Source organism: Xenopus tropicalis, chromosome 8 (genome assembly GCF_000004195.4).
Source record: "Xenopus tropicalis strain Nigerian chromosome 8, UCB_Xtro_10.0, whole genome shotgun sequence".
In the NCBI taxonomy this organism is placed as follows: domain Eukaryota; kingdom Metazoa; phylum Chordata; class Amphibia; order Anura; family Pipidae; genus Xenopus; species Xenopus tropicalis.
This window is the reverse complement of record NC_030684.2, coordinates 23,091,465-23,160,033: the sequence shown is the minus strand read 5'-3', so window position 1 is coordinate 23,160,033 and position 68,569 is coordinate 23,091,465. Positions and strand designations below refer to the sequence as shown.

Genomic DNA, 68,569 nt, shown 5'->3' with positions numbered 1-68,569 from the left:
AGAAGGAGGGATCAGAAAGTGGCAGGGGGTGTGAGTAGTGGGAGTGTTTAGAAGCAACAGAGAAGCCTAGGGGCACAAAAAGTTTAGATCTAGTTCTGTGTGTAGGCAAATTTGGGTGGAAGTCACTTTTACGCAGCAAAGCCTGACAATATGTGGCTAATTTTGTCGCCTTAGGTGTGAAACTTTACAGTTTTATTGTGCTTATCTTTTTTTTTTCAGGCCTGCTGCAATTTACTGCTCAAGGCTTTTGAGAAGATGGATTGCTGTACTCTGTAGAAAAAGAAAAACTCTTACCTGCACACCCTGGCTCTCCAAACAGTGATGTTTGGTGCACACATGCTGGAGGGATCAGCACCCTCCCAAATAGTCTGAAAAAGAGCAAGCACTGGCATTACAAAGCAATTATAAGCAGGGCAAGCCCTTGCAAGTTTATTACAAACGTGCAACGTTTCCGAGCCAAAAGCCCCTTTGTCAATGCTTGGCTTTTCGGAAACGTTGCACGTTCGCAATAAACGCGCAAGGGCTTGCCCTGCTTATAATTGCTTTGGAGTGCCAGTGCCTGCTGTACTCTGCCCCACCTTTAAATGAAGGACACTCACACTCACACTTTAGAGGGCTAATTGCAACTCCCTGCATCTTTGGTAGAACATGCATTAAATGGGCCCTTGCTTTAGGATAAAGAAAGGGTTTACTGGATGACTTTGGCATTATTTTATATATGGTACAATCCACAATTAATTTACAGGTACTTCAGATCGTTACTTCTCTGGATTGTATTGGGCACAAGTAGTACTCACTTATATGTAAACCAGTTGCCAGTGCTAGCAGGATGCTTACAGCAGTGTTTAGGGTTGCCACCTGATCTGCGGTAGCCTACCACCCAACCAGCCATTGTCGAAGGCCAGTATTACAATTTTTTTGGCAGTGTATTCCCCCCCAGTCGTTGCTTCCAGGACACTCAGGTATCATAAAATTTTCACCCATTGGCCCTCAATCCACCCATTTATGTGACTGATCTTCCCTTTTTATGATAGTCATTGCTTCAAACCATTTAAGTCACTGATCTACCCCCCTCATGGTCTTGCCCCTCTCACTACAGCTGGAATCTTTAATACAGAAAAAGTGGCAACCATAGTGGTTGTAACCATGTTAGAACTGTATATTATAATGTGAAATTTAAACAGGTTTCTGGTTGCTAGGTGTTTTGCCACCTCCCTTGTTTTGAACTGGACAGTTCTGTTTCAGGGCTGTCTGGTTTAAAAGTTTCTGAAACCTGGACAAAACTGCAGCAAATTAGCTAAAAAATCTGCCTAATGCCCATCTGCCATGTCATTGTCCCTCCCACTGAAGTCATCAGCCCCACCCAGAAACATCATCCCCCTGCCCCCTAATATCACCTGCTCTGCCCCTATGACATCACTGTGCATATTCGCCAAAGGCAGAAGGTGGCAGCCCTATTGCAAGGATCCAGGACCCTAGAAACCAGGTTGCGTTTTCAATTTCAAAGTGGAGGCCTCAGAACCAAAATATAAAATACTTTAGCAATTACAAAATATACAAAACATAAGGCTGAAAAATATTGCTCAGTAAGGCAAACACACATGTATATATTGGGTTAGCCTTTCATGTAAGTTTGAGCCACAAAAGGCCCCAAATGGGAAAAGAATTTTAGAAGTTCCTGTTTTGGGCTGGAAATAACAGGCGATGGGCAACCGCTGTAATAAATCCAGCAAACTGATTCTGGATAATCAGATTGTGTTCCTAAAGAGCTGGACAGTGTGCCTCTCTGTAAAACAAACATACACAAAGGAAATGTCCTTAGGGGTGGGGGATGAGGAGTCTGAAATAAAGTCCATATGCTGTTTTTCTATGCAATTTGTCTAATGAGACCAGATCTGGGGCCAAGAAAGGTTCATGCTTATATCCACCAATTACGTTCTCTTATCTTTGGGTTTTTTTTTGTTTTTTTTTACAAAAAGTTGTGTGATTTAACCATTTTCAATCCATGGGACTGGCTGTGTTCCAAGCACATCTGCGGTTTGCAGCTTGGAATTATTGGGAAGTAAAAAAAAAAAAATACACTGTGAGTTGCTGGGACTGGGACAAATATTTGGTCACTGACAGCAGAGATAAAATTAATGATCATGAAAGGAAGAGGCAAAAATGTGAAATACGGTGCAGATTCAATGAAACATAGCCAGCTTGTACGTTGTATGCCATTAAACCATAACAATCGTGAAAATGATTGGCATTTTATTTGCATTAGTCATTTGGGGACCTGTTCAGTAACATTCATTAACTGCAACAAAGGCCAACTCCCACCATTTATAGGTTTTGTCTTATTTACCTGTTTCTGCACCTCTGCAAGACTAGGTACATTGGAGGACTTAAATTAAGTCCCTATAGCCAATCAAACTGATGTATGAATGTGATTGCTTATAAAAGGGAAAGATTTGCCTAGAAGATTGGGGATATCTTTTCTGTCAGTGCACAAGCCTGCTCAAGAGGTCAAAACCTTCTCAGAAAAGTTAAATGATGGGGCATGACCAGAAAATGTGGGGTAAATCCCTTTGTAAAAAAGTCATCCTCCAGTATATTGGAAGGAGGTCTGGGAAAGCATTATAATCTTATACACATTTTCTTGTGGCCTTATGATGTTTTTTTGCCAATATCCCAGATCAATTGCTGCACAGGTACAGTATTTGGGATGCCAGAAGCGCGCATTAAAACCTTACACCATAGGCCAACTCTTCAAACTATTTTTCCTTCTCTCGTTTCTTTTCTTTTTTTTTTAATTCAGGTAGTTTTTATTGAGTAAAGAATAAAAATGACAATAATTGAGATATACAATAACAGACAAGAGATATAAAGTAAATATACAGTATCAATAAAAGCTTTACAGCGGATGAGGAGAACCGTGAGTACAATTTATCAATTCTGGTTGTATTCACAGACGTGTATATAAGGCCGGAAAGGTGGGTGTACATTATTGCTCATTTTGTGCAGTGGGAATCCAACCATTGTTCCCAGATTTTATGAAATTTATTTGTACTTGCATGTCTCAGCCAAATTTTCCCAGTTATGTACTTCTGGGGGAACAGTGCTTTTCCAATGTAGTCTTATAAGTTTTTTGGCTAAAAAGAGTCCTTCATAGGCAAATATACGTTGGTATTGGTTGGCAACTGTGCTACCAAGAATATTTAACAAGCAGCCCTTTGGTGTTCCTGGGGAGGGTAATCTGAATAATTGAATCAAGCTCATATAGTATGGTGGACCAATATGGTTTAATGTGGACACACACAAAACGCATATGCACCAGTGAGCCCTTTTCTAAGTACATCTAGTACGAATAGTACAAATATCAGGTATGGCTGGATTCATAAAATGCAGTATGATTGGGGTATAGTATGCTCTATACAGAGTCTATAGCATACAGAGACCATTTGGTGCAACTCTTGGGCATCTTGCCATTCATCATCTAGATCTCAGTTGCCAGTTCCCATTTATTATGAAGGTTTTCTAGTGGTTCTGCCAGGGCCGCCATCAGGGGGGCACAGCGGGTACAGCTGTCCCGGGCCTGCACAATTTTTACTTTTAAAGAGGGCCCGGCGGTGCTACAGTTTTCTTAGTAGCTCAGGCCCCCTTTAATAAAATCCGGGCCCTGTCATTGGTCAGCTAGATGGTTGCGCCCGTGTGTACGGGTGACGTCAGTACGCACGGGGTGCAACCTTATAAAAGGGCCTGTGTCCATTCGCGTGTAGACAGAAGTGCAGAGGCGTCGCGCGTGAAGGATACGAAGATGCTGCTGAAGATGCCGGAGAAGCCACCGGAGAAGCCGCCGAAGAGCAGAAGTAAAACTGCTGCTGGCCACCAATGTATTAGGGGGGCCGTGGGGCACACTGACTTATGGGGGCACTGCTGCTGGGCACCAATGTACTAGGGGGGCACTGCTGCTGGGCACCAATGTATTAGGGGGCCACTGCTGCTGGGCACCAATGTACTAGGGGGCCACTGCTGCTGGGCACCAATGTACTAGGGGGCCACTGCTGCTGGGCACCAATGTACTAGGGGGGCACTGCTGCTGGGCACCAATGTATTAGGGGGGCTGCGGGGCACACTGACTTATGGGGGCACTGCTGCTGGGCACCAATGTACTAGGGGGGCACTGCTGCTATGCACCAATGTACTAGGGGGGCACTGCTGCTGGGCACCAATGTATTAGGGGGGCACTGTTGCTGGGCACCAATGCATTAGGGGGCCCTGGCTACCAATGTTTTAGGGGCACTAGCTACCAATGTTTGTGTGTCCTTTGTACTGATGGGAGGGGTCACTTGGGGAGGGGCCATTAGGGGGCAGGGCGTGGGAGAAGGAGGAGAGCCCTGATAAATTTGTTGTGAGGGGCATCTCTTTTCTTTACATACTATAACCTCATCGTTCATCCATTTAGCCTTTTTGTTAACAGAAATAGGACTATGACTATGAAATATACCAGGTGGTTAGTAGTAGGTGGGCCAACTGGAAGTTGTCCTATAATCCTGCTGGGCTAGCCCATCACTACTCTGGAATTTGGGGCAGGCAGACCAAATGCTGTTTTCTGGCTCTGCCTATAGGTATTTACCTTGGTATTGATTCATATTTGGTGGCCTGGCAGACAGTAATTCTTCTATCAAATTCCTAGTGCTATAGTCTATGTTTATTTTTAAGGTTTTGCAAAAAGTGGGTTTGTCTCTGATTGTTGACTACCAATTTAAAACAGTAGCCTTTTCTATATGGGCATTTTATGTTCCAAAATGCCCACATGAGCTTTGAGCTTGAGTCACCAGAATTACTAGTGAAGGTTCAGCAAACAACTATGATTTTGAAACTCCACTCTGTTCACTGAGCATGTAGGGAATACCACTTTACTCTCAATATAGAAAAGCCGAAGCACAATATTTCTAGAAGGGCCTGTGAAAGGTGCTTTGGAGCTTATAGATGTGTTTTGGACCCATATACCAGCCTTATACCACTTTAAGATCAGGCCCAGATTTGTGGGCAGGCAACAAAGGCCTGGGCCTAGGGCAGCAGAAATCTGGGGAGGCATGCCACCCACTAGCTAAAGTTGCACTGGGGACTGGGCGGAAGATTTTGACAAAGATTTAAATCTCCTGTCCACCCAGTCCCCAATGAAGAAGATTGTGTAGGAGTTGGTGGTAGGGTGGATTGGAGATGTTGTGTGGTGGTTGGAGGGTGGTGCAAGCAGCTGCAAGTAAGTGTCAGCAGCCAGGGAGGCCTAGGGGCACACAACTTTTAAATCCTGCCATGTATAAGATATTTCTGTTGGTCCTGGTTAACTAGGCAGCTCATGTACTTGTGCTCCCTTGATCATAAATGACCCCTTATATCTTCTGGGTCCCCTTTATATGACCTGTATTATAGATCTTAACAGGTATTTTATATGGCTCTACTTCTTCTTTGATTTAGATTGTCCATAATAATTCTGGTGACATCTTGTAAGGGAACATGGACATGGCTGGAAGCTGATCCCAGTCTACAGAGATGTCTATTAGGGTGCTGATGATCCAGTTCTGGATTTTTCAAACCAAATTCATCTCCACTCAAAATGGAAACATGAAAGTAAGTCTCAAAAATACCCCGAGTGTATCATTATCCCCTCATGACATGAGGGTTAGTTGACATTGGGACTAGTTTTACCCATGTCAAGTGCACTTTGCCTTCTTTTCCCCTTACAGTATGTAGATTTTTACCAGGATGTTAGGGCACTGTTGAAGCAGAGCTTTCAGAGACTATGTATACTTCAGTTCAAGGCCTGCTATGCCCCTAGAATAGGTCATAAGTCATTTGATTTGTTTAAGGAGTCATAACGTGGGCACTTTTTAAAAATAACGCTGTAGGAGAATTTAAATACCAGAGGTTTCCTTGCCCAGTGTTTAACTGACTAGGTGGTAACCCCAACAGCTACACCTTTGTATGAAGTCACAATGGTTGTCCTCAAATATTTTGTGCTTGGTGCCATCTCCTCAAACCAGCTTATCTCCACCCTGGAGCAAACTAAACCAGATAAAGTCAAACTATAGGCCTGTGTAGCCAAAGGCCTAGACAAGAACATATGTAGTGGGAATTAGGGATGTAACAGTTAGAGCAGAAGACCTGGAACTGGGGGGAGGAGCCAAGACTGATCTGGATCTGAGTCTTTTGCAAGGTCATGGGTGCCCTATAAAGATTTTATTGTGGGGCCTACAAATGTCTAGTTATGCCACCAGAGGGAACAGGGATGAAATATATGGCTACATTGCTGGGTTTTACAAGTGCTGGTTGGTGACCAGTTGTTACTGAAAATCCAATGAACTGTTGCCTTTTGTTTGTGCTTTACTACCATAACAGAAGAGCAAAGCAGATAGATCAGGGCCAGCTTAACCATGTATAAAGGCAGGAAATAGCTATGTGCATCTGTCAGTCTCCCTTTTACTGGCTGGATTAATTAGAGGACCAGATTGTTGGCAAATCATTCACACCAAATAAAAAGTGTAAACCAAAAAGGCAAATTATCATGGGGAATATATATTTATATATACTGTATATATTCTTGCTGATAATTACCATGGTGAAATGACAAGGTATATCTGAACACTAATTATAACATAGACACTGTTTTTTTTATTGACAAACGTCAGAATATATTGTTAAAAGGACAGTACACCCCCCTTTATTCAACATGAGTGCAGTGAATAGGGTTTGTGCTGGAAGTGCGGTTCGTGGGGGGGATGAGGGAGGTGGCGTTGAGTGTAGTAGCTCCAAACTGGGATGGGGACCTCCAGACAGCAACCACAGTGGACCCTGGACACCCCAGTCCATAACGGAAGTTTGATTCTAATGAACTAGATAATTAGATTACTAAACCCAACCCCTTTCCTTTCACCTTTTGTTGTGACTGTTTTGTGTGCGCACTTGTACTCTAATTATCTACCTAGCACACTGAATTAACTGTGCAACTGTGCTTTTCGACATTTTTTTGTGAATAAACCTGGATATGCCTGCCAGCATATTCTCTTTATGTGAGCACATACACCTTACCAGATAGCAGAGAGAAGTCACCAGGATGGAAACCCAGGCAGTCTTCAGCTGAGGGACATAATTAGCCCATTAGTATGCAGGCTTCCCAGTGCACTGAGCATTTCAAACACACAGTGGATACTGAAAAATCATACTCACTATGGGCTTATCACTAGCCCATATCCATACCCTTGGCCCTTTTGTCCAATATCAGTCTTCCAAGGCTCACAACATCATAGGAGAAGGAAGGCTCAATTGGTCACAGGCAGTAATGTGGGAATACCCACACCTGTATACTTTCCCAATAAGCATCTGTGCAAAGATGAGCAAACAGCAGGGGGGCTTTTTTAGCACAGGGCTAAGACCAGGGGTATGTCCACACCACCATTTCTTCACAATAGGCAACAGTTTATCTGCTTTGCGTATTGGGGCATCAAGTAAATTCTTCTCCATTACCTCTGAGTGCACACAGAGGTAAAAAATAAGTAAATAAAAAGACAAATAGAGGAATCAAAACTGTGTATCACTTTCCAGACTCACAAATGAGGAGGAAGATCCTAGCTCTTGTCCATTAGGACAAAAAATAAGTGAGGAGGAGGAAGTCAGGTGGTCTTATGGGTAAGGACTAATTATGATTGGCTTTGGTATAGGTACTACCTCCTTTCTGGGAGGGGCAATACTGCCCATGTGTACTGACATGGAAGGGATTTAGAAGAAATATACTTTTGGCCCAACACTTTTTGCACTTCTGTATAGATGCCCTAAGCAATATTGCATGTGTCCTACCTTTACTGTTGGACCATGCATAAACAGGTGTAGGCAGCAGAGGTGGAAATGAGGTGAGTGACGAAGAGAAAAGATGGTGAGCAAAGGTGGGGGGGGGGGTTTGGGTTGGACCAGCAGCAGCAGGGGAGTGGCATTCTGAGAAGGCCTTGAGTGCTAATACTACATGGATGGTATGCATATATGCATCCAACCCATACGTGATAGGATTAGTCAACATGAATCCACAATATGCAGGTGACTAAATTACATGTACCTGCATATTTTTCTATGGCCCGACATAATGTGGCATTTTTGGTTTTGGAGTCCTCCTACAACTCCAGAATAGTGAAAAGTTCTTGATACATGCGTTACAAGTATTGTACACTAAAGGGTTGAATTGTGAATATGATTTGCATTCATTTATATCAGTGCTGTCCAACTTCTGCGGAGCCGAGGGCCGGAATTTCTCTCACATACATGGTGGAGGGCTGCTAATGGAAGCTAGTTTTGGCCACTCCCCCATTTTAACCACACCCACTTCAAACCACACCCACTTTATCACAATGGTCGCTGCAGGGATATCAACCAACATTCATATATAAAAGAATTATATTATGTCATATTAAGACACACCCTTAAATCCATATGCCTCCTCCTGCCCTGTGGATAGCACAGCAACCCCCAGCATATAATTACACACCTTAGGGACCATTTAATGGCTATATCCAACTGCTAACAAACTCCCAGAACAAACCCCTGCCAGGTTCACCTCCCACAGGCAGCATAGGGTAGGCAGAGTATGGCACACACAGGCAGCACTCTGCCTGTCCTATGCTGCCTGTGGGTGCCATACCCCCCCCCCCCTGCCTCATGCTGCCTATTTGCCATACTCTGCCTACCCTATGCTGCCTGTGTGTGCCATACTCTGCCTGCCCTTAGCATTGACCTATGCTATGCCAGCATAGGTCAGGCAGTACATACAATGTCTGAGGTGTGAAGAGGTGAAACAATGTGGGTGATTACAGCCTGAGCCGGAGATGTGAACACTGCAGGGGGTGAACAATGCAGGGATTAAAAGGTGTGAACAACACAGGGGATTAAATTTTTAAACAATACAGGGGCATTACAGCCTGAATCTGAGGTGAGAACCATGCGGGGGGCCAGTTAATCTCAGTACTGATACCATTTAAAGCTTACACAAAGTTAAGCCATCAAAGCAGCCACACAGAGGGGGTCGAGGGCCGCATACGGCCCGCGGGCCGCAAGTTGGACAGCACTGATTTATATGATTCTGTTGTTAAGCAAGTAGTTGTATCCACCTGTTTTAAAACAGTGTAAACTTTATTGTGAATGTAATTTGGCATGTGTATGTAATCTAACCCTGAAACGTGGCATGTTCATGCATTTGTTTGCAAGTAAAACTTCTTTTTAAATGCACATGATTGGAATATCTTTAGGCTATATACAGGTATATATAATACATTTCATTATGGAAACACTAAATAATTGTCTGAAGAACCATTTTAAACTGTATTGTGCTTTAATCAGACGGCCCTGACCCCATAGCCCTTTTTACTGAGAATGCAGCCAGGGCCCCAACCTTGGTGGGCTCTGTGCCCCCCACTGACCCAGCTTGTTCCCTCCCTGCTGGAAACTGTGTGCACTGGCGCTCCAACCCAGATTGCGGAGTGGGGTATGGTACGGGGTGCAGTACGAAGTGCGGGAGGGAGCACAAGCTCCTGGCTGGGGTAGAGGGGGACCCCAGGCTGTCACCCCAGTAAGCCCCTGACACCCCAGTCTGATAATGAATGCAGCAAATTTTAAGTTAGACCCAATTACTGTGTATAATGCCTCATAGCCAATTCATAATTTTTTGACATTGCACTCTGGAAAATATTTTGGTACAACTCCTTGCCAAATGTAGCTATGTGTAGAATAAACAGAGACAGGGAAAAACAGGGAATCTGCAAGAAATTCACTTTCCTGTCAATCTTTCTACAAAAAGTTTATTTTAAATTTTGGCTTCTATCAATAATAAAAATAGCACCCCTCACCCATCAAGAGGCTCTGACTGTATTACTTCATTTTGCTTTATAACACTCAAAAACTTAAAATATATCACATGACTTGTGTGTATATTATAAAAAAATACCCCCATTGTGAAATATAAGAAGTTACCAACGTGTTCCCCACACCTGTGCTCACAACATAAAAGGGTACCTACAGAACGCAGAAACACATGTTATTGCATGCCAGTTTCACCTCACCTAGGTTTTGCGGACGGCATTGGTGAACTATTCATGTTTCAGGGGCCCTGGCTTTGCTATCTAATAGTACTCATATTCACCATGCTGGGGGCGCAAAACTACACTGTGGTAAGTCTTGATACAGGAGAATGCTGTAGGCGGGATCAGCCGACGGTTGATGAAGTTATTTTCCAGGTGGACAGAGACTAAGTTGGAGTCCACAGATACTCTAGTGTCGCATATTGAATTGAGTGGCACGTGCCTGGGGAGAGAGAGTGTCAATTATTTCCACATATATGTAATGTTTATATATTGGTGTATACAGTACATGTTTATAGTACAATGGGGCTGAAGTATTGTCATTAATCCCCATGGTCACAGCCAAAGTGAACAGTAGATTGTATCTTTGCCTTTTCAATGGCCTATCCAGCCAATATCTAAATGAAGACTGGACAGATATCTATAATGGTGGCCAAAAAGGGGCAGATTTTAAATTGTCTGGCTATTAATCGGACAGGTTAAAAATTTTGTTGGAGCCATGACCACATCAGATCATCATTTCAATGGCCTGTATCACCATCATTGTGATCCGATCTTTTGGCCTAGTCTGATATCGCCCACCTCAAGGTCGGCATATAGGGGAAAGATCTGCTCATTTGGCGTCAAATGATTCAAATGAGTGGATCTTTCAATGTATTGCTGTCTTCCTGGTGCCTGCTGTCTTCCTGGTGCCAGGGTTCGGCATGTGGTTGATCGGGTTGACAAATTATTGGGAGGGGCTGGGCATGACCCAGCTGTCTTGGTACATATCGGTACTAACAACAAAATGAACGGTAGGTGGAGGACCTTAAAGAGTGAGTTCAGGGATCTAGGCTCTAAGATTAAGGAAAGGTCCTCCAATGTCATTTTTTGGGAAATTTTGCCAGTGCCATGTGCAAGTTTAGGGAGACAGCGGGAGCTTAGGGAGCTAAATGCGTGGCTAAAGTCTTGGTGTAGGATGGAAGGGTTTGGGTTCCTAGAGCACTGGGCTGACTTTTCTTTGGGGTACAATCTATACAGCCGTGACGGATTGCACCTCAATGGAAGGGGGTCTGCTGTGCTAGGGGAGAGAATGGTTAAGAGGCTGGAGGAGTGTTTAAATTAGACAAGGGGGGGTGGTTGATCTAGAGTTTTATGGGAAAGCTAGTGTAGACGGGGCAGTGGGACTAGCAAAGGGTTGTGGGGGAGGAGTGAGGGGGGCATATAGTTTATCAGATAAAGAGCTTCCATTGTTACAAGGGAAACAGACTAATTTTCACCTTAGCTCTAACTCTCTGTTAGCTAATGTAAACATCAGAGGGAGAAGTAATAATCTCCGCTGCATGCTGGCTAATGCGCGTAGCTTCTCGGGTAAATTAGGGGAGCTGCAGGCTATTGCATGTATTGAAAATTATGATTTAATTGATATCACTGAGACCTGGTGGGATGATAAATGCGACTGGGCAGTGAATTTAATTGGTTATACACTTTTTAGGAGGGACAGAGAAATTAAAAAGGGTGGAGGGGTTTGTCTTTATGTAAAGTCAGATTTAAAGCCATGTAATAAAGACATTAGCAATGAAAATGTTGAATCTCTTTGGGTAGAAATTTCAGTAGGGCAGAACGTCACAAAGAAAATGATCATTGGTGTATGCTATAAACCACCCCGTATAGATGAGGGGGATGAGGCCCAGCTACTGTTGCAAATGGAGGAGGCTTCACAACTGGGTCAAGTTGTTATTATGGGGGACTTTAATTATCCGGACATTGACTGGAGTCATGGGGTGGCTAAGTCAGAAAAAGCTAGTAGGTTTGTAAATATGCTAAATGACAACTTTTTATTTCAGGCGGTTCAAGAACCTACTAGGAATGACTCTATTTTGGACGTGTTAATAACTAATAACACTGAACTCATCTCTAACATTTGTGTGGGTGAGCATTTGGGGAACAGTGATCACAACATGATCTCCTTTGAGTTAAAGCTGCAGAGACAGCTCTATAAGGGAGTAACTAAAACGCTTGATTTTAGACGTGCAGACTTTGCCAGTATAAAAGCATCTCTGCAATGTGTCAACTGGGAAAGGCTTTTCATAGGGTTAAACACAGAAGGAAAATGGAACATCTTTAAAACATTGCTTTGCAGGTATACACAACAGTATATCCCCCTTGTAAGCAAGGAGAGGCATCGCAAAGCAAAACCTTTATGGCTGAATAAAAGTGTTAGTGTCGAGGTTGGTAAAGCATTCAAGTTAGCTGGGGCAGCAGAAACTTTCATCAGGTACAAGGAAGCAAATAAAGCATGCAAAAAAGCTATCAGGCAAGCTAAAATAGAGATGGAAAGGGATATTGCAGCTAGGAGTAAAAAGAATCCAAAATTATTTTTTAATTATGTGAATAGTAAAAAAAATGAAGCAATAAAGGGTGGGAACCTTATTATCACGGGGGGGTAAGTTGGTTGATGAGAACGGGGAAAAAGCAGAAATTTTGAACTCTTATTTTTCATCTGTCTATACATCTGAGGAGCCAGCTAATGAAGGCTTCCCTTTTAATATGCCCAGTTCTAGTAATTTAGCTACTGACGCTGAACATGTAAAGGTAAACAAAGGTCCAGGACCGGATGGGATTCATCCCAGGGTATTAAATGAGCTGAGCGCTGTGATTGCCAAACCTCTTCACTTAATTTTTCAGGATTCGTTGAGGTCTGGCATGGTGCCGAGAGACTGGCGGATTGCTAATGTGGTGCCGTTATTTAAAAAGGGATCCCGTTCTCAGCCTGAAAACTATAGGCCTGTTACTCTGACGTCAGTAGTAGGAAAGATTTTGGAAGGGGTAATAAGGGATAGGGTACTTGAATACATTGCAGTTCACAATACTATTAGTTTGTGCCAGCATGGTTTTATACGTAACAGATCTTGCCAGACTAATTTAGTCGCCTTTTATGAGGAGGTGAGCAGGAACCTTGATGCCGGAATGGCAGTTGATGTCATCTACTTGGACTTTGCTAAAGCGTTTGATACAGTACCTCACAGAAGGTTAATGATCAAATTGAGGAATATTGGCCTAGAACATAATATTTGTAATTGGATAGAGAACTGACTGAAGGATAGATTACAAAGAGTGGTTGTAAATGGAACATTTTCTAATTGGACCAGTGTGGTTAGTGGAGTACCGCAGGGGTCAGTCCTTGGTCCTTTGCTTTTTAACTTGTTTATTAATGACATGGAGGTGGGCATAGACAGTACTGTATCTATTTTTGCTGATGACACTAAATTGTGCAAAACTATAAGTTCCATGCAGGATGCTGCCACTTTGCAGAGAGATTTGACAAAATTGGAAAACTGGACAGCAAACTGGAAAATGAGGTTCAATGTTGACAAGTGCAAAGTTATGCACTTTGGTAGAAATAATATAAACGCAAACTATCTACTGAATGGTAGTGTGTTGGGGGTATCCTTAATGGAGAAGGATCTAGGGGTTTTTGTAGATGAAAAGTTGTCTAATTCAAGGCAGTGTCATTCTGTGGCTACTAAAGCAAATAAAGTGCTGTCTTGTATAAAAAAGGCCATTGACTCAAGGGATGAAAACATAATTTTGCCCCTTTATAGGTCCCTGGTAAGGCCTCACCATGAGTATGCAGTGCAGTTTTGGGCTCCAGTCCTTAAGAAGGATTTTAATGAGCTGGAGAAAGTGCAGAGACGTGCAACTAAACTGGTAAAGGGGATGGAAGATTTAAGCTATGAGGTTAGACTGTCGAGGTTGGAGTTGTTTTCTCTGGAAAAGAGGCGCTTGCGAGGGGACATGATTACTCTGTACAAGTACATTAGAGGGGATTATAGGCAGATGGGGGATATTCTTTTTTCTGATAAAAACGATCAACGCACCAGAGGTCACCCCTTTAGATTAGAGGAACGGAGCTTCCATTTGAAGCAGCGTAGGTGGTTTTTCATGGTGAGGGCAGTGAGGTTGTGGAATGCCCTTCCTAGAGATGTGGTAATGGCAGATTCTGTTAATGCCTTTAAGAGGAGCCTGGATAAGTTTTTGGACAAGCAGAATATCCAAGGCTATTGTGATACTAATATCTACAGTTAGTATTAGTGGTTGTATACATAGTTTATGTATGTGAGTGTATAGATTGGTAGGTGTGGGTTGTGTGTGCTGGGTTTACTTGGATGGGTTGAACTTGATGGACTCTGGTCTTTTTTCAACCCTATGTAACTAACTATGTAACTAACTAACTATGTAACTATGGCAGCTTTAGGCACATTAGAAAATCCACTCAGGTATGGACTGCATTTGTACATTGCTGCAGTCTTCTCCATAGGCCTGCAGCATGATCTCATTGTTGATCTAGGACAAAATGATCAGATCACCATGATTTGGCCCAGTGCATTTGGATGGCAAAATCGGTAAAAATGCAAACAGGCCTGTTACTAATGCATTGCTCACCAAACAGACCTATTACTAATGCATTGCATATTTTGTCTTGTTTTTTACACACAATGCAGCTTTATTCATGTACCAGTTGCATTGTGCTTGCCAACAGTTGCTACCTCCAACAAGAGGAACGCCCCCCATTCCATTTGTGGGATATTTTCCATATTGGTAGAAGTGGAGACAAATGAACGTGTGTGATTAGTATGGCTGCTTTTGTTATGGAAATCTAACTTATAACGGCAGCGACATTATAGGGGAAACTTTTATTTATTTATTTATTTATCACAATATCATCTAGTGAGCGCTTGGAATCAGAGAGCAAATTGTTCAGACTCTCTTATCAATTTAACTGCTTCCTTCTGCTCCTCCCTTTGATCTGTAAATATGTCATAATGTCTTTTTAAACTTTTGATCATGTCTTCATATTTTTAATTATTTCATCAAACTTTTGTAAATTATCATTTATGAATTGTTTTATCATGGAGAAAATATAAAAATAAGAATTGATTCTTTTTAAGCACAAATTAAGATTTGGTTTTTGTTTGTATGAGAGTGCCAACTCTCTTATTAGATAACCCCAACAAGGGGGGCGCCCATAATGATTCAAAGCTTTTACACTGTTTACAACCAGGTACAGGTTTTGTGCCTGTATTATACTGTGACATGTACCCAGTGCTGATCCTGGGGCTGCTGCCGCCTGAGACTTATGCGCTCTCTGAATTTTCATTTTAAAAAACAAAAATTTGACTACTAAATTTACCAGAGGCGACTTTTTGCCGCCCCTGGTGACTGGCCACTCATTGCCGCCTGAGGCAAGGTTCTCGTCTTGCCTCATGTAATCCAGAACCTTCCCAGTACCAGTGCATTCTTCCAGCAGAGGGCACCCATTCCAGTTAATGATTTAATTCATTAAAAATAGAGAGCTGTGAAGTTGTAGAATTGTCTCCCTGAATCAGTTGGCTGCAGGCCCAGATTTGTGGAGAGGCCACAAAGGCACGGGCCTAGGGCAGCAGAAATGTAGGGGGGGAGTTTAAATGTTTGCACATGCAGGGGGAATTCGCGCATTCGTGCTCTGGGAGGGGGGGGGGCGACCAATGGGGCTGCCTTGGGGCACCCAGAACATAAATCCGGTGCTGGTTGGCTGGCTGATACATTAGATAGCTTCAAGAAGGGGTTGGATGGCTTTTTAGTTCATAGTATAATTAAATCCAGGGACTTGTCCGATTGCCATCTTGATGTCAGGAAGGAATTTTTTCCCCCTCTGCGGCAAATTAGAGAACTAGATCCTATGGATCAACTAGTAGTTAGGCAGTTTATATATTGGCAAAAAGAGATTGAACTTGTGTCATGTGTCTTTTTTTCATCTTAACTATGTTATAGTATTTTTTATCCTGGCACACCCTAATGTTTGCTCAATGCTCAGCTTGCAGGATTGGCACCCCTCCACCAATGCTGAGAAGGCACAAAACTAGTGCAACTCATAAAGCTACCATGCAGCGTTATGGAATAAATTTATTTATCTATATCACCCTGGATATGCTCACCTTATTTTATTGAAGCTAAGACGAAGAACTTGCAAAGATTTCAAGCTTAGTATTCCTCGGGGAACAGACTGTAGTAAATTGTTGTCGAGCAAAAGCTCATGAAGGGATTTGTAAAGACCAAAGAAGGATATTGCATGGATACCGTCATCTCGCAAATTGTTATGGGAAAGATGAAGGAACTCCAAACCTGGTTTCAGGTGGGCAAAAACATAACCTGGTATCCTCTCAATTTGGTTGTGGTGTATGATCAACTGCCTCAGTCCTCGAGGTAGAAAGGATGGGACATGTACTAACTGGTTATGAGACAAATCCAGTAATTCCAGGTTTCTAAAAAAAAAAAAGGAAATGTTCAATGAAAGCAGTAGGTGTTTTCTTATTTATTGGGTGTCCCTTGTACTTAGTATTGAGAACATTCTAATATTGATTTTTCAGACTGCTGCTACCATTGCCACCCATATTCTCCTTCAATACATTGATATTAGACGGTTGTCCTGCTAGTGCCATTGGTGTGGATTAGTGTTGTGGTGGACAATATGATATAGAGTGAGAATCAGAAGGGGAATGAAATACACAGAAGAAAATAATCAAGGCAATGAAGAGTAGAGAAGACATCAAAGAGAAAAAAGAGGGCTGAAATTTAGGATTAAAGGGCCACTGAGCCCTTAAAACAGGAAAAGGCATAGACAGATGCAGATAAAAGGTCTGGAGAACAGGCAGCTTTTTTGCTCATAACTACTTACAGAAGGTCGATCCAAGCCCTAGGAGCAATGCGATATTCCTGTAGCACATTATTGCTCAACACAAGAATGCTCAAGTTAAGGGTTTTGTTGAGGATCCCGTCAGACACAATCTCAATACGATTATTGTCCAGATGCAGCTCCTACATTATGATGAAGCATTGTATATTTTATTGTTAGCGTCATATAACAATATCACAACAGTGTGTGGCCATGACGGCAATTCCTTGTAGGGTTTGAAAGAACACACATATATTATGTGAGGGTTAGTCTTATTTGTAATACATAGCCCTGCTTGTAGAACAGTTCTAAGTATTTTGTCAAAGGCTGAATCCTACCATGTATTTATGCTTTCAGCTCAGCTCACAAGCAGAAATAAGATGAATGTCTGTTTTTAGGCATCTGTGGTGTTTCCAGTAACTGCAAAGCACACATTAATGTCTCAGTCGTTGGTTCAGAGTTTCCTCTGGTGAAACATTGGAGGAGACGCTGCTATAATTATTGCCAATCTCCAGGGGACCACGTGGAAAAGCAGGCAAGGAAAACTATTCCCAACCTTAATTTTAGAACTAAATTACAGAATAGAGGGGTACAAAAGACAGAACAGTTAACATGTCCATATGAACAATTCACAAAAATGGTTTGCGGTTACATTTGATGAGGATCGGAGACACTAGGGGGAGGGCCTTGCTCGCAAGAGCTTACATTCTAAAAGGGAGGGGTAAGACATAAGGTCAGGGTAACTAGCATGGTGTTGGAGTTCATGTAGGTGTGTAAAGTGACAGTAAGTGCGGAGTGAGAGATGAAACCCAGTGGTTAGTGAATGTTTTGGGGGTTTAGGTTATAGGCTTGAGTGAAAAGATGAGTTTTAAGAGACCGTTTAAAGGCTTGGAGAGTCTGGCAGTGCCTAATGGGACAGGGAGGAGTGTTCCAGGGGATGGGTGCAGCGCGTGAGAAGTCCTAGATGCAAGGGTGAGAGGAGGTGATGAGTGAGGAGGAGAAAAGGAGGTCGTGTGTACAGCAAAGGTTACGTCTAGGGGTGTACTTGGTGATTAGTGTGGTTAAGTGCTTTGAAGGTGAGTACAAAATCTTAAACTGAATCCTGTACGTCAGTGCTGTCCAATTTCTGTGGTACCGAGGGACAGAATTTTTCCGTCCTACATGGTGGAGGGCAGATAATGGAAGCCCTATTTACCACTCCCCCGTTTTAAACCACGCCCACTTGAAACCACATCCGTGTTATCACATGACCATACCCTTATTAATGGTGGTAGTACAGCAAAAACTTTCTATACTCTGCCTTCCCTACCCTGCCTGTGTGTGCCATTCTCTACCTGCCCTATGCTGCCTGTGTGCCATACTCTGCCTGCCCTATGCTGCCTGTGTGCCATACTCTGCCTTCCCTACCTTGCCTGTGTGTGCCATACTCTGCCTGTCCTACCCTACCTGTGTGTTCCATACTCTACCTGCCCTACGCTGCCTGTGTGTGCCATACTCTGCCTGCCCTACCCTGCCTGTGTGTACCATACTCTGCCTGCCCTAACCTGCCTGTGTGTACCATACTCTACCTGCCCTATGCTGCCTGTGTGTGCCATACTCTACCTGCCCTATGCTGCCTGTGTGTGCCATACTCTGCCTGCCCTACGCTGCCTGTGTGTACCATACTCTACCTGCCCTATGCTGCCTGTGTGCCATACTCTGCCTGCCCTACCCTGCCTGTGTGCCATACTCTGCCTGCCCTATGATGCCTGTGTGTGCCATAATCTCTCTGCCCCCCTACCCTGCCTGTGTGTACCATACTCTGCCTGCCCTATGCTGCCTGTGTGTACCATGCTCTGCCTGCCCTATGCTGCCTGTGTGCACAGGTTAGGGCAGGCAGAGTATGGCACACAGGCAACATAGGGCAGGCAGAGCATGGTACACACAGGCAGGAAGGGCAGGGCAGCATAGAGCAGGCAGAGCATGGGAAAGCCTCTGCCTGTGTGTACCATGCTCTGCCTGCCCTATGCTGCCCTGCCCTGCCTGCCTGTGTGTGCCATACTCTGCATGCCCTATGCTGCCTGTGTGCCCTACTCTGCCTTCCCTACCTTGCCTGTGTGTGCCCTACTCTGCCTACCCTAACCTGCCTGAGTGTGCCATACTCTACCTGCCCTACCGTGTTTCCCCAAAAATAAGACACTGTCTTATATTTTTTTAAGCTCCAAAATATGCACTAAGTCTTATTTTCAGGGAATGTCTTATTTTCCCATGAAGAAGAATACAGTACACATTTATTCCATCGTTTGGGCGAGATTTATCGCCCAGCCCTAGGTGGGTGTCTTATTTTCGGGGGGGGGGGCTTATTTTCCGAGGGGGGTGAAAAATCAGGGGGGTGCCTTACTTTCGGAGGATGTCCTATTTTCGGGGAAACAGGGTATGCTGCCTGTGAGCGACCATACTCTGCCTGCCCTACCCTGCCTGTGTGCCATACTCTGCCTGCCCTATGCTGTCTGTGTGTGCCATACTCTGCCTGCCATATGCTGCCTGTGTGCCATACTCTGCCTGCCCTACCCTGTTTGTGTGTGCCATACTCTACCTGCCCTATGCTGCCTATGTGTGCCATACTCTGCATGCCCTACCCTGCCTGTGTGCCATACTCTACCTGCCCTATGCTGCCTGTGTGTATGGCACACAAAGGCAGCATAGGACAGGCAGAGTATGGCATACTCAGGCAGCATACAGTGACACAATACTGGCACTGATACAGTCTGCACAATAAGTATATAACAAAAAACTTTTTAATTGCAGTACCATCCCAGTATATGTTCTATTTATAGTGTTATAGGTTTATTTGTGGGTTTCTACTGCTCCTACAGTCTGTCTGAGGTGTGAACAGGTAAACATTGTGGGTGCTTACGCCTGAGGCGTGAATAATGCAAAGGGTGAACAATGCAGGGATTAAAAGGTGTGTACAACACAGGCCCGCAAGCCGCCAGTTGGACAGCAATGCTGTACGTGTCAGGTAGCCAGTGCAAGGTTATATAACTGATATGGCCTGAATGTTTTAATAAGTATATACAGTTACAGTAGAACCCCCATTTTACGTTTTTCAGGGGACCATGAAAAAAAGATGTAAAATCAGGGAAAATGTAAAATCAGGGAAATGTGTTAAGGACACATAAATGTCAATGATTTAAAGGAAATAAGTACAGGAATCATTTTTTATTTGCAACACAGTTCCTTTACTGAGTTATTTCACAGGTTTTAGCAGAAGTACTGAAACAACTTTTTACAGTACTGTAAAACATTTTGCATTTAATGCATGTGTTTGCTAAAAGTTTTAATATCACTATAAATTAATAAGATGCGGAAAAGAATACTGTACAGCACTGAAACAAAAATCTGTACTCTTTTAAAAATCTGCACCTTGTACAGCTGTTCCCCATACTTGTGCAACTCTCACGGTATTTTGTACGCTCCCGGAAGGTACGCATGCACAGTATGAAATATGAGGCGATAGTGGTGACGCTGACCTTCCTAAGATGGCGCCTGTGATCGCATGACATAGGGGAAACTTTAATTCCTAAAGTAAGCTGTATTTTTACCTTAAAACTAAGCGATTTGCTAGGGAGAGGCATGATAAAAACAGTGTAAAATGCGGGAAATTCATATGTAAAATCCGGGAATAGAGCCCATAGGAATGCATTAAAATTGGTGGGACCACAAAAAAACGGTGTAAAAAGCGGGAAAACTTAAAATCCGGGGATGTAAATTGGGGGTTCTACTGTATATAGTTACAAAGGGTTGAAAAAAGACCATCAAGTTCAACTCTTCCAAGTAAACCCAGCACACACAACCGATACTTACCAATCTATACACTCACATACATAAACTATAAATACAACCACTCATACTAACTGTAGATATTAGTATCACAATAGCCTTGGATACTATGCTTGTTTAAGAACTCATCCAGGCCCCTCTTAAAGGCATTAACAGAATCTGCCATTTCCACATCACTAGGAAGGGCATTCCCCAACCTCACTGCCCTCACCGTGAAAAACCACCTGCGCTGCTTCAAATGAAAGCTCTGTTCCTCTAATCTAAAGGGGTGGCCTCTGGTGCATTGATCGCTTTTATGAGAAAACACAACACCCCATAATCCCCTCTAATGTACTTGTACAGAGTAATCATGTCCCCTGCAAGCGCCTCTTCTCCAGAGAAAACAACCCCAACCTCATAGCTTGAATCTTCCATCCCCTTTACCAGTTTAGTTGCACATCTCTGCACTCTCTCCAGCTCATTAATATCCTTCTTAAGGACTGGAGCCCAAAACTGCACCGCATACTCACGGTGAGGCCTTACCAGGGACCTATAAAGGGGCAAAATTATGTTCTCATCCCTTGAGTCAATGCCCTTTTTTATACAAGACAGCACTTTATTTGCTTTGGTAGCCACAGAATGACACTGCCTTGAATTAGACAACTTGTTATCTACAAAAACCCCTAGATCCTTCTCCATTAAGGATACCCCCAACAAACTACCATTCAGTAGATAGTTCACATTTAGATTATTTCTACCAAAGTGCATAACTTTGCACTTGTCCATACTGAACCTCATTTTTCAGTTTGCTGCCCAGTTTTCCATTTTTGGCAAATCGCTCTGCAAAGCGGCAGAGCAGATATTTCATCCCTATTTTCCCTGTACTTCATCCCTTCAAAGGGGCCTTAGAGCTCTGAAAGCTTGCAGTGTATCTTTGTTGTTAGCCAATAAAGGTATCATTTCTGCAATACTTTTGCATTTGTGTTTTTTATTTATTATTTTTGCTTTAGCAAGAAAATACTGTTTTGAAATCTGTCTGCCTGACCCTGCTAATTCCTAATCCTCTGGTACAGTGTTGTTGCTGATTCCTGTGTATGATTTTGGCTTGTTTCCTTACGAACAGTCTCATTCATTGGTGCTACATGTCTTCTGTGTATGAACCGGCTAGGCCTCCCAAACTGCTCTGTTGTGTGTCCTAATTCACGGTTTCCCCCACAGACTGCCCTAACATCTGAGCAGGTTTCTTTTTTTCTGAGTTACTGCTATTACAGTATCTGTGCCTGCACAGTTCTTTATGCTGTAGTTCTCATTACAGGGGTACCCTGCAGCCTGTTCTCAGGTCTCTCAGCCATGGGGGTCTATAACACCCTTTATGTGATTCCCTAATATTAGTGCATGTCTGACTGACTGTCACCTATTTTTACTGACAACTCTGGGAAGTTTTACGGCACATATAGCTATGACCCTGTAATAAATCTGCAGCCTGAATCTTGATCATAAGGGTTACCATAATTTGGAATTGGTTTTGCAATCCAGGGTTTTGATTTAGAATTAATGACATAATCTTCTTTGAATTAATACGGTCTACAAATGCAATATATGGTGTTGTTGTTGGAAAGTCCTCTGTATAGTGAAGAGATCATTGAATGTGTCCCATTTTGCTGAAAAATTAGTGAAACTGCTGAAAAATTTGTAAACATGCATTAAATAGGCGTTTTTTTGCAGCTACCAGCTTTTGTTTACACAAAATACATCAAAGCCAATTCTTATTAAATTAAAGTAATGTTTTTGTGGCCACCACGCAACTTTTTTTCTACACAAAATAGGGCGTTTTTACCACTCCAAATGTATTAAAGTCATTGGGCGTTTTTTCTTACGTCAAATGCATTATTGTAATGGGATTTTTTTTTTTGCAGCGTTTTTCTACCATTTTTGGGGGGGAATTTTTTACCCCGCTACTATTTCTTGACAAGTGATTAGCATGTTTGGTAAATAGCCCTAACTATAATTGTAAACGGCCCATTGGAATTTATGTGATGATCAGGTTGAATACAGGTATAGGACCTGTTATCCAGAATGCTCGGGACCTGACGTTTTCAGGATAAGGGTCTTTCTGTAATTTGAATCTCCATACCTTAAGGGGCTGATTTACTAATCCACGAATCCGAATCCCGAATGGGAAAAAATCGGATTGGAAATGAACATTTTGCGACTTTTTTGTATTTTTTGCGATTTTTTCGTCACCGTCGCGACTTTTTCATAGCCATTATGACTTTCGTGAATTGTTGCAACTTTTGCATAGCCATTACGACTTTCGCGAATTGTCGCGATTTTTTCATATTGAGTACTCGAAAAATTCGCGACAATTCGCGGAAAAGTCGCAAAATACCGATCATTACGAAAAAAACGCATTCGGACGGTTTTCGGACGTTCGTAGATTAGTAAATGTGCCCCTAAGTCTGCTAAAAAATAATTTTAACCTTAATTAAACCCAACAGGATTGTTTTGCCTCCAATATGGATTAATTACTGTATATCTTAGTTGGGATCAATTGCAAGGTACTGTTTTATTATTACAGAGAAAATCTGAATTATTTGATTAAAATGGGGTCGATAGGAGACAGTTTTATCGTAATTCGGAGCTTTCTGGATAATGGGTTTCCAGTATTCCTGTATTAAAAAAAATTGGTCAATGTTCGACCAACTGCCAACTACTGCTACTGTCAACTCCTTCTTTTGCCGACCCCGGGTTCCAGCCCTAGTTTTTATACACATAGCCATGATGTTTTACTAAATCTACTAAGCTGAATTTTAAAGCATAAGCTGCATTAATTAAATAAGTCCAGTCAATTTATGATTTTTTAATGTAATAATATGGTTTGAAAAAGCTACCTAAGCCTGGTCCCCTGTTCCCCTGCTGATCTGGCTGACTACTTGAGACTCAAATAAAATGTAACAGTAGTCGCCTGTCCTCATCCTGTCTTCAGCCCGCATCCTCCAAATCCCATGTCTGTAAACTGTGGAAAAGTTGTTACAATCAATGTTTTAGTCCCTCCTCCCCTGAAAGAATTTCAAATGATGTCAAAAGAGAACTGTTTTGCAGGTGGAGTTCAGTATTTGAAAATGGTATTTGATCATACTTTTTGAAGGAACAGATTACAGTAATAGGTATATTAGAGGGTTTCTGTGCGATGTGGACCTCTTCAATAAATGTTGGTTTGGAAGCCAGAGTTCCCCTTTAAGTAAGAAGGTTGCCAAAATTTAGAATCAGTTTCACACCCTAAAGTTTGATTTAGAATTCATGACATAATATTTTACTTAGTAAGGATGACAAATCCCTAACTATGAGTCCTTTGCATCCTGTAGTTACAAGCACATATTAAACCTTTGCTGGGATTTTGTAGGTAAAGGGAAGGGGAAAACAAATGAGTTAATGAAGACATATTTAGTTCCACAGCATCGTAATTTTTCTACCAAAGACAGTTCCCTGGAATACCAACGACTTCAAAGGGGATTGCACATTTACTTTTCCATTCAGCGTTGCCTACGTGGTGCTCCACAAATACAGGCATGCTGAAAGAGTCCCCTGTATTTCAGTGTTCAAATAAATCCAAAGTAAAATACTGAAGCATGAAAAATCAATAATAAACACAGACATGACATACAAAAACCTGTCCAGGTTTCTTAATGTAGCCCTTTCTTTCCCCCGTGCAGGAAATAATAATGTTTATTTATTCTTTCTGTTATTTTCCCTTTTAGCATGTGCAGACTGGATGTTGGGGTTGATCCTGTCCCTCTATAAGGCTTGATCAAGTTATATTTCTTGGTTTGTTCAATCTTTCTATCTTGTCTCTACTATGTCAGCCTGCCCTGGAGCATACTTGAAGGTGGGGTAACTAGTGATCTAAAGAACTCTTCAGGTGCTCATACATAAGTAGATATTTGGTGCAAATTTAGTAATGCTTGATCAAATTATTAACCTATTCTATACGAGGTACTGCACTCAGGAGACTGTTAGTACCCAGTGGCAATATGAGTTCTAGTGTGATTGCCAGTGTTACTCAGTGTGTATCTTGTTGCATGTATGTGGTCCTGGAGCAGCAGTTCCATGCAGCATTTACTTGTGAGAGATGCAGGTGGGTTTTCCTCTTGGAATCTGAGGTGCAGACTCTAAGGGGGGAACTGGCAGCACTGAGGGCAGCTGCAAACATGGGGGAGAACAGGCGGTTCACTGAGCAACCACTGGCAGGGGCCGGTGTAGTGGGGGGTGGAGAAGGGACAGTGGATGTTAATGAGGGAGAAAAGTTTGTGACAGTCAAGAGGGGAAGTAGGGGACACAAGGGTAGGGGGGCTGGTCCACAGCTTGTACAAACAGTTTTAGGTGACGGGGATACTGGGGCAGACAACTCTGAGCTGGCATGTATGGAGCAGGCTGACTCTCACAGCAGCCTGGGAGCCGGCACCTCTAATACAGGTGGGGGGAGTAATGCTAGGAAGGGAAGGCAGGCAATAGTTGTAGGGGATTCAATTATTAGAAAGGTGGATATGGTAATTTGCCGCAAGGACCCTACAGACTGCCGGGTCTTTCCCAGCCCCTCCAAATAATTTGTCCACTCGTTCCACATGCCAAACCCAGGCAAGCAACACACAAAAATAGAGGAGGTGGGGAGGTCCTCAACAACTAGGCGATAACTTGAGGGCGAGGACATCCAAGGTAATTTTTTCAGAGATATTACCTGTGCCACGAGCAACATTAAGAAGGCAGCGGGAGATTAATGCGTGGCTGAGAGATTGGTGCAGGGAGGAGGGCTTTGGGTTTCTGGAGAACTGGGCTGATTTTTCAATCGGCTACAGGATCTTTGCCAGGGATGGGCTGCACCTCAATGATGATGGTGCAGCTGCTTTGGGGGAGAAGATGGCTAGAGGGTTGGAGGAGATTTTAAACTAGAAGTGGGGGGGGGGGTTGCGGAGGGTACAGCAAGTAATTCTGTGGTTAGACAGGATAGAGGAGGTAGTAGGCATAATAAGGGGATGGGGGAGGAGAATTGCTGTGGGATACTGATAACGGCAGGGAGGACCATAAGTTGTTTATGCGACATTCTCAAGCTGTTACTAGCATTAAATGTATGTTTTCTAATGCAAGGAGTCTGACTGGTAAAATGGGAAAGCTGGAGGTACTAGCGTTGGAGCGGAAATATGATGTGATTGGCATTGCTAAAACTTAAATGAGTGATTAAATGAGTTAAATGAGTTAATATTGGAGGTTATACATTGTTTCAGAGGGTCAGGGGCAATACAAAAGGAGGAGGGGTGTGTCTGTTTGTTAAGCAGGAATTAAAAGCAAATATTAAGGAGGAAGTGATGGGGGTAACAGAGGGAGCTGAATCCTTATGGGTTGAGCTTCTCACAGATAGTAAAGAATCCTCCAAGTTAATGGTAGGGGTATGCTATAGACCCTCCTAATGTAAGCGAAGAGTAGGAACATAAGCTCCTGTTGCAAATAGAAAAGGTTGCTAGTTTGGGGCAAGTGATAATAATGGGGGATTTTAATTATCCTGATATTGACTGGGGCAATAGTACTGCCAGGACAGTAAATGGGAACAAATTTATAAACTTGTTGAATGACAACTATATGTCACAGGTTTTTGAGGAGCCAACCAGGAACCATGCTATATTGGATCTAGTGATCTCTAATGACCCAGAACGTATAGCAGATGTGCAAGTGGTTGAACCCCTGGGTAATAGTAACCATAATGTTATTTCATTTGTTGTTTAGTGCAGGAAACAAATATACACGGGGGCAACAAAGACCATGAATTTTAGAAAAGCAAATTAACCCCTTCAGGGCAGTGCTTCAGAGCATAGATTGGGGCAGAAATGGTCATTTAAAATGATATTAAATCATTACTGTTCTCAATTTATTTCATTAATTTCATTAATGTAGACCTATGTGGCTTAATTCTGAGGTAAAGAAGTTAATAGGGAAAAAAAGGAATGTTTTTAAGAAATATGTCACAGGGGACAGAAGCTGCGTTTAATGAATATAAACACTATAACAAGTGTTGTAAACAGCAATCTGGAAGGCAAAGATAGAAAATGAGAAGCTCATTGCGGCAGAGGCCAAGACTAACCCCAAAAAGTTTTTTAAGTATATTAATAGTAAAAAGATGCAGGGTGAGAGTGTGGCCTCATTGATTTATAGTAACAATATGGTTACAGCGGATACAGAAAAGGCAAATGCACTAAACCACTTCTTTTCTTCTGTGTATACAGTAGAGGAGCCAGTGGGCCAAGACCCACTCGATAGCTGCACTGTTGCCTCAGCTCCAACTACACAGTGGTTGACACAGGATATGGTGCTTAAAGGGTTACAAAAGATTAATATGAACAAGGCACCTGGGCCAGATGGAATACACCCTCGGGTGAGGGTCAGTTTTACAGTGGCCTTTGTTTCTGATATTCTCAGACTCGCTTTCATCAGGTATGGTACCTAGGGATTGGAAGAAGGCGAATGTCATTTCTATATTTAAAAAGGAAGTAAGATCTCAGCCTGGCAATTATAGGCCTGTAAGTTTGACATCCGTGGTGGGCAAGTTATTTGAAGGCTTGTTAAGGGATCACATACAAAATTATGTAGTGGAGAATGCCATTATGAGCAGTAATTAGCATGGCTTTATGAAGGACAGGTCATGTCAGGCCAATTTAATTGCTTTTTATGATGAGGTAAGTAAGAAGCTGGACAGTGGGGATGCAGTAGATTTAATCTGTTTGGATTTTGCCAAAGCATTTGATACCGTTCCCCACAAACGACTGCTTTCTAAACTAAGGTCTATTGGTCTTAGTGAAGTCGTTTGCACATGGATAGAAAACTGGCTACAGGATCGGGTACAGAGGGTGGTTGTTAATGGCACATTCTCTGCTTGGAGTAAGGTTCTCAGTGGGGTCCCTCAGGGTTCTGTACTGGGTCCACTTTTGTTTAACTTATTAAACTACTTTTAAATATTTTGTGATTACTGTTACATCTTTGCCTATGATTAAGTGTCTGTGTAAGGCAGTACTCCAATAAAGTAAATTTTTAAATTAAGAATTCTGCCTGAAGGTTTTCTCAGTGAGTGCATGCTCTTCAAACAGAGTTCTAATGACACCCAGTTTGTGGGTGGGAATTGAACAACAGATATTGGTACATGTGAGTTTGTTTCCTGTATACTTCTGTTTTTAAGTTACCCTCTATAGCAGTGCTGTCCAACTTCTGTGGTGGTGAGGACCAGAATTTCTCTAGCATATATGGTGGTGGGCCGCTAAGGAAAGCCATTTTGACCACTCCCATTTTTAACCACACCCACTTCAAATCACACCCATTTTATCACAATGGTGGTAGTGCACAAAAACCCAAATGCTTGGTCCTCACTGCGGGGATATCAATCATTGATATGTGAAAAAATTATATTATGTCATATTAAGACATATGCCTTAAATCCTCCCCTGTGTATAGCACAGCAACCCCCAGCACATAATTACACACCTTAGGGACCATTTAATGACTATTTCCAACTGCTAACAAACTCCCAGAACAAACCCCTGCCAGGTTCACCTCCCACAGGCAGCAAAGGGCAGGCAGAGTATGGCACACATAGGCAGCACTCTGCCAGCCCTATGCTGCCTGTGTGTTCCATACTCTACCAGCCCTATGCTGCCTGTCTGTGCCACACTCTGCCTGCCCTACACTGCCTGTGTGTGCCATACTCTGCCTGCCCTATGCTGCCTGTGTGTGCCATACTCTGCCTGCCCTTAGCATAGTTCAGGCCAGCATAGGTCAGGCAGTACATACAATGTCTGAGATGTGAACAGGTGAACAATGTGGGTGATTGCAGCCTGAGCCTGGGGTGTGAACACTGCAGGGGGTGAACAATGCAGGAATTAAAAGGTGTGAACAACACAGGGGATTACATTTTTAAACAATACAGGGGGATTACAGCCTGAATCTGAGGTGAGAACCATGCAGGGGGCCAGTTAAACTCAGTACTGATACCATTTAAAGCTTTACTTTAGAGCTCTGCTCTATAGGATGGAGATCAAAATTTTGCATGTTCTGCTGCTGAGGGTGTTATCTTGCTGCAGTCGATTTCTTACAGTCTCAGTTATTATTATTACTAACATTTATTGATAAAGCGCCAACATATTCCGCAGCACTGTACAATAAGTCCCTGCGGTAGGTATACATGTGGACAATGAAGTGACATAATATGATACCATTGTTTCTTCTGCTTCTAGCTTAATTCCATAAATTTGGACAGGGAAGACAGTTGTTTTGAATGAGGTGTAAAGGAGGCTATTAATGTTAAGGTAGGCAAACCATCCCTAAACAGAGGCTGGTACCTTCAACACCACCTGTCCGCTACATAAAATGCTCTTTAAACATCTGTACCCTAGCTGTTTCAGAGGTACAATGCACCATTGTGATTTGATTAGTGGAAGAGTTTATAAGATGAGGACTTCCCATTCCAGTCAGTTGAACTGAAGAAGCTGCTTGGACGAGTAGTGAAAACTTATTTGGCAAGTCCAGTTGCTCTAGATTTACTTTTTCTAGATATACCATGATCTGTATGAATAAAAACCTTCATAGATGATGGTTTGTTTTCCTGAACTGCCCAACTCATGGATAATCATTTTATGCTGACCCATGCATTACAAATCCAATCACTGTCCCAATCACTGAATATTTGGGTTAGCCCACTGCTATATCTACTTTGTCAATGAATGGTATTAGTATTCACATTTGTGAATCCCCACTCCTGGCTCTACCTAAGCTGATCAGAAAACCCTGCACTACACTGATGAGTCCCAAGAAGGGCGAAACCGGTCTGTAGTTGGGAATCTGATCAGCTACAGGTATTATCCTGGCTTCTGCTTTAAAAACCCGGTGGGTAAGCTTTTGCCTATAGGATAATGGTGCAAATGGTATTTTTCTAAGAGCCTTAAGGAATTTGTTCCCAGAATACCTTTGACTTATAAACATTGAGTCTCAGCAGTCATTTTAAATATTTAGGCCCGTGTGGATTTCCTATGTGTACTATGGTGTTACGGACTGTATGCTTAGAAGCCCTGAAACTGCCAGGAGTACCTTTTAGGTGTAGCAGGAGAGCCCTGCCGACCCCGGTGTTTACCAACGCCCTTTTGGGGCCCCGGACTTTCTGCGGCAGAGCAGACAGGGATCCAACATACAGCCAAGGTATTCCAGTGAACTCGGTACAGAAAGGGATCAGACGGAGGCAAAGTCAAATCAGGTCAGTGGCAGGCAGCAGAGATTCAAAGTCAAAATTCAGGCAAAAAGTCAGAAAACCAGGCAATCAATCAATATAGAGCTTAGCTAGGAACTTAGAACCACAGAACCAGCTTGGGCGATTCAATAAACAACGAACCCGGTTTAAATTCAAATTTGGCACCGAAAGTAACGTCATCGGAACCGCTGACCGAGCAAAGCCAGCGCTATTGCGCATGTGTGTGTGTGCTTAAGGCCGGAAGGTTGCGCACAGGAGCATGCCTCAGCAGAGGAGACCGGGGACCGGCACGCATCAAGGTAGGAACACGCACAGTCTTACAGCTACCCAACAGCTTAGCTGCCACCCAACATCTCTCCTCAGGACTAAACCCCTTCCAATGAATAAGGTATTGAATGTTACCTCTGAATTTGCGAGAATCCACAATCTCCTGTACCTCAAACTCTTGATGCCCTTTGACAGAAACTGGAGTCGGAGGAGGAGAAGCAGAAGAAAAGGCATAAGTAACTACCGGTTTAAGTAGGGAGACACGGAAGGAGTTCGAAATATTCATAGTGGGAGGGAGCTCTAGCTTAACACAAACAGGATTGATGATCTCCTTGACTTTAAAAGGACCAATGTAACGAGTACCCAACTTAGATCAAGGGACACAAAGCTTGATATTCTTAGAAGATAACCATACGGAATCCCCAACTGCGAAACAAGGAGCAGGTCTACAATGTTTATCTGCTGCCTTCTTTTGACGGAGAGACGCCTTCACCAGAGCTTGATGATCTGAAGACCAAATGGACTTGAAGTCGTGGACAGCAGCTTCAGCGGCAGGAACATCCACTTTGAGTACAAAAGAACACAGAGAAACGGGAATCCATCCATAAACACAGACAAATGGAGAAGAACCTAAAGCTTTGTATTGGCGATTATTATGAGCGAATTCAGCCCAAGGGAGAAGTTCAGACCAGTTGTCATGGTTTTGAGAAATAAAACAGCGAAGAAACTGTTTGAAGACTTGATTGGTTCTTTCAATTTGACCATTACTCTGAGGATGATAAGCCGAAGAAAAATTTAAACCAATTCCCAAGGATTTACAAAAGCGCGCCAAAAGCGGCACTCCAAAAGCGGGAGACAAATTGGACCCCTCAGATACAATGACAGAAGGAAAGCCATGGAGACGGAAAAGCTCTCTAACGTGGGCCATCTTGAAAAACCGATCTACGACCACCAGGATTATGGTAAACTCTGCTGACTTTGGCAAATCCACAATAAAGTCCATTGAAATATCTACCTAGGGTTGACTTGGAACAGGCAGCGTATGAAGGAGACCACAGTGGAGACACAGAGGAACCTACTGCTGGGCACAAATAGAACACGCAGCCACATAGTGGGAAACATCTGGGACAAGAGAAGGCCACCAAAAGTATCTGGAAATGAGATTGAGTGTCTTCTTAACCCCTGGATGGCCCGCAAATTTAGAAGAATGACCCCACCAGAGGGTCTGAGAGACCTTAGCCTGAGGGACAAAAGTCTTACCAGATGGGCACTCCAGCGAATTCTCAGAAGCCTGCTTGACTAAGGACACAGGAGCCTCCACTTGCTCAGGGGGTATAATCGGACAGGGAAGAACTGAAAAAGCTTCTTTCGAAGACAGGGATCTGAACAAGGCATCAGCTTTGACATTCTTGGATCCAAGTCTGAAAGAGATAATGAAATTGAAACTTGAGAAGCATAATGCCCATGTAGCTTGTCGCAGGTTCAGTCCTTTAGCAGAAGAGATGTATTCCAGGTTCTTACGGTCGGTAAGGATTGTAACAGGCTCCAAAGCTCCCTCAAGTAGATGATGCCTTTCTTCCAGTGCCAACTTTATGGCCAGTAGCTCCCGATTGCCAATATCATAGTTTCTCTCAGGCCATTCGGTAACCGCAGAAACCTTGTTAGGATCCATCTCAAAGCCAGATGATGAGACAATATAGCCTAGGAAGGAGATTTTAGACTTGTGAAACTCGCACAAAGATTATTCTCTCTGAGACGTTGTAAAACTGACTTGACTTGAAGAATATGTTCGGCCAAGGAAGAGGAAAACACCAGGATGTCGTCAAGGTATACCTCAACACACGACTGCAGCATATCAAGAAAAATGTCATTTATGAAGTCTTGGAAGATAGCGGGGGTATTGCACAGCCCAAAGGGCATGACTAGATATTCGTAATGGGCATCACAGGTATTGAACGCAGTCTTCCACTCATCCCTTTGACGGATGCGGATTAGGTTCTAAGCACCCTGAGGATCAAGTTTGGAGAAAACCTTAGCTTCCTTTAATCTATCAAAGAGTTCTGGAATTAAAGGAAGTGGGTAGTGATTCTTTACTGTGATTTTATTGAGACCACGGTAGTCAATACATGGTCTGAGACTCTCATCCTTCTTTTGTACAAAGAAGAAGCCAGCACCAGCAAGAGAACTAGACTTCCTAATAAAACCTCTAGAGAGATTCTCTTGGATAAATTCTTTCATGACTTGGGTTTCTGGCACTGATAAGGTAGGTTGGAGGCATAGTTCCAGGGACAAGTTCAATAGGGCAATCGTAAGGCCTATGTGGTGGAAGAATTTCAGCATTCTTCTTCTCAAAGACATCAGTGAATTTTACATAGCATTTAGGCACGAGAGGGGAATCTTGTGTAATAGATGAAACACAGAGAGGGAAAACTGGAGCAGGCAAACACTTAGAATGACAGGAGGATTCCCAGGCCGTGAGATCACCGGTGGTCCAGTCAATGTCTGGGTTATGCAGTCTAAACCACGGGAGACCAAGGATAGGTGGAGTAGCAGGACATTTGATGATGAGGACAAAATCTCTTCAGAGTGTAACCACCCCACCCGTAATTGCAGCAGAACTATGGAGGATGTTAACAGCCCTGGAGATACAGGTCGACCGTCAACTGCATGAGCTGAGAGTGGCACTTTGAGAGATGTAGAGGGAAAGCCACACTTCCTGGCAAAGGAAAGATCAATGAAATTACCTGCTGCCCCAGAGTCCAGGAATGCTTGACAGGGGAAGGACTTAGAGCAATAGGATAGGGTAGTGGGTACAAAAATTCTAGAAACTTGTATATATGGGAGTGAATCAATACTGCCTAGGAGAGACTCCCCACTCAGACCTAGGTGGTAGCATTTCCCTGATGTTGAGGCCTTACAGGACAAGCCTTAAGTAGATGCCCACTCTGTCCACAATACAAACAAAGACCCGTGGTCCTTTTACAAATCCTCTCTTCAGGAGACAAACGAGTGGCCTCTAGTTGCATAGGCTCTTCAGCTTGAGGACCTGGAATAGAGGAGGGTTCAGAAAGCAACACAGAAGGAGCAGGCGGATTATGGGATTGTGATTTTGGGGATTGCCTCTCTTTAATCCTGGTGTCTATGCGGATAACAAGGGACACCAACTGCTCAAACTGTGTAGGCAAATCCCTTGCAGCCAATTCGTCCTTGATAGTCTCATTTAGTCCTTGCCAGAAAGCTGTTACCAGAGCATCATTGTTCCAGGAGACTTCGGCCGCCAAAGTATGGAAATCAATGGTGTATTCTGCCGCGAACAAAGGCATTGATCTTTTGGCCAGGGGCATCGAAGGATCTTCTCGTTCCCACAGAGGTGGAAGAGATGAGCTTGTTGAGCCTCCTGGAACATCAGACGCTTGAGGAGCGCTTCTAGGACATTCGCCAAGGAACCAGCAGCAGCAGTGTGAGAGGGCTCCATGTTGGCCCATACTAACTGTTATGGACTGTATGCTTAGAAGCCCCGAAACTGCCAGAAGTACCTTTTAGGTGTAGCAGGAGAGCCCTGCCGACCCCGGTGTTTACCGATGCCCTTTTGGGGCCCCGGACTTTCTGCAGCGGAGCAGACAGGGATCCTACACACGGCCAAGTTATTCCAGTGTACGCAGTACAGAAAGGGATCAGGTGGAGGCAAAGTCAAATCAGGCAAAGGTCGGTGGCAGGCAGCAGAGATTCAAAGTAGAAATTCAGAAAAAAAAGTCAGAAAGCCAGGCAATCAATCAATATAGAGTTTAGCTAGGAACTTGGAAGCACAGAACCAGCTTGGGTGATTCAATACAGACAGGAACCCGTTTTAAATTCATATTTGGCCGCAAAAGTGACATCAGCGTGTCCGTTGACGCCACGGGGCAGCACCAAGCGAAGCCAGCGATATTGCGCATGCGTGCACCTAAGGCCAGTACGCACTGGTGCGCACAGAGGAAGGACACTCACAGGAGCGTGTCTCAGCAGAGGAGACCGGGGACCGGCTCGCATCAAGGTAGGAACATGCGCTGGACCCGCAGTACCCCTTACATCTGGGTAAGGTTTATTGGCTCCTAATAATACTGACCCTAATTTGTGTAAATATGGCAGTGACCTTAGTGTCAACACTATATACATAACAGATAAAATTTAAATCATTCAGAAAAGTTCTAAATTTACTGATACCGTCTGCATAATAACTATCTCTTTGAAGCATTTTAATCTGTCACTTTAAATCGGGAACTGTTGATTCAATAATTTAGGGCTGGGGCCTGTGAATAAGTTACCTGTAGAGATGCTGGTAGCCCAGATGGGATCGCTCTGAACTGATTGCGGTCTAGCCGTAAATATATCAGCTTCTTCAAGGGTTTGAAAGACAATGGGTTGACGTTGCCATCATGAAAATTATTTCCCTCCAGTTCAAGTGTCAGCAGATTGCTCAGACCTGTGGGTAAATTGTGTGAGTTATAGAACAGCCGCACAGCCATCCTGCATTGCATTATTTCTGATTTTTATATTTAAAATTAAACTTTGTGTGTTGAAATGGACAAACGTGATGCTGGATCTATATTGACAGCAAGTTGGAAATATGAGCAGCACTAAGCTGGGCATTGTCTCACCTTTGACATTCACTTTTACATTAACTTCCAGTGTGTTACCATTGTGTCAATGCTTATGGATAAACTGTCCTACTGATGAACAGATGGCACACATGCAGTTTTATGGACAAAGTGTCTTACTAATGAGTGGGTGCTATGCATGGAGTTCTAAAGGAGAACTGCCCTATCAATAATCAGGTGTCACACATGCAGACTTATGGATGAACTACCCTATCAATAATCAGGCGCTGCACATGCAGACTTATGGATGAACTGTTCTACTGAAGAGCAGGCACCACATGTGCACTTTTATGGATGAAGTGTCCTACTCATCAGTCGGCACCACACATGCAGTTTTATGGAGGAAGTGTCCTATTGATCAGCTAGCGCCACACATGCAGTTTTATGGACAAAGTGTCCACTGATGAGCAGGCACCACGCATGCAGTTTTAATGCATACATGGATTTTTATGTATGAACTGTCCAACTGAAGAGCTGATGCCTATTGATGAGCAGGTACTACACATACAGTTGTATGGATGAACCTATTAATGAGAATGCATAAAGTTAAAGGCTAATGAGTGTTATGTATCACAGCCCTTTCTCCAAGCCTATAAAGAATGCTTTTCCCACAGTCGCTGAGCCCAAAACACATCTCTTTTTGTAGCATTACAGATGTGAATTATGCCCAGACTATTCTCGTTTTCCTGTTGCACAATACGACGGCTAGGCTTGCAATATTTCTCTATTACATCCTGCACCCTCTTTATCATGTGCACATGTGATATCACGAGTTTCTCAAGATCCAGGCCAGCAAGAGCACGAGTATACGACCTATCCTCATGTTCACACACTTTGTAGTGATGATTACAGCAGGCTGAAATTTACTGTGCCGCACTTAGACCTCTGCCTTTGCTCTTTGTATTGCTGAGGGAGGCAACTGAACTAAATGTACCAGAAAACAACAGACTGTAGTGGTCACATAAAAACAGTTTTTCCATACATTGTCTGACATTATGATTAATAATGTCTCATGCTGCTTTATTTTTTTCTGGGCAGATGACTGGCTGAGTTGTTTAAGGTCAACACTACTTAAATAACCTGGCCAGGGACAGGCCTAGGCATCAGAGCCCCAGTTACCAATACTTTAGTCTTCTTGCCATGCATCATTACTCATTCCTTATTTTCTCTCTGTCCCCCATTTACTTTTCTTGCTGCACTTTCCTCTTCTTTGGCCTTTCATCTTCTTTCAAGTCCACTTTATAATTTGATCTCCTCTTAGTCACATTTACTCTTACACCCATTTTCCCTGCTCCCCTCTTATGATGCCTTTACTCACCCCCTTTTGTCGGTCTGCCTTGTTTATGTTTCTAGCTTTCTTCTCTGCTTTATGTCTATTCACACTACCCTATTTGTCCTTTTGTCCACTTTCCTAACTTTTGTGCTGCTTCCCCTCTGCTTCATTTCAGCCTCCCTTTTTCTTCTTTCTGCTTCCTTTACACCCTTTTATTCTCCCCTTTTGTTTCTGCCCCATTTATGGTTTTCCCTGCTCTCCTTTAATCATCTTCCCATTCTGTCTTCCCCTATATCATGGTCTATTACCCCCTTTATTTTAAATCCTCTTCCCCGTTATTCATTCCTCTCTGAACCCCATTATCTGCTCCCTTTATACTTTCTTCTTCTCCCTGCAATATTTCTCTTCTCTCAGTTCCCTTTACTGTTTCTTCTTTTCTCTCTGCACTTTTCTTTCTTGTCTTTTTTCCCTTTAATGTTTTCCTTCTTCGCTGTTTTCCCTTTATAGCTACCTATCTTATCTACATGGTTTTTACTATTACCCTTTCTCAGTACCCCTTTTATGTGCATTCATTTTGTCTGCACCCCTTATGTTAACATTTCCATTTTTTGTTTGTCCTTTTCAGTCTGTCTTCATTATTTATTTTTTATAGTTTTTAAATTACATGGCTTCTACTTCTGATTCTTTCCAGCTTTCAAATGGGAGTCACTGACCCCAGCAGCCAAACAACTATTGCTGTTTAAGGCTACAATTTTATTGTTACTTTTTATTACTTTTCATTCTGTTTAGGTCCTCTCCTATAAATATATCAGTCTTTCATTCAAACCAATGCCTGGTCACTAAGGTAATGTGGACCCTAGTAACAGATAACTGCCGAAATTCTAAAATGAAGAGTTGCTGAACGAAAAGTGAAATAATTACAAAATAATAAAAAATGAAGACCAAATTGTTTCAGAATACTCCTCTCTACATCATACTAAAATTAACTTAATCCCTTTAAACAGTTTACTAAGGAGCATGCGTTATGGTATAGACAGTCACTATTTATTGGGCCTGTGGGGGTCTAGGGTGCATCAACTCCCTGCATAATTTTACTCAGCAAGTTACTCAGCAAGTTACTGTACTCATTGCATTCCTTACCCCGAAAGCTATGCTTGTCCAGCTCTTTGAGTTCATTGTCATTGACCTTCAGTTCTTGAAGGGATGGAGGTAGAAATGGGAGCATGGTCAGGTGGTTTCCATCCAGGTTAAGACGTTTCAGCTTTGTCAGATTCTGGGAAATATATCCAATATTTCTTTGTTAACATGTATTTAAATTGACTTTGATTTTTCTGATATATTGGTAAAATTGGTAATAATTGACCAGATCCGAGATGCACTTAGATTTTTTTTAAAAAATAGCCCCAGTCAGTGTATAAGTAGGGCATCTCATATTTTTGTGCCTTTCTTTTTTGAACCTGCCAGTTGGATAAGGGACTTTTCAGGTTCTGGCTATTATTAGTGGTCAAATATGGAAAACATAACCATGATGGTCACCCTGTTGAAAGGATGTCCAAGATAATAAACAAGACTTCCCACTACAATTTTCATGTGCCTTCATGCTATGCCTTCCATCACCAAATCTGAGCACTTATAGGAAAAGGTATTCCCACTATTCATGATGTACTTGAGTATTATATAGTAGTTCATATCATGTTTTTCCATTAGAACCATCACTCCGCACCTTCTCCAGAATATTCCTACCATTCTGCCAACTAAAAACTCTTCACTAGCTACACAACTGGATTTATTCTTCCTCCCTTCATCTAGAATCTTCATCTATATTTGTTTCTTATGAAAACTCAATTTTTCAAAATAAAATCTTAGAGACACTACTTTCTTTATCTGAAACCCATGGGTCATCATGGATAATTGTGTGCCTACAAATTTTCAGTGCCGGACTGGCCATAGGGATACCAGGAAAACGCCTGGTGGGCCCAGGTGTCAGTGGGCCCTCCTGCCTCTTACCATTTGGCCTAATTTATGGTAATTTCATATTTCTCTATGGAAACAAAGAGACTAAATATAAAGAAAAATAGATTACAGTATGTAAAGATAAAAAAAGATAAAAAAGAAAAAAAACACCTGCACTGTTTCAAATGGAAACTCCGTTCCTCCAATCTAAAGGGGTGGCCTCTGGTGCGTTGATTGTTTTTATGGGAAAAAAGAACATCCCCCATCTGCCAATAATCCCCTCTAATGTACTTGTACAGAGTAATCATTTCCCCTCGCAAGCGCCTCTTTTCCAGAGAAAACAACCTTAAGTTCATAGTTTAAATCTTCCATCCCCTTTACCAGTTTAGTTGCACGTCTCTGTACTCTCTCCAGTTAATATCCTTCTTAAGGACTGGAGCCCAAAACTGCCCCCATACTCAAGATGAGGCCTTACCAGGGACCTATAAAGAGGCAAAATTATATTTTCATCCCTTGAGTTAGTGCCCTTTTTATGCAAGACAGCACTTTATTTACTTTAGTAGCCACAAAATGACACTGCCTGGAATTAGACAACTCAGTGTAACACCATTTTGGCTTAAATAAGGCAAATCCTGGCTAGCAGCGTAGTGTAGAGCATGTGTTACATGCGACCCTTAATACTTAGGCATGGGCCTCCGCTAAGTGGGAGAAATGCTATGGAGCTGAGGATGTAGTTGAACTACAACTAGCTGAGATTGTGTGGTGCAGATAGTATAGATGGATGCCAGAGGATTCTTATGGTAAACTATAATACAGATTTATTGGTCCAAGACACATATATTATGCAGGGTTGTTATATACTCACAAGCAGTTGATATAGAATGTCACAGTAGTAGGTAGCAGTTGTGACCTTTAGAGACAGTATAACCCACATTGGAGATATGCAGAGGTAGTAGCTGAGAGTCCAAGATGGATGCCCTTTACTGGAACGGATCCCTACAGCCAACGGTGGTTCAGGGGTAAGTACTAGCCTGAATCCTTTGTCTTAACTGTGGTCCCTACAGCAAGGCATACAGAGCCTGGGGTAGGCTAAGTATCTCCTTTGTTGCGGCTAATAGCTGCCCTTTCTAGCTAAAGCTGACTATGCTCACTTCTCCTAGAGAGTGCTATAAAATATTCTGCTGTGCTTACTTGTCCTCATTCACGGGGCCCTGTCCCCGACTTATCCAGTTGGTAAGTGTTCTTTGGTTCAAGGTGGCTTACTGGGGCCTGTTTCTGCACCCAGGCTCAGAGGGAGCTTTGATAAGGAAGCAGGCAGGCAGCCAAAGAGGAAGCCACTCCTCCTTGCTAGACGCTATATCAGTCTGCAGGGGGAGTGGTCAACCTGACTAAACCTATAAGGAATACATAACTGAAACCTGAGTATAAGGGCTCTTCCCAATAACAGTACAGATTGTGAAGAGGTAGGGGTAAAGCCATAGGGAGCTTAACCCTATGGGTCCCTACATTAGTATCATCAGCAAAAATAGAAAGAGTACTTTGTATGCCCACCTCCAGGTCATTAATAAAGTAAAAAGCAAAGGACGAACAACAAACCCCTGCATACTCCACTAAGAACACTGGTCCCATTAGGAGATGTTTCATTTACCACCACTCTTTGTAAATATTATGTTCGAGGCCAATATTCCTCAGTTTTATCATTAACTTTTTCTGCAGAACTGTATCAAATACTTAAGCAAAGTCAACGTAGATGACATCCACTGCCAATCCAGAGTCAAGGTTCCTTCTCACCTCCTCATAAAAGGCAATAAAATGAGTCTGGCAAGATCTGTTATGCATGAAACCATGCTGGCACAAACTTATAGTATTGTGATTTGCAATGTATTTAAGTACCCTATCCCTTATTACCCCTTCCAAAAGCTTTCCTACCACTGATGTCAGACTAACATGCCTATAGTTCTCAGGCTGAGAACGGGATCCCTTTTTGTATAATGGAACCACATTGACAATTCACCAGTCTCTCGGCACCATGCCAGACCTCAATGAAAAAATGAAGTGAAGAGGTTTGACAATCACAGAGCTAAGCTTGTTTCTTCAGTATCTTCATTGAAACTGATCTAGAATACATGCATTTATACTTGCAGCTATGTTTCCTTTGCCTGTGTAAGGTGCGTGCTTGTATGTTTTGATTAGATCAGTCATAACAAGAGAAGTATCTTACTTTAAAGACATCAAATGACAAGCCCGAATCATCTATCTTGTTCTTGCTGAGATCCAGCCACTCCAGATTAGGCAGCCCTGAGAAGGCTCTTGCTGGCAGCTTGGAGATCTCATTCTCTGCAAGGAAAAGAAATGGGAAAGATGAGATTCTCTCATTGTATAGACTTGAATATTGCTCCTTTAATTAGGCCCAGGCCGATGTAAATCAAACCATCCTGGAGAAGAGAACACAAAGTAGCATGCCACATTTTTTCATAGCCCCAAGGAAGACAGCAAGAGCATCAATTTCTATTTGATCAGTGAGTCATGGGCAAATTGGATACACAAAACGACTCAACTTTCCATCTTTGTGAGCTTGTGTTATTGCAATTAACTACATACTATTAGCTCAGCATTTAATTAAAGATACATCCTTTTAGTAATCTGCTTCCTTTTAAAGAACAATTGGTGGCTCAAAAGTCCCTTGTATTTTATGTTTCATAAAAAACTAAGAAGATTTATATCAGAATATGGAATTTTAGCATGGGCGGCTTTCTATCCACCCTTTAACCAGTGCCACAGAAAATATCAGTTTAAATGTACTAAGACAGATGGAGTAAATCATAGCATTCTAAAGGGGTGCCCAAGACTATAGATAGGTTATCTGGGGCCTTGACCTGTGTACAGTTCCAATGCAGGTACCATGCTTTTAGTATGGCAGTCAACCTCTAGTTATGCCCTCACACTATAAGAAGTAATATAAATGACAATGTAGTCATCCAATGTAGTCTGGGTGATGCATTGTTTACTTGTTGGTGGTACCACTAAGAGGAGATCTTTTTTTTTTTTTTGTAACTTCTTTTTATTGAACATAGCAAGTAATAGTGGTTTACATAGTTTCAGTGAAAAGAAAAACATGTGATATTGCTGTCTTTGGTTCATTTGTTATTGGTAAAGAGCGATGTATAGGGATGGGTTAGGGGTATGGGTATGGTTTGTCCTTATTGATAGGTAGGTTTTAATTAGGTAGGGAAGGAGGGATTAGTAACTGAGGGAATAGATTGGGGTAGAGAGAAAACACCAGGTAAGTCCATTGTGTATAAGCCATTTTGCCTTATTTTAAGATGAGTTCTTGAGTTGGTTTGTAGGTTATTGTTGTTGGCCATCTTGCGAGGTGGGTAGTGTGGTTTTGCGGTATGTGTTCCATTGTGCCCATATTTTATTGTATTGCTCTTTTTTGTTAATGTCATTCCAGGCTGCCATTTGTTCCATTGAGGCTCTTATGTCCATGTTTTGTAGTATTTGTTTAATTTCGAAGGGGCCTCCTGTTTTCCACCCTTTTGCTATGAGTGTGGTGGTCACATTTAAAATGTGGAATAAGAGTTTTCTTTGGGGGTTAGGGATGGTTTCAGGGAAATGCATTATCAATGCTGCTTCTGGTGTTTTTGGTAGGTTGATTTGTAAGTCCTTTGTTATTATTGTAAAGACTTGTTGCCATATGTTGCTTATTCTTAGGCAATGCCACCACATGTGTATCAAAGTCCCTTGATTGTCACAGCCTCTCCAGCACGTGGTGGGGTATGTTGCTGAGATATGGTGTAGTTGTTCTGGGGTTAAATGCCATCTATATAAGAGTTTTTTGGCTGACTTTAGGTGGTTTGTGCATCTGGTTGCTCCAGTTGTTATAGAGAATATCTTATCCCATTGTTCTGGAGTAAGTTCCGTTTGTAGGTCCAGTTCCCATTTTTGCATAAATGGATGTTTGTAGTCCAGTAGAAGTTCTAATAAAAATTGGTAACAGTCCGAAAGAATGCCTCTTATTCCTTTTCCGATGTTACTGCAAAGGTGTTCTATTCTTGTTGGTTGTCTTTTAGTTTTGTGGTTCGGTGTGTTTTTGTGTAGAAAATGGGTGACTCTTAGGTATGCGTATTGTTCCTTATTGTGGAGTTGGAATTTTTCTTGAAGTTGGTGGAAAGTGCGGTAGGTTGTGATAAAGTACAGGTCTGAAATGGTGTTGATACCTCTGTCTATCCAGCTTTGTAATGAGAGGTCTTTGATAAGATAATGTAAATTGGTGATAGGGGTTAGTGGTGAGGGGAATTTGCCCAAGTCACCTTTTGTGTTTAATTTGTCCCAGGTTGTGAGGATCAGTTTAGTTGTGGGCAGCAATGGTAAGTCCTTGGGTCTATTTTTAGGTGGTAGCCAAAGGAGTTGAGGTAAAGTCATGTTTTGTATAAGGCTTGTTTCTGTTAGGGGCCATTTTTTGTGGTTTGGAGGTTAATGCATCCTGATAGCCGTTTCTAGTAGGGAGGCTTTATAATACAGCTGTATGTTGGGAATTCCCAAGCCCCCTTTTAGTTTAGGTTGTTGTAAGACCTTAAAGGCTATCAGAGGTTTCACATCTTTCCATATAAAGTTGTTCATTTGCATTTGTAATAGTTTGATGTATCGTGGCGGGAGTTGTATCTGCACTGTTCGGAATAAGTATAATATTCTCTGTAGTGCATTCATTTTAGCTGCCACTATTCTGCCTATCCAGGATATGTTTTGTGATTTCCATTTTTGATAGTCTGATTGGAGTGTCTTTTGTAGTGGGAGATAGTTCACTTTGTATAGGTTTTCCGGGTTTTTTGTCAGTTTGATTCCTAAGTAGGTGATGTGGGTTTCTCTCCAGTCATATGTGTATTCTTGTTGTAATATTTGTAGGTCCCTTTGGGGTATGTTGATGGGTAAGGCTTGGGTTTTGCTGTAATTAATTTTATACCATGAGACTTGGTAGAAATCTGTTAGTTCTTTAGTTAAGTTAGTTAGTGAGGTTTGAGGCTTAGTGAGGGAGAGTACTATATTGTCAGTGAATAGTCCTATTGTTTGTGGTCCTTCTGGTGTTGGGATTCCTTTTATATTTGTGTTCTGTCTAATTTTACTAGCTAGTGGTTCTACCATTAGTGCAAATATGAGTGGAGAGAGTGGGCAGCCCTGTCTTGTTCCATTTGTGATGTTAAAGGCACTCGACAGGATCCCTGAAGTGTTTACCCTTGCAGTAGGAGATGAGTATAATGCTAGTATTGCTTTGATATAAGTCTTTCCCAACTGGAATTTTTTTAGTGTTTGTTCCATATATTCCCAGTGGACCCTGTCGAATGCCTTCTCTGCGTCCAATGATAGGAGAAGGGATGGGTATTTTTGGTTTTTGATAATATGTAAGAGATTGTGAAGTTTTCTTGTGTTCTTGGGGGCAAGGCAAGACCTCTGATTAGTCTTTGTGCTAATATTTTGGAATATAATTTGAGGTCTGTGTTTAAGAGGGCTATCAGTCTGAAGTTTTGGTAACTGTCTGGAGTTTTGCCTGGTTTGGGTATGGTTGTAATATGGGCTTGGAGGAATTCTGGGTTGATTTTCCCTGTGTCCATTATGTTTTGGAATATTTCTTGAAGTTGTGGTATGAGTAGTGTTTTATATGTTTTATAGTATATGTTTGTGAAGCCATCTGGGCCTGGTGCTTTTCCTATTTTAAGTAGCTTTATTCCTTGTTCTCTGAGAGGAGATCTTTCTAGTGTCATTGGTCCTGTCTAGGCTGCAGTTATTGGCAGCTAGATACTGCAGGAATGGACTGGCCCATTTCGTTGTGAGGGCTCATTTACAAAGGCATAGATGCAAACGCTAGCATGCTAAGGTGTTAAAGGAGACATATTGGATAAATGGGAAAAACCCTAATTTTGTAGGGAATTATGAATAATATACGGTGCTGGTTTCCCTTTGTGCTAAAAATTATTAAAAAATTAATCCTCTCTGTAAAAATGTCCCCTTTATTGGAGCTCCCTATAGATCGTATCACTTCTCCCTCCAGTGTGAAATGAAGAGTGGGCGTGTCCGAACTCTCCCTGCCAGAAGCACAGTAGGAGGGGGATAGCCAATCACAGCCCTGCAGTCACACAAGCACATACAGGCTTTAGTTCCCTATCAGGTCAGCCTAGCTGCTGATTGGTTTCCGATCCTACAGTGCAGTGTACTGAGGGCCGCCGGCTCCCCAGCTCATCCAGAGAATTCAGCCAGCAGGAAGTGGAACAGATGGGGGGTGCTAGTGTGGTTTTTGTGGAATTTCTCAATAAAACAGTCAGAAACACAACTTTTTAAGCACAATCCTTCTATATCTAGAGGAGTATAATTCAGTGGTACATTATCTAGTATAAATAAATTTAAAGCAACTGGACTTGTTTGGTTACATAGTTACATAGTTACATAGGGTTGAAAAAAGACCATTGTCCATCAAGTTCAACCCATCCGAGTAAACCCAGCACACAACCTATACTAACCAATCTATACACTCATATACATAAACTATATATACAACCAGTAATACTAACTGTAGATATTAGTATCACAATAGCCTTGGATATTCTTGGTAATCATTGAAGACGTTTCACTACTCATCCGAGCAGCTTCTTCAGTTCAACTGACTGGTATGGGAAGTCCTCAGCATATATACTCTTCCACTAATCCAATCACAGTGGCACTTTTTAACTCTTCAGAAAGGTGACATCTGAAACTCACAGAGGTGTGAATGCTGTGGAGTTACTTTGAAAGGATTATCAGTGGTACATTCTTAATTTTTATAGGATATGTCTCCTTTAAAAGATGATGCCCCTAAGAGAACTTGCACCTATTACTTGTGCAGAAGAAAATGCTCTGTGTCTTGTGCCTATTGCACCTTTGTTGGTACATTTGCCGCAAGATGCAGACTGCAACACTCAAATTAGCAGGGGCAGCTTGTGACTGCTAGTATGCAATTTACCCAATTATAAATATAAAGGTACAAAGATTTCCAGAGATTCTGGTAGCAGCAGGCTTAAAAATACAAGAACAGTGCCTGGTGATATTCTCATACACTCATGTAAATTATTGTGTGCCAATTTGGTCCTGCCTCATGCTGAATTTATTGACCCTCTTGACAGATATGCAGTTTCAATATATGTTAATCTTCCCCAAGGATTGGGTGAGGGGGCCTAACCATTTTTTGATCCACAAATCATCAGTCTGGAGCCCTTATGTTTGGTCCCAAGTAATAACTAGTTACAAATAGCCAATCAGATCATTGCCTTCATTCTTTCATAGTATCCAGTCCACATCCAGCCAATCAGATCATTGCTTTCATTCTTTCATAGTATCCAGTCCACACTTGTGTTCCATGCCCTCGCAGTCTGACAGCCTTCTCAATAAGTGGTTTTAAAAATTAGAGACCAGATTAGATTTTCACTATTGAATGTTGTTCTCATATCTACCTCTAGGTGGGGCATGGGAGCATTTTTAGCAATACAGGTGTCAGGGTGTTGTGTTATCTTCCCACTGTTCTGCTGGGAGGTGGGTGATATCACCTTGCAGCGCAGCAGTAAAGTGTGACTGACGTTTATGAGAGCACAAGTCACATGGTTGAGGGCCCCTGGGAAACTAAGAGTATGTCTAGCCCCATGTCAAACTTCAAAATTAAATATAAAAATTGCTCTTTTAAAAACAGATTTCAATGAAGGATTCTGTTGGAGCAGCACTATTAACTGATGCTTTTTGAACAAAAACATGTTTGTTCCGTGATGGAATCCCCTTAATATAATATTCCTAACACTGTATTTAAGCAAAAAGGTTACAGCTGATATTTTGGCTATAGTTTCCTTTTAAGCCAGTGGTCTCCAACCTATTTTGCACCATGGACCGGTTTCAAGCAAGACAATTTTTCCGAGGACCAGGGGTGGTGGATATATAGACCTGAGCTTGTTTCCCTGCATTAGATGCACCCAGGCCTCTTGCTCTTCTTACTCCCACCTAAGTGGTGACATCCCCAGACAGTTAATATGGAGCTTTAAATACTTTGGTCCTTTTTACAATCAGTAGAAAGCTTCCTGGGCTTCACATAGTAGTTGTCATGGAGTTGGGATCACAGGTAATTGGGACCAGAGGTGGCCCAGTTTAGCACAGCCCACAGCCCAGCACCGGTCCCCAGCCCGGTGGTTGTGGACCCCTGTTTTAAGCCATTAAGGCAGCCTTTTTATCAATCCATTGTCTCACTGGCAGGCAGCACAACATCACCAGATGATATCCCTAGCTTAACATATCTGTTACCCCTAAGTATTAATTTGGAAATGTCTATTGAATGGTGCACTAGAATAAGGGGAACTAGAATGAACGATTTTTTGCCAGACCTAGCATTAAATAAAACTAGCACCGCCTACACATTCTGAGCTGCAGATGGTGTCCAGATGAGAACACTTGACCCGTTAAATACTCATGTGTAACAAATGATTTGAATCATTTTCCTGTTGATTCAAACCTAACAGTACATGCACAAATAATGCCAAAGTGTGCGGTGCCAAATTTCAGTGTGTTACTCATGTTGTAAGGAAAATAGCATTAACACATCAGAACACACCAATTAAAATTTAATGAAATAGGTTTTTGTTTGTTTTTTTTAAATTTAGTTTGTGAGAGTAGCATAAGTTAAATAACATTGGAAGGTTATAGATAGACAGTTGTATTGAACTTTAAGTAGAAGAAACAGAAAAAAAGAGAAAAGAAAAAAAAACTTACAGATGTTATCATGTAATCACAATATATTATTTGTTTGTTTCTGTTCTAGGTTGGTCAGATAGTTCTTTGAAACTCTAACAAGTATCCCACGTTTTATGATATTGATATAGGTTGTTTCATTATTCCCCTGCCACCCGTTCCATGATCTCTCTATTATTGAATTGAGTTATGCATTCCTGTAAAGTTGGTTGTGTGGAGGATTTCCAGTATTTAGCAATTAGTGCAGTGGAATAATAATTTCTTGATGGGTTTGGTATAGTTTGCTGGGTATATTTGTAAGAGGGCTAGTTCTGGGTTCTTAGGTAATTGTTGTTATAACAATTGCAATATCATTTGGAAGGCATCTTGCCAGAATGGAGCAATTATTTGACAATGACAACACACATGTAATAAGGATCCTTGAGTATCACATCCAGGTATACAGTTTGTTAGATAGTTTGGTATCAATTTTGACAATTTTTGCAGCGTTAAGTGCCCTCTATACAAAAGTTTAATATGTGCCTTTACATGATGGTACATTTTGTAGTTCCTTGTGGTGCTTTTTGCCATTGCCACTTTTGCATATTAGGTAATTTTATATTAGGGTCATGGGCTGTTAACAGTTTATAGCAATTCAAGAGATTTCAAGCTTGCAAAGATGTTCCATACTTGTTAGTTGCCTTTGGGTTTTGTAGTCTCTGTTATAGGAATGCATCCAGTGTGTGATTTGAAGGTAGGAGTAGTGATCAGTGGGTTTAAGATTGTACTTTTCTGTGAGTTTTTTAAAAGATTGCAGAGTGTTTTTAAAATATAGATCGGTGATCCACCATTGATCTATCTTAAGATGCAGATTTGAGGGGTATGTTTAGGTAGTAATGGAGAAGGAAATGTACCAAAATTGTATTTTGAAGCATTTTTATACCATGTTAATAAAATAATCAATCCAATGTTTGATCAATGATCAATCCAATGTTTATATCCTCGTGGGGCATGCATACAAATAGCCGTTTCCAGCAAGGATGCAGTGTGATGAGCCTCCAGATACCTTTAAATATTGTGCAATTTGAAATTTCAGTCTTGGTGGTTTGCCCTGCCATATATAGCTATTAAGTGTTCGTAGGAATGTTTTAATATATTGGGGTATAATATTTACGCCATTCAAAGGAGAAGTAAAGGTAAGAACTAAGTAAGCTTTATCGAATACAGCCAAGCTGCACTGAGTCCTCTATCAAAAGAAACACAGGATTTCTTGTCTCCTTTTTGTAAGGGTATCTGACTTCCTCTCTCAGAAAAATCCTTCATTCCCGGAGCCAGAGTCTGTACAGTTCTCTCCTCTCTCCTGCTTCCCCCTGCCATAAGAATTCATAAAACTCACTCCCCCCACCCTTAGGAATGTGTGATCTGAGCTATAAAGGCTAGAGCTGCAGCAGGAAGCTATGAAGACCAAGCTAAAATGGCAGCTGCAATCTTAATCAAATAGAGAGCTCTAAGGCTGTTTACTCAATGCCAAAATGACTTTCCTTCTCCATTAATACAGTGTTGAACTATTGCACGTAGGAGAGGTTGATAATTTAGACAGTATATTGGGTCTGCATCTTTTGGTAGTTTAATACCTAGGTATACTATATAAGTGTCTCTCCAATAAAATTAGAAAGTCTGAGCTATGGCATATAGAGTGCTTTGTGGTATATTTATTGGCAATGCTTGGGTTTTAGTTGTATTTATATTATACACACTTCTTGAAATTGGATTAGTTGAGTCAGTAAATTTGGTAATAATATTGTTGGATTAGTTAAGGTTAACAAAATGTCATCTGAAATATTTTGTGTATATCCGTTGATATACGGATTCCAATAACGTCTGGATATAATTCAGGGGTCCTCAAACTACAGCCCATGGGTCAGATACAGCCCCCCAAGGTCATTTACCCAGCCCCTGCTGCGTCTTCACCCCTGGCTACCACCTGTCTACCTCAGTGTCTACCTCTGCCCCAGCACGTCATGTCCCGTCAATGCTAATTACGTGTCCAGCCCCCCAACATATAGGACTAAACTGGACCAGTGTAGGGTCAGACTGGTGGGCCCACTGGGGTCCCTGTCCTCCAGGATTCGGTTCTGTGTCGGCAGGGACCACAAGGGCCAGGGTCCTCATTGTGCATGAGGCATTTATGATAACCATATACTGCCAAACCGGGGGCACATTCTGCCTGCATTTATGCAGGCTCCCAAGTTTATTTATGGGTTGCTTTAAAGCCAAATGCTACTTTCTATTAATATTTAACTACATCTATAAAAATAAAAAATGGTTGGAGAAATGTTAAGTGGCTTTAAGGGTTTAGAAATGGCTTCTGTACACTTAAAATATAATGTACTGTTAACAAATATACAGATTTATAGAAATATGCCCTTTGTACAGTAGCTGTGGATTTACTTATTACAGAACAAACTGGTGCCTATTGGAAGTCTATAAAGAGACAATAAGGGTCATTTATATAGACCCTGGACTGTTGTGCAAGAGGACAAAGATGAGCAAAACCATCCCCAAGGAAAGCATTGGGGTTTTCTATGACAGGACTTTATTTTAAGGACTCCATTGGCCCCAAAGCCTAGTTTTGCTTATAGGAAAGGCAAGAGTATAGGTTCATTGGATTCTCCAAGTTTGTTGGAAGGAGATTCAATGAGGCCTACCAGTTTGGCTGGATATGAGACGTTCCTATTAAGGATGCACACAACCCAAAATTCTAGGGTTTGCCCAAATCTGAATCCTAATTTTCATATTCAAATAAGTAACATTAATGATATAAGCAACAATATTCAGCAAAATAACTTCAACTTTCGGTCCAAAGTCATGTAATAATGAGGGCTCAGATTTGGTTGGGCCAGGCACTCAGATTTGTCTAAATATGAATACTGCACACATCCAGCCAGATCCTAAACTGAATTAGGGATTTGGGGTATCTCTAGTAGGCTGGTGAAACAGCGGCCAGGTGGCAACCCTTTCTGCAGCACTGTTCTCATGAGGGGTATGTAAGAGATGAAATAAATATTTTTATTTAATTAATGCAAATAGTTAACACTATATGCTGGTTAGCCAGCAGGTGGCGCAAAGCCCACCTGTAATCCTATTTCAGCCTGAGAATATCAGAGACAGCAACAAGACCTTATGGCCAGACCTACTGGGGAGGTTGGTACCTAGGCTAGCTAGTGATAGCAGTGGCAAGTGAGTTCACTCCAGGAGTAAAAGTTAGAGAGGGCTAGTTAGCAAGGACAGCCTGTTGTCCTGATTGCTTAGTAAAGAGGTAGAGCCCCTGAGGCAAAGTAAGCACCAGAAAGGGAATTGAGCTTTTGTAGGTCATAGGAGGGCCTACGGGTGAAGCTTGGGCACTGTACATATGGTCACTGTAGAGGAAGAGCTAATGGTCCCTAGTAAACAGGGAGCCTCTGGAACGACTAATGGCACTCTGCCTGTGCAGCCACATGGGACAGGGGTCCTGGAGGCTTCTGTGAAAAACAATCAATGTGTGTGTGTCAGCAACCAGAGCCCATTCTTAATTCTGCTTCCCTGCGAGAAGTGTCTTTTATTAAGTGTGTTTAAGTTCACTGCAATCGTGTGAAGATGTGTAATTCCTGCAGCTGCCACAGTAAGTGGCTGCCAGCAACTTTATAGGTAGGTTGGTCCATCATGACCCCTAACTGCCATATCATTCAGGCACACAAGGAAATGAGTCCTAGCAAACACAGGGTGCTAAAGAGTACTTTTCATACCTTCTTCCCTATGACAGACAGTAAGGACAAAGCTGCCTTGTCCCTTTAAGTACTGCATCTGCATTGGATTGAGGCCTAGAGTGGCAATGTGTGGACTGGATTCAGGCAAATGCCAGAGGGGCTGCTGTAAGATACTACTGTAAGACAATCACTATTTATTTGGGCCTTGTGAACCTGAAACACCAGGGCATATTTTGAGTCCCAGTAAAGACCTGGTTGAATTGCATGAGTTTTGTTAAAGACCCCTGATAATTCTTAAAATACTTTTAGTATCCCCTCCTGTGTGATTTCCAATATAATGAGGTCATTGCTACATTTTAACTATCCAAAACCCATTGTTGCTATGGAGAACTGGTGAGTTCTTAGCAGCAATCAAAACTGTTGAACAAGAATGTAAAAATCTCCCTTGAATGAAACAAACAAAAGAAATGTGCCTGGGAACAAGCTGTTGACCCTTATTTCCAGGGGGTTTCAATCATCATAGAACATTAGGCTTAATTAGCCGGTAATTATGTGGGTGTTTACCTTTTGTTGCCCAGCGGAATGCCAAAGTTCTGAGTTATAATGGTTGAAAGAAAATGAATCATGATTTCCACATTTATGTTCTAGTATATTTAGGGGGGTTGCTCAGTGTACAGGCACAGAAAGTATTAGCCCTGCAGTGCTATGTGATATATAAATATTCCCAGCACTGACTGCATAACACTCGTAGCCTTCTGTACACTGGAAGCTTCTTTTTGGAGATTTACAGAAGACCAAGGACTTCCCCTTTAAGCTAGCCAAGGCAAGGTCTCCAAACAAACATATCTTTGCTTGTTTTGGCCACCCATGTGATGGGTCAAATGGACTAATCCAGTTATTGGACCTTAGACCGGATCATACTGCAGGCCATGAAGACCTTTTGGGCAAGGATCATGCTAATGTCTAGACTTACCAAATAACTATATGGCTGATTTTAATCTAGATATTGGGCAGACTGGCCCTCATGAAGGCCCTATACATGGACCAATAAGCTGCCGACTCACTCTGGACCAGCTTTAGTATCATGTTCCCTGTATGTTATATTATCACTAGGGCTGCCACCTGGCACGCAAATTCACCACCCCCCGACATGCCACACTCCCTACCACCCATGACATCAACACCACCATTCCCTTAACACAGGCCACCTCGCTCCTTGCAAAGTAAAAAATACTTAAGTACAGTGACTAAAGGCAGAAACCTTTTAGCAAACACGGCAAATGAAGCTGCACCATGTTTGGTTCTTGGTCCTTAAATGAAGACAGTTAGACTACTAGTATACAACCAGCAGGGTAATGTCACATGACCACCACTTTACCAAAGCTATTTGTTTTAGTATTTATATCTTATACTTAGTTAAATTTTTAGCAATGATGTTTCCTATTGCTGCCATTATTACAGTATTATTGCCTGATATAGTACTGAAGGGGAAGAACAAAGTAAAAATAGAACCAGAAAAAGGAAAAGATATCAATAGTAGGGAAAACAGAACTTGGGGTTGCTCAGTCGCTCAGCCGCTCCGTTGTTGACCTCATGCCATCTTCATCAGTTGACGTTTGACCTTTTTAATTATATCCACTTTCTATTGGTGCTCCTAGTCCGGTATCATTTGTTTATCTCTGTATAATCATAGGAACAAGACCCATGGGGACCATACTGATACAAACATGTCTGGGGCCCCTTGGACATTGCTAAGCAGCTCCTCCATTCGCATAACATTTCCCATCTCTTTTCCCATTCACTTATAGTTGGGGGAGTGATAGATCTCCAGTGGTGTGGTGTCACTGTCCTGGCCACCCCCAGGCAATAACCTAAGAGTGACCTCTTATATTTGATGACTGATCCCGGAAGGATTGATAAAATCAGGGGGTCAGGTTTCAGGTCTAAGCCTGTACATGAATTGATAGCCCCAAAATGGGGTCAGTAAGCAAAATAAGTTGGGCTTTTTATTTGGAATTGGGCACCACAGAGGTGGCAGTGTGAGACAGTAACATTATAATGTGGTGTAGATGCAATTATATCACTGCCTGATGACATCTAAAGGTCACTCTGCTGTCACCACATCTTTACACTAGGTTTTCCAAAGATTTAATCCAGGCGCTGCCATAATCTTATAACACACCCTTTTTACCATTTCTATTTACTTTTCCTCATACATTTGTTTAATTAGTATTGTGGGCTGTTGCTTTAGACCAGTGATCCCCAACCAGTGGCTCGTGATTAACATGTTGCTCACCAACCCCTTGGACGTTGCTCCCAGTGGCCTTAAAGTAGATGCTTATTTTTTATTTCCTGGCTTGAAGGCAAGATTTAGTTGCATTAAAAAGAGATGTACTGCCAAACAGAGCCTCCTTTAAACTGCCAGTACCAATAGAGGCTACCAAATAGCCCCTTATCTGGCATCCCCCAGGAATTTTTGTGGCTCACGAGTATAAAAGTTTGGGGACCTCTGCTTTGGACAGTTAAGAGTTAAAGGACAATAAAACTTATGGGGTGGTGCTAATTTCTTACTAACCCCCCCCCACAGGGAGCAAAAAATGCTAACCAAGAAGATGCTCCTTGTTTATCAAAAAAATAACCAGGGTAAGGGAACAGGCACCACCATTTTTTTAGTTTCCCAGATACTTTTTGCCATGAACTGGGGTTATATAGCAATTCTAGTAAGTCAGTCACCCTCCCTAAGCCCATGCAAGGAATAGCTGTATAGCCAACCTTAATTAGGAACTGTAGGACCAGGGTTTGTGCTTAAGCAGTAAAGCAGTTTGCTTTCACTTCAGGCAGAAGCAGACCAACATGTATTTATTAGTGATGTTAGTGTATGTTTAATACCATAAAGAGAACACATCCGAAGTTTGGTATAAAGAAACATTAGTTGATGAATTTAAATATTTAGGGGCCGATTCACTAAAGGTTGTTAACGCTTAACGCATAGTTTTATGTGTTAAAAAGAGTTCTTTAATTAAGCACCGATTCATCAAAGTAAATTCGCATGCGTTACTACTCATATCGCATGCACAAAAATTTCAATTATCGCAAAGCGTTATTTCCATCGCATTGCAGTAATTATCTAATACAAATAATACTAACACATAATTCACAGACATATTTTAAGCATTAAAAGCATAAAATGTGGCGATAATTACTGTGAAACTTAACGCCTCCCAGGAGTAGGTATTACTAAACAACATTGCAGCTGGTGATTGTCTGTGGTGACAAGATGGAGTTTGCAGTCGGATTTTTTCTGGAATCTGAAGTATGTGTTCACCCTAGAGTGAGGCATCCTCCAGTTTTCAGGGAAATGGTCATTTTCAGAATGGTAGTTTTCAGAAAGTAATGGTTACGTGCATAATAGCATGTGCTAATATCGCATGCTGCGAAATAACGCATAAATATATTGCATGATTTAAAATATCACTCAAAAATATGTCATCGCAACATAAATAACGACAATAAAATTGTTTCTTAATTCAGACAAGTGTCTTTTTCGTGAATCGATCGTTAATTCTCCAAATATAAGAAGTGATAATATTTTTAATGCATGCCTTTAGTGAATCAGCCCCTTATTTTCTTACCGGCTAAGTAGAGTGTCTGCAACCCATAGTCGGTCATTAGTGGCAGGTACTTCATCTTTGTATTTGCACATGCAATGGTTGATTCCGAGAGCAGACACCCAGCAGGGAGAGATGGAATGGGGCTCTCTGTTGGCTGGACTGGAATGCCGGGGATAGGTGGTAGTGGAAGCAAGCTGTCAGCCACATTGGTATCTGCTCGTTCTTTCATGTGCTTCTCCTCCTTAGCAGACTGTTCAAGTACCTTTTTTGCTGCACTTTGTGTAGTTTTCTCTAGGGAAAGGTAAGAAGAAATGATGAATAAAGAGTTGCTTTGCTCCTTGCAAAGTAAAAAATACTTGTTCTTAAGTACAGTGACATGGCAACTGAAGCTGCACCATGTTTGGTTCTTGGTCCTAAAATGAAGACAGTTAGACTACTAATATACAACCAGCAGGGTAATGTCACATGGCCACCCCCCCACACACAAAAAATAGTTTTGAGACCCAGATTGAACTGCAACCTACCCAGCTCCTCCCATTTGCATATGTGACTGTCCATGCATGCAGCGGGCAGGTGAATTTTTTAGCAAGCGTAGTGGGTATAGAGGAAGGTGACCCTGCGGTCCAGCCTCAGCGACCACAAGATCTGCTTCCTCTATAATTACTCCCCTGTATACAATTTCCATCCTTCCTCCTTTGTTGTCACTGTTTTGTAAGTAGGGGGTAGTTATCTATGCACTGGTACCAACAAGACCAAACATGGAGCACCTTCACTTTCCCTGGTTGCCCGGTGTAGCTAAAAAAATGACAAAACTATAGATTCTTCCTGATTTAAGCAATAGGCAAAAAAGTATGTACAGCACAAGCCCTATTAATTGCACTAAATAACTCATTTTCGGGTACTAGAAAAGTCTAATGGCTACACTGGCCGCATTACTGTACTGGGTCATCTCAGTCATTTTGACTGCAACTGACTCAGTGTCAGACTGGCCCACTGGAGATAATCCTGTTGAGTGATGGATCTAATGGATCCTGGCTCATTCATCCATGTGACCAAATAGTTCGACTTTTCCCCACCAGGGTGAAACACTAGCCCACTACCTAAGTAAACCCCTGATACCATATGTGCAGTTACAGTCAAGCAATGACTGACAATCAGTGGATTCTGGCAAATGCCAGAGGAGCTGCTGTAAGATGCCATAGACAGTCACTGTTTATAAGTGCAGCCTCATAAAAGCTGTTGGTTACTAGAACTGGAGCCAGCTATGCACCCTTTATTAAAGTCCACCTGTAGCTCATTGCTGCTTGTGGGCTCGTATACCTTGCTTTAGTGGTTCCTTCTTTGGTTTGTCAGTAGTAGCTGGAGAACTTGCCTTCTTATAAATCCTAGGTTCTTGTTTCTCCGATGATCCTTTTTTCTTTTTAGAGGGAGACTTATTACGGTCCAATGATTTGTCAACTTTAGTCTCCTCTTTTCTTTTTGGTGGCCTTGTGGCTGCCATTGCAGAAAAGCCCATTACAGGTGTTGGGGTCACCGTTTTGGCTGCCACTTTTAGCTTCACCACGTTCTTCTCCTTTTGTTTTGCATTTGTATCACCTTTCCTTCCATGGTCTGGCAACGCAGACGGCATCAGAACTTTTACTTTCGGCAAGCCTAAAGATAGAGTCAAACAGTGTTACTAACATGTTCAGAATGAAATTGATCGCCATGATCAGAATTTTATTGGAAGATAGTTAGCATTATCCATTGGTTTGTCATTTCTAGCACTTGAATAGTCCCTTTAAACTTTGACCAACAGGAGTTGCTGCAAGCAACCCTTGTAATCTACATGCTATATTTAGATGCAAGAAGGAGCAGTTTCAGTGTTGGACTGGGACTTGAGAGACCCAGCAAAGAAGACAGTGCCAAATGCCCAAATGCAAGAGGCATCATCATATAGAACTAAGGGCTGTTGGACAATGTCCTTCTTCAATGTATTCTTGATTTTTGGGCTTTGTGTGCCATACTCTGCCTGCCCTATGCTGCCTGTGTGTGCCATACTCTGCCTGCCCTATGCTGCCTGTGTGTGCCATACTTTGCCTGCCATACCCTGCCTGTGTGTTCCATACTCTGCCTGCCCTATGCTGCCTGTGTGCCATACTCTGCCTGCCCTATGCTGCCTGTGTGTGTCATACTCTGCCTGCCCTATTAGCAGCCAGACAGGTGCGGGGCCACACAGAGGGGGGTCGTAGGCCACCAGTTGGACAGCACTGACATAGATGAAAAGGTTGTGGTGCTCTAATATTTGGTGCAACATTTGGTCAGTGACCACTTTATACCCAAACATAGGTTCCAGGTATTTGTTGCTGTACTGGCCATCCAGCCAGTGCCTCCATTAAAAATCATGGACTCCCACCCAGGTCTTTATCCCTCTGCCTGACCAGGCCCCTGCCAACTAAGTAGAATGGTGCCAGTATTTATCAAAATAAATTATCCCCCCAATCACAGGCTTTGTCTCATTCCAACCAAATACTTCCCCAACCCACACAAACCCTGCCCAATCTCAGCTAAGCCCTAACCCTTTTACAAAGTGTAAGTCTTTCCTGTAGACAGAAACCCACTTTTTTCTTAGAGGGCATATTCAAGTTAGAATACAGAACAGTACTGGTTTTCGTAGACTTGGCAATAAAGCCCCCACTCCTACAGTTGTACTACCTGTGCCCCCTAATGGCTGCCCTGCACCACTTGTAGTTTTCTTTTTTTTTGAAGAGCACTTTGGTTGCATGTATTTGTTGTGCTGGGTATATAATATTTCTGCTCACTCCGATGTTGCCTTTATTTGCTTATACTACAAGTGGGAGAGGGGAATGTACTTTTGGTCGTGCTCCAAAAGTACATTGAAAAAGATTTGCTCAGTTTCCATGGTTACATGTTTTTCCACTTCTTTTTTTCCCTTTAGATACCATCTTTTGCCTAATGGTATGTGTAATAAGCTAGAGACAGAATGTGTATATATCCCGAGGACTCTCCCACCACAAATAAACATTCTTATGAATCCAAAGGAGTTGACGTAGCCAGTCTGCTTGAATTCCACATGAACTTCCTGTAGTAAAACCAAGATGGAAGGTAGAACCATAAATTCAGACAGTATAGCATCCAAAACATTCAAAGCATAGGGCTTTTATTCACCGTAATGCCATCTTCTTTTACCTTGTGGCAAAGGATAAGCAAGTACAGAGAATCATGCACCATAACCTGTAGGAAATACTTAGGAGGTGAAGGGATAGTCTCACTGGTAAGGAGGGACCTGAGTGGAATGGATTCACTCCAGTGGAAGCTACTCAATGATAAAATATAGAGTCCATTTCCAATTTTTGGTTCCTGAACTTAGGTGGGTGTCATCTGGGGTGGTGTAACGCCACTCTTCTCCTTGGTGGTGCTCTTGCTAAGCTGGCTTATCTGTCTTTCTATCTCACAACTCCTATGTGACACAAGCAGATTTCCACTGCTTTTACCTTTGTCCACAAGGTGTCTGTTCCCTTAGTCCTCTAAGGCTGCTGGTCACTATAGGGTACTAAGCTTGATAATGGGGTCTTATCTTCTCATCACACCCCCCTTCGTAAAAGGTTGAGACCAAAGAGGAAGAGCAATGTGCTCCCTCCTATTATATAATCTTTGGACATGAACTGTGTCGCTACCCCTTGGCCAGTCTTAGGAATACCTCAATCCCCATGCACATAAGTTACAGAGCCTGGAATTCCTGAGCACTAGGGGAAGATACTTTTCTGTTTTAGTCGTAATTGCCCACTATGTCTACTGCAACCTTTCCGAAAATTTGTTCCCCTTACCGAGCCCACCGAACCACTTGAACTGCTTGTTGTCATCAGGGTCAGTCAGGCTGCCACCCCAGGGGCCCCGCACCCCCAATCAATGTGCCCTGTTGGCCACATCCCCCGCACCCCACCCAGGGGGCCCTTGCTACCCGCCTGACATACTCCCTGAACGCACATAAGCATCAGGGGAGGATACCAGTCGCTGGGGGATCAGTAACAGGGTTTGGGTCTGGGCCCATCTGGTTTTTTCCCGGTATCCTGGTGGCCCAGTCTGACCCTGGATGTCACTGACACCATATTCTTGTTGCTATTTCCTGAAATGGAATGCATTTATGAGTAAAGCTGTTTAACCTTCACCGCTGCCCTGGTGTCCGAATGAGTACATGCCATATGGTGCTTTGATTCAGTGTTTTTCCCTATGCTGCGAGTCTGGGACATTGCACCCGGACCACCAATAAGGAGCTGTGAGTGACCTGATTCTTTTAAAGGTTTTTGAGCTGTGTGGATAATTGAACAGAGCACACAGTTTTAGTGAAAGGTTTGGGGCATGGGCACACGAGCCCTCTATTCAATTTGGTGAGCTTGTCTCCTTAATTATAAATTACTTTAAATTGTGACCGATAGTCAACCAGCCTTTTACATAAGAAGGTTGTTTTCCCCTTTTTGAGGGGTTTCCAATTAGAGTTAGGTTGAGAGCCTTCTTATTGTATAATAGTGAGCTATTTCCTGAAATGGGCTTAATTGTCACAACTTTTATACCAGGACTCACTCATAGCAACTACAAAACCTATACACTTTTAATATATTGGAACTGACATATCAGATGCACAAGCACAATTATGCTTTAATTCTTAAAAAGAATGTTGCATTGGGGTAAAAAAAAAACAAACTTGCACCAATTATTTGCATTCTAACCATTAAAACACCTTGCTTGATGGAATACTTAAAGGGATACTGCTGTGATTTTTACAGTATACTTTTATTTCTAAGTTACACTATTTCCATAGCAAATAATTCACTCTACCATACCATTTAAAATGTTATTCTTAAACCAACAAATGTATTTATTTCTAGCTGTCATGTTGGTATGTAGGCGCCATCTCAGTGCATTGTGCCTAAACTTTCAGAAGGAGCCAGCGCTACACATTAGAACTGCTTTCAGGTAACCTATTGTTTCTCCTACTCCCATGTAACTGGAGGAGTCCCAAGCCGGACTTGGATTTCTTACTATTGAGTCCTATTCTGATACCTACTGGGAGCTGCTATCTTGCTCCCTTCCCATTGTTCTGCTGATCGGCAGCTGGGGGAAAGGGAGGGGGGTGATATCACTCCAACTTGCAGCATAGCAGTAAAGTGTGACTGAAGTTTATCAGAGCACAGGTCACATGGCTGTGGCACCCTGGGAAATGAAGAATATGGCTAGCCCCATGTGAAATTTAAAAAATTATAAAAACATTTGTTTGTGTTTTTGAAAAACAGATTTCAATGCAGGATTCTGCTGGAGAAGCTCTATTAACTGATACGTCTTGAAAAAATATGGCTGAAATACTCTATTCCATAGAGCAAAATGGGATTGACATGGTAGCAAATACGCTAAGCTGAAATATGTTGTGTATTTACAAAATGGCAGCAAAACTCGTGCCTGAATGTATTAGCAACATAGCTGTTGTGTCATAATTATGTTACGTAATAACGCTGGGCCACCTTACCTCACTACATTCGGCTGAGAAATGCACATCATCAGCCACATGTGGTTTTATTTACTGTATTTACACTTGAATCAGCATTTTTAAAAATGCAATGTAAAAATGCCCTGTGTGCCCTTGCCCTTGATAGAATATTCTGAATAATTATTCACCCCCTCACACAGCTCAATAGCATATTATAGGGGGAGCAGACCCCAGACTTCTTTATTCCTATTGTAAAATATAATGTGAACAGAACAAATAACTGCTCAGCATCCTTATTTCATTGCAAAGCTGCATTTAGGGGTTCAAGTGGGCAACTTCCCCGGGCCCTAGCCATTGCCAGGACACATAGCACCAGAACTCTGCAAGGGGAAAGAAAATGAATTATAACCCCACCCCCCCCAGCACTGATTTATTAGGGGTCAACAGCTGTGAGAGCTGTGAGTTTATATAGAATTGCAAGATGTCAGGGGAAGGATGTCCATTTGCAGAATTGTGTGTATTGTAATGTGAGATGATGTGAGGAAAGAAGCTGTAACTGTGGTGTCATGCCACTCTCAGACGCACATGACACCGGGACGGGGAAACAAGGGGTTACACTCAGTCACCTTTTACACATGTTAGACTAACATCAGGCACCCCCAAACACACCACCGCCCCAAATAACTATTCGCTGCCACCATCTATCATTAACAGGCGATAGAAACCTAATACACAAATGTATCACACACTTCCTCTTACTTTAAGTAGGGTTAGCTAATTCAACAAGCACTCTAGCAGCCAAAGGGTAAAGTCAAACACACTCTCCTGTTAGCAGTCAACTAGTTAATTAGCATTTACACAGAAAACTTGCCCTCCCCCCTACTCAATACTCATACAGCCAAGCAGGTAATATATATATATATGAGCATTTATACAAGGTACATGAGTCTTAGAGCCAAAGGACATAACTGTGAGGTTTGATATAATATCCTATATTCTAAAATCAATATATTCATATACGCATGTACTTTGATAACTTTGGTACACTTTGATGCTTAGCATATCATACTACATTTTAGAAATGTATCTCCATTTTGTAACAGCAAACAGCAAGGTTTGAACCTCCCATAATAGTTGTTTTTCCCATATAGTACTCTTGCACAGCTTGCACCTTATGAAATATATGTTTTTGAAAAACAACTTAGTCTTATCTGTGCACTAACGCCTCTTCTACTCCTTGTATCCTCCTTAAAATTCCTCTCCTGCATTAGCCATCCTTGAAGGCCATCCTTGAAGCTAATGAGGATCTACTCTATTTTTTATAATGATTCCTTTGTATCTGCACGTACACAAGGGGTATAAAAGCTATGATCATGTAAGAATCAACTGAACAAGTTTGAACTTCCATTGTGGTTGTGTCCTTCTTGTTCCCATGCACGTCTTTGTCCTGGCAGGAGGGCTCCCTCAGGTAACTACACTTACAGTCTGCGGTCAGGAACCCTAACAATAACTAATTAAATTTTATATTTAATATTACAAGGGTAAACAGTGCATTTAAAAAGATTTTACGAAAAGAGACATACACATACAAACAGTAAATAAAATTAAAAGGGAATAAAACACAGAGATACCCTATGTATGTTACCGAGTACCGAGTGTCCTCCTGGAGGTAAGAGTTTGAAAACCTGAGCACACTGGGACCTCCAAAATATGAGATAATGAGTAACTGGGTCTGTGGCCCTTTTTATACCCCGCTGGGACCCTTTCTCATTACCGTATGCATGAGGAGGGAGTGTCCAGGAACTTGTCCCTTGGGACCCCCTATAGAGCTTGCACTTCTCAGGCCAGTTACTGTCATATAATATTGGCACTTGCCAGTACCCAATATTATTATGAAAATATGGGCTTGCTTTAACCCATATGTGGGCGATCAGAATGATACCATGAGGGGTGTCTCATGTCCCAGTCCCCCAGAAACTATCCCTCCTAACTGGTGGGTATAGGCTGTCCCTGTTTGGTATCATTAGGAAGCATGGGGCCTCCTCATAACCAATATGTGATTTATGAGGATGTGAACCCTAAAGCAAAGGAGATATGGATCCATTTCTATAATCCATATTTTCTCATGGCTGTTCTTAGGTCCACAATTGCCTATCTTTGATCAACAGATCCAAGAAACCAAAGGCCCCAGTTTCCTGCCCCAGATGGCTGGCTCCGATACCCAGATAGGTTTGTCACCTTCCACAGTCCCTTGTTGCATATTTAAGGGCCATTTGTGGACACAAAGCAAAATGTTGTCAGGTTTAACCTTTTACAATGCCAGGACAATACTGCTGGCATGACATGTGGGAAAATGTGTATAGTAGGGCAAGTTGCCATCAGAGAAAGGGGCTGACTGTGAGACAGTGTGTATAGTAAGGCAAGGTGATGTCAAGAAGTGGCTAGCTAGTATGAGGAGGAACAGACAGCAAATGTATATTAAGGCAAAAGATGCCATTTAAAGCAAGGCTCCTCAACGCGACAAAGTCTATCCAAGAGATTCTATGAACTGTAGATTAATCACAGCCATAGAAGTTACTATAAATCATACCTCCCAACATTTGAAAAGTAGAAGGAGGGACAAGAATATCTGCTGCGTGTAGCGCGGCAAAATTTTTCAGGCCAGGCCCCCCCAAACAGGCCCATTTTACAAAACCACACCTGAAAAGCATAACATACACAAAGTGCACCAAAAGACAGACATGGTGGCCCCAATCATTTTATGACATATTGTAGCCCTAGGGGTTTAATTACGCACTGTGGCACCTGTATATCATGACAGACTCAGTGTAGCACAAGCATCCCATGCTACATATTGACCCTCAGCATCTCTAATACCCATTTATAAACAATTCAAAACTCAGAAAATCACCAGAGCTATATGAAGTCCCATCAGTACAAAGGACACACACACATTGGTAGCCAGGGCCCCCTAAAAGATTGGTAGCCAGGGCCCCCCTAAAACATTGGTAACATCCAACATCCTCCAGCTCCCCCCAGCATCCTCCAGCTCCCCCCCAAGCACCCTCCAGCTCCCACTCAGCGTCCTCCCCAGCATCCCCCAGCTCCTCCTTAACTTCCTCCAGCTCCTCCTAGTATCCTTCAGCTCCCTCCAGTGTCCTCCCCAACATCATTCAGCTCCCCCGCAGCGTCCTCCCCAACATCCTTCGGCTCCCCCACAACGTCCTCCCCAGTGTCCCCCTGCTTCCTGCGGCTCCCCCGGCTCTTCTTCTCCCCATGACGTCACACTCACATCTCTCAGGAGCACCGCAGCTTCTGCACTGCATTCACCTAAATGAATGGAACTGAGCGGAAGAAGCGGTGCTCCAGAGATGTGAGTGTGACGTTGCAGGGAGTAGAAGAGCTGAGGGACGCAGCCGGAGGAAGCGGGACATTTGAAGAACAATCCGGGACTGCGGGACAGGGTGGAGAAATCGGGACTGTCCCATGTAAAGCAGGACAGTTGGGAGGTATGCTATAAATGACTTCTCACTATGCAGGCCAAAAAGGAAATGACACCAGACTCTTCACCATTTGGATGAGTCAACAAATAAAGTAAAATTTCTCTGGCACGTTCCTTACCTGTGGGTTCCATCCTCTGACTGGGATGGCCTTGCTTTGCTTTTGGTGGAATCCTCAGTGCATCCTTTGCATCATCAGGGCTCAGCTTCACTCCTTTCTTGCCCAATGGATTCAGGTGTGTGCCATTGCTGAGCTGCTCTGTGGGAGCTTGTGGGGCCCCTCCTGTTAATCCTAATGCACTTATCAGAGCCAGACATATAGGAAAACTAAGATTCATTGTGCTGACCTCTTACTATAACCAATTAAATTGTAAGGACCAGTGGTGTCTAGCCTGACTCCTGCAACTCTGCTCTGCAAAGGAGCTTCTCCGATTTCCCAAAATTCAACTCAAGATGTTTCTGAAATCAGATACCCGGGGGATTTCAATTCAAACATAAGGTGAACTGTGCGTTCTTCCCCCTCTTGCCTGCAAAGCTGAGATTCTTTTCTCTCCCAGCAAACACTATTACCAAGAGTAATTTGGGCACAACCCCTTTATGGCAGGAAATTGCAGGTCCAAGGAGCCCACCATTTAATTAAGCATTTGTTTATGCAAGATTGGAAACATACCAGCTTCTCCCCAGGCCCTGGATGTTACATTGCAGGGCAGCGTTACACTAAGAGGTCTGTAGCCCAGTCACTATGAATGGGGCCTCTGTTTGCTAACAAGCGGAGCTCAGATTGGAGGAAAGAGGCATTTGATTCAGGTTAACATACAGCAAACATTTTCAGCTGGAAATGTGCAGTCCTCCAGAGTTTACTGAATGCACATACTTAAAGGGAATATAAACCCAACTATACTTTGCCTAGTGATAGAAAATGTCATTCTAAGGAATTTTCCCATAGACATTTATTACACATTTCCAGTGCTGGAGCAGAGAGCTGGTGTTGGAGTATCTGCGGGGAGCTGCGGAGCTGCAGCAGACCTCAACCTCAAACATCAGTGCTAAGGCTGCTGGGAATGGTAGTTCGGAGTCTGGTGAGCAGAAAATGGCCGCTGAAGCTGAGGAGCCGATTTGCTGTATTGCACTGGAAGTTGCTGAGAGTGCACTCAGAGACTCTTTTTCATTCTCTGGAATTAAAACACTCTCTGATGGAGGCAAGGAAGGAGAGGCTGGTGAGTGAGGGGGGAATGGGAGCAGAGACTGCAATGGCCAGTAATGGTGGAGCTGCTGCACAAGTTGCATTGCAAGCAGGGATTGCTGAGCCTGTAATGGCCACTAAAGGAATGGGAGGGGCAGTTAGGAGCAAGTGAGCTGCATGGTAGGGGGGAAGGCGAGCTGGGAGCGAGTGAGCTGCATGGCAGAGGGGAGGGGCAGCTTGGTGCGAGTGGCTGCAGGCAGGTGGGCGAAAGTGGGGAGCAAGGTGTCTCCCTGTCTGGGAGCGTCAGTGTTACTGCTTCAGGTATGTCTGTGGGGGGAGAGGGGGCAAATGTTGTTTCTGAAAAGTTTATGAATGCTACACAATTGCTTAAGAAAAATGTCTCTTTGCCAAGTTCTGTAAATGGTTCTGTTTGTGTGGGTCAGGGTGCTGGCTTAGGGGTGCTGCATGTTGGGGTGAGTGAGCTGCATTGCAGGGGGGAGGGGCAGCGGGGAGCGAGTGGCTGCAGGAAGGAGGTTGAGAGTGGGATGAGAATGCAGAAGAGGGTTTGGAGAAAGATTATGATAAGAGAAGGAATGTTGTTAAAATTAAATGGGTGAAAGAAAGGGAAGATTTCCCAGGCCGGCGCTTTGTGGCAAGGAACTTGATTAAGGGGCTTATGGGTTTTACCCCTGCGGATGTATATGCTCTGCTGAGTATCACTGACACTGAGCTTGATCTGAGTTTTAAAGTGCCCCAGGGCCTGGAGGAATTCTGGAGAACGTACCAGAAAGGGGCAAAGGAATGGGAGTGTTTTCGGGTGTTGTCTCCCTTAGTCTGGATATTTGATGAGAAGGATTTTTGGGTTGGGGGGTACAAGGTCCAGGTTAAACTGAATTCCAATGGGTATGTCCAGCAGCACTTGCCTAATTCTTTCTTTATTTGGAAAAGCAGGGGTGTGTGCTACAATGTTGGTCAGTCAAGGTTGTGTTTTAAATGTGGGTCAAAATCCCATTTTGCAGGGAAATGTACTGTGCAGAAGTGTGCCTTCTGTGGGGAGATTGGCCACCCCAGCAAGGAGTGTGTGAATAAGATCCGATGCCATCTGTGTTTGGGGGAAGGCCATGCTTATAGGGAGTGCCCCGAAGCCTGGCGCAACATAAAGAAATCCTGCCCAAATATAGAAAAATAAATGTGTAAAAAACTTTCTGAAGCAGTTCCTTCTGTGTTGGGTGCTAAATGTGTGATAGGTGCTGAATGTCGGGGGTGGGTGCTGAATATGGGGTGAGTGCTGAGTGTGTGGTGGGTGCTGGGAGAAAGGAAGTTGCTGTGCCCATTCAGAGGGGATTGGGGGGGTAGGGAAAGAGAGGAGGTACAAAGGAATACCATCTGCCCCTGCAAAGAGTAGTAATGTGGATAAGGGGCAAACTGTGGGGGTAAATGGGAAAAAGAAAGGTAGGACTAAGAATGTACCTGGTAAAATGAAGTTTGACACTGGGAATAGGTTTGCAGTGCTGGAAGGGGGTTCTTGGGGTGACATGGTGGAGGAAGACTTAGGGAAGCTGACACGCATGACTGAGGAAGAGGAGAGGGAGAAAAGAAAGAGTGTTTGCCAGAAAGAACTGTGTCAGTAGGAAAAATAAAAAGAAAGACGTTGGTGAGGGGTCCCAGGAGTTAGAGCAGGGGTCTCTGGAGAAAGGGGAGGTGATGGAGAAGGGGGAAGAATTGCCTTTGGGACCAAGGGTTCAAGTGAAGCGTGAGGCCAGTAACAGATTCGGTACCAATAAGAACAAAAAGCACAAAGTTGGATCTGTCGCTTGATTTCCTTACTATTAATGCCTGTAGCATTAAAGGAGAACTAAAGTCTAAAATTGAAAATCATTAGAAATGCTGTATTTTGTATACTGAACATAAATATAAACATTATGAACTTACTGAACAAGCCCAGGGATTGAGAAGCCTAATTAAAGTAATAATTTATGCTTTTAAAGTTATCCAGAGGGGGCTGCCATCTTGTTACTTTGTTAGACAATCCTTTATTTGATTTGGCTCCTGCACATGCTCAGTTCACTCTGGGCTGCTGTTGGGAGGCTGAGTTTAGGAAACGTAGTAAATTATCAAAATAGCACATCGGGTAATATCTGCCATAGAAGCTGATTAATAATAAGGATCATAATATGCAGACTGCACTGGTTCCTGTGTTGCCATGTAATATAATGTGGGTTTTAGTGTTTTTGCATTGTTTAAACATTTCCCAGCTTTCCAAAGCCAGTGGCTTCATTAATATGCAAAATAATCCTCCAATGAGAATCCCATCTGATGTGAGTAAATCTGGCTCCCTGTTCTCTGGTCCTGCAACTGGAGTTGGGAGCAATAAGCACAGTTTCCCAGCACTGAACAAGTCTGTCCCTTTATCCCCATGTCTGATTCCTGTGCCATATAATGAAGGGAAAAATGACAGAATTATCTCTATATGTAAGGTACCAGCAAGATGCCTGACACAGTGCTGGGAATCAGCATTCTCATTAGTCAATTCTCTTTCATCTATAATTTTTTTCTTCAACCTCTATAGAGTGCTAAGGGGGATTCCCATAAGACACAGAGACACAGGTGCATCATGGATATGGGTACATATAAACTAGTGCTGCCCTATTATACACATTGGATTACAGCAAATCATGTACATACTTTCCTCAATCTAGAAGAAAACTACTATATTTTCTAAACACAAAATGCTTCTGGATGCCATCTATCATTCTACAAATAACTCACATTGATGTTGAGTCATCGCCTGTGAGTCCTACCCGAAGGTATGGGCTCTGATGCTCATGTGTCCAAGGCTTTCACCAATGAACAGCATGTGCGGGCAGATCCACCTTTGCCGAAGCTACGGTGAGAACCACCAAGTGTTGGCCTAGGGTCAAGCCCAGAGACTGACACCTATCCAGGGTGCACAAATCAAACACAAAAAGGGTACAGAAGTGTACAGGTGCAACGCCATTAATCACCTTGATAAGGCTCCAGCTGGCAGCTGGAAAGAATAAAAGGTAAATACCTCCCACCTGCCTAATGGCTGGATCAAAAGAAGTTTAGCATGATTAGGCAGAAGGAGCATGTGTGCAGCCCCCAACAAAAAATAAGCCAGCAGCTCTTCCCTAATGGGAACACAGCTCCTCCCCTTTCATCAAGCTTCAGCACAATTAGCAGTAATCACGGCTCAGTTGGACCTCATGAGCTATGATACTGCCACTTACATTGATATTTAAGTCAGGCTGATAGCTATAACTCAACTAAAGCACTTTCATTTCAAGAGTTTGCTGAGCAGACTGGGGGTTTCAGACACAGCCTATTTATTATAGTGAGAGCCCAAACTCTGAACTCAGTGTCAGTCAATTTGCATATGCAAATCAGCATGTCTGGGAAGGAACAAAGTGTTTGTGCAGAGGTTCCCCTGTACATATCATGTTGTTCTGCCTATACACCTACTGGCACAGTTTGGCCTCTCCCCATGTGTAATGCACACCAACCCCAATGCAACTGCTTCATAAATACTTTGAGAGGTTATTGGTTTGTATCCCAACTAAAGCCAATAATGCTCTGTACATTGGCCATGGGGGAGATCATAAGATATTATGCAAATCAATATATTATTTATAGGAAATCCTTTGCAATGGAGCAATTTATTCCCAGATGGACCGTTTTGTATAAGCAAAGTGACTGGAGCTTTAATCATAACTTGTGTTCTTTATATAATAACCGGTCAGTGCAGGAATCTCCATTGACTTTGCTTTGTATACAATAAGTTGTGTTTTTTGTTATGTTTGTCCCCTATGTGGGAGGGGTATATGTTGTTTTCACTCTATGGTGTATAAGTGATAGAATCAATCTATTTTTATGCTTTATTAATAATTGTGCTGAATTCAGTTTCTCTAAGTTCTGTCAATGTTTCCATCCTTTCTAACAAGGAGGAAAGAAAAGTCACACAGTAAGGATTTAGCCAAAGTCTCACCCCAAGCTCAAAGTGCCAGAGCAGGACTGGAGTTTTTTAGGGAGTAGTCAGACAGGACTGTGATTGGTTGGCTTTTATGCATGTTTAATAGGGAACAGGCAGTGACTAGAGCAAGCAGGCAGGGGAAAAGATAATATTGTGAGCTCAGGTCACTGACATCAGCCAAGAGCAGACTGAGCATGTGCATTGGCAAGGCAAAAGATGGAGAGCTACTGTGGGCATCTTCAGGGGCATGGATCTATTTCTATAGAGCTTTGCTGAATTTGGGCTGGTAGAAGGGCCCAAAACACATACAGTGGCTTG

General features: G+C 42.5%; 1 protein-coding gene across 1 annotated transcript; it reads right to left on the bottom strand.

Moving 5' to 3' along the window:
• Nucleotides 1–9,041: 9,041 nt before the first annotated feature.
• Nucleotides 9,042–63,778, bottom strand: ecm2.2 (extracellular matrix protein 2, female organ and adipocyte specific, gene 2). The gene is made up of 9 exons (XM_002935511.5): nt 63,199–63,778; nt 55,416–55,748; nt 54,117–54,386; nt 40,227–40,342; nt 37,193–37,325; nt 34,447–34,604; nt 16,801–16,940; nt 16,061–16,387; nt 9,042–10,326 (listed from the first exon to the last, which is right to left on the bottom strand). The coding sequence occupies exons 1-9, from the start codon at nt 63,413–63,415 to the stop codon at nt 10,146–10,148; spliced, it is 1,875 nt and encodes a 624-aa protein (XP_002935557.1). The 5' UTR covers nt 63,416–63,778; the 3' UTR covers nt 9,042–10,145.
• Between the last annotated feature and the right edge of the window lie 4,791 nt (nt 63,779–68,569).

Excerpts from the sequence above, each read along its gene's own strand:
- ecm2.2 (XM_002935511.5), bottom strand. The coding sequence starts at position 63,415 with ATGAATCTTAGTTTTCCTATATGTCTGGCTCTGATAAGTGCATTAGGA. Across the intron at positions 37,326-40,226 it reads TGTCATTTGATGTCTTTAAA|AATCTGACAAAGCTGAAACG; the intron begins GTAAGATACTTC and ends TATATTTCCCAG. Across the intron at positions 10,327-16,060 it reads CTTAGCTTCAATAAAATAAG|GCACGTGCCACTCAATTCAA; the intron begins GTGAGCATATCC and ends CTCTCTCCCCAG.